Source organism: Pseudophryne corroboree, chromosome 6 (assembly GCF_028390025.1).
Source record: "Pseudophryne corroboree isolate aPseCor3 chromosome 6, aPseCor3.hap2, whole genome shotgun sequence".
NCBI lineage: Eukaryota > Metazoa > Chordata > Amphibia > Anura > Myobatrachidae > Pseudophryne > Pseudophryne corroboree.
This window is the reverse complement of record NC_086449.1, coordinates 14,074,687-14,146,775: the sequence shown is the minus strand read 5'-3', so window position 1 is coordinate 14,146,775 and position 72,089 is coordinate 14,074,687. Positions and strand designations below refer to the sequence as shown.

The 72,089-nt window shown below is 44.0% G+C and overlaps 1 protein-coding gene across 1 annotated transcript; it reads right to left on the bottom strand.

Annotated features, from left to right (window-relative positions):
• Positions 1 to 18,597: 18,597 nt before the first annotated feature.
• LOC134935902 (asialoglycoprotein receptor 1-like) lies at positions 18,598 to 70,667 on the bottom strand. Its single transcript, XM_063930754.1, has 10 exons — positions 70,604 to 70,667; positions 70,375 to 70,465; positions 59,506 to 59,613; positions 54,844 to 54,939; positions 54,706 to 54,765; positions 53,640 to 53,711; positions 51,223 to 51,297; positions 44,708 to 44,859; positions 32,023 to 32,129; positions 18,598 to 21,251 (listed from the first exon to the last, which is right to left on the bottom strand). The coding sequence occupies exons 2-10, from the start codon at positions 70,460 to 70,462 to the stop codon at positions 21,098 to 21,100; spliced, it is 912 nt and encodes a 303-aa protein (XP_063786824.1). The 5' UTR covers positions 70,463 to 70,465; positions 70,604 to 70,667; the 3' UTR covers positions 18,598 to 21,097.
• Positions 70,668 to 72,089: the final 1,422 nt, after the last annotated feature.

Here is a 72,089-nt window from a genome sequence, read left to right as displayed (position 1 = left end):
ACTGCGTAACAAATGGACAGTCCAGTTTTTTATGTTTACCTTTCATATGTTCCAGATTTTTTTCTTTATACTGGATCAACTGTTTTCTATCTAATAGCCGCGTTTTATTAAGAGCTGAATCTACCAGATGTTTGGGATAACCTTTTTCTTTAAATCTGGTTACGTATATATTAGCCTGATCCTCGAATTTACCTATATCTGTACAATTGCGTTTTAACCTAAGCAATTGTGAGAAGGGGAGATTTTTCTTCCATTTATCATGGTGACAGCTGTTATAATCCAGGTAGTTATTACTATCAACTGGTTTAAAATAAGTGCATATATCTACATTATTTCCCTCCTCTTTACTACCAAGATTCAGGTCTAAATATTGAATTTGTGTTCTATGCGTATTAAATGTAAAACCCAAATTAAATTCATTAACTTGTAAATGCTGTACAAACTCAGAGAACGATGTTTCAGAACCCTCCCATACTATTAACAAATCATCTATATATCTCTTAAACATCACAATCTGATCTTTATACGGATTATTATTATATATGCAATTTTGTTCCCATTCCCCCAAGTATATGTTTGCTAGACTTGGGGCGCAAATCGTCCCCATCGCCGTCCCGCAGCATTGGATAAAATAATCCCCCAAAAAAGTAAAATAATTGTGTTTTAACACAAACTTCAAACAATCCACTATAAAATCAATTCTCTTAATTTCCATGGACGGATCACGTGACAAAACTGCTCTCACACAATCGATCCCTTTATCATGAGGTATCGACGTGTAAAGGGAGTTTATGTCTATAGTGCCCCATGTGTAACTATCTTTCCATTTAAAAGTATCAAATATTTGCAACACAGTCGTAGAATCTTTCACATATGATTCTAATAGAGGGACATACTTTTTTAAATAAATATCCACAAACTCTGAAACTCTCGAGGTCAGGGACCCTATGCCCGATACTATCGGGCGTCCAGGATGATTTTCTTTATTTTTATGTAGTTTGGGGAGATGATATATTGTAGCTATTCTTGGGGTTTCATTCATTAAATAGGAAAATTCATCCGGACTTATCACATTTTCTGTTTTTCCTTTATTTAATAGATCAGCTAGTTCAACAATAAATTCTTTGGTGGGGTCCCCCTTTATTTTTTCATAGGATGTAGGGTCAGCTAAGAGTCTTTCCATTTCTTTTATGTAATTACTTCTATTCATTATAACTAACCCCCCACCTTTATAGCACTGTAACGCAGTGGGTTACAAATGGCCAAATAACGGTCATAAGACATCACTGCCAGAAGGAGAGACTCTGAGCTTTCTGAGGAACAAAATATTAAATATTGAGTGATACAACCCAAAAGAGAAATGATCCCTCCATCATTGAGGATGACATAAAGCATATTGGGGACAATATCTGTGGCCACCAAAATGTCACACACAGAAAGTTGAGTAAGGAAGAAGTACATAGGAGAATGGAGAGTCTTGCTGTGCACCACCAGTGAGATGATCAGAAGGTTCCCACATATTGTCATACAGTAAATCAAGTAATGAGTCCATGCTGATGTGCCGCAATGTAGCTAAGTGCAAGCGCACAGTGGTTCTCAGGGTAGCTGGGAGTCGGTCGCTGTCTTGGAGAGAAAGAAGGGGAATTGCTTCTAGCCCTAATTGGGCTGTCCGCTGTGCCTCTTCCTCTCCTACAGAGTCCCTTACCTGAGTGCTCAGCTCCGTCTTCCTTTCCCCCACCGGCGTCCTGCTTCACCGCCCTCACTGCTGCTGCTCCTGGTGTACTCCCTCACTTCCTTGTTGGTCCGGTCACTTGACCACAGTGAAGTTGCGAAGCAGCTGTGAGAAGCTGCTGTGTAATTGCTCGTCCTATTCCTCTTTTTATTTTGTCTCAAATGGCTCTGATAATATTTTGTTTGGGGTAGTTGAATAAGTCAGTCTGCTCCAACGCGTATCGGCCTGTGGGGGCCTTCGTCAGGAAGTCTTTGTCTGCCATATTGGATGTGGGCTATTTAAGCCCATAAAGGGGGGGAGGGGCTTGTGTTTACTTTGTCCATACACAAGTGGAGGTGGGAGGGGTAAAAGTGACAGGGAAGTACATACACTGGATCTGAAATAGATGTGTTGTTGTATTAGCTGGAAACGTATAAATTACCTTATGAAAATGAGAATGATATTGATAGTCCACAAAACTTATTGAATTAAATCATTGTAGTTTATAAGCAAAGTATACAAAGAAGAGGTTTTAGACAAAGATCTACAAGAGATAACTAATTTAGAAAGAGGAACACTATTGATGTATAAAAACAAAGAGGAACAGAAAAAAGATTGGAAAGTCACATTTCTAACCCAGTACAGTAACAAAAACAGAAACTTAGAAAAGATTATCCACAACCACTGGCACATCCTTTTAGAAGATGAGCTGTTAGGGGACGTACTCCCAAAAAAGCCCGAAAGTGATTTATAGGAAGGCACCAGACCTTAAATCCAAAGTAACACACAGTCATTTAGACAAAAGATAAATAGTACAAACTACTTTATTGGGAAACAAATTGAGCAGAGGTTTTTTCTATTGTAATTCTTGTCAATACTGCAAATTAAATCACATCACAACCAAAGGGATTTCCAGTTTCCAATCACACAAAACACAGGAATGTTTTCACTGCGGTCACGTGACCGGACCAACAAGGTAGTGAGGGAGAACACCAGGAGCAGCAGCAGCGAGGACGGTGAAGCAGGACGCCGGCGGGGGAAATGAAGACGGAGCTGAGCACTCAGGTAAGGGACTCTGTAGGAGAGGAAGAAGCACAGCGGACAGCCCAATCAGGGCTAGAAGCAATTCCCCTTCTTTCCCTCCAAGACAGCGACCGACTCCCAGCTACCCTGAGAACCACTGTGCGCTTGCACTTAGCTACATTGCGGCACATCAGCATGCTGGTGAGGACGGTTCATCCAGAGTTCAAATTACTTTGAGCACCAGCTTCTTGTTGATCCCGCACTGCCTGCGGTCCCCAGGAGTTCCCCACGCACCATCTGGATCCTACCCTCATCACAGGACATTTATGTATACAGTATCATTAACCTCATTGGCTTTGGACATTAACAATACAGAACAATATCCAGTACAGAGGTGGGATGCCACTCTCTGAGTGGACTTTACGCACACCTATTTCAGTGTGCCTCTTTCCATATCATATTTTACCCTTTGATTATTTTTGACCATATTGCCATTTCTACCTGCAATACCACACACCCCCTTCTTCCCCTCTCTCCACACATAATATATATGTAATATATCTCATTATTGAATAAAAATACAAGTTGTTTTACACAACCATATTATATTGTATTATTATTATTATTATTATCAGTATCAATAGTTTCATTACATTATTGATTTAATATCTGAAATTCAGCACATCTCAATACTTAATATCTCAGGCGCATTTGTGAAATCTGTATTACTATTGTTTATATGAAGTGATTTGAGGTACTTCATCAACAAATTGCAGCCCAAACAACCTAAATACTCATACATATGAGCGCCAGATTATCCTCTTGTATATCCTGTACGTAAATACCTCTACATCTGGTAAACTCTTTATATGGGTATATTAGACCATAGAACAGACAGAGATATTAGGGCAAACATAATTTTCTCACAACTCACCCACACCACAGATACACATGAGACTGTCAGCAAATTTTGTGACATTTTTCTAAAGTTAGAAAAATTAGTAACTAGAGAGTCCAAGGTGTGGTGGGACAAAAAGTCCTTAGAATGGTATTTAGAACATAATTTAATTGCCAAAAGGTTGAAAATCAAGAAAATCCCGTCACAAAATAATGACAATTCAAAGTTCATGGAAAAGTGGGATTCAATTCTACACAACTGTTCTAAACATCTCTTACAATTGATTCTAGAGACACATGAAAACGAATTAAAAACCTTAGAGGCAGAAATAAAGTCACTGCACACATTGCTAGAAGTACACAAGGAAGATAGTGAGTTCAAGCAACTAGAAAGTTTTTCACAAAATAGGTTGAAGAAAATTGAGGAAGAAATAATAGCCACCAAAAAAATCCCAAATTTTGAGAGACAAAATAGGGAAGGACAAAACAATCAGAAAAGGAACACAGAAAACACCAGTCATACCCAAGGAACAGAAAACACCTAAGAAGACATTATTAAGACCCAACAGAAAAGGCATCTCTAACACACCCATATACAAGAAATTAAAATTAACTTACCAACAATATATGACCAGACTGCACAATAAAGACAGGAGGGCTACCATTGAAAAAACGGCATCTGAAAAGGGAATATCTATAGAAGACGCAGATACAACACAGGACATCAATTTCTCTACATACAGCCTTAGTGAAGAACTTGATTACAAAAATCTAGCACGTTTTTCACTTGAGAAAGGATTTCAAGTATCCGTCAATTTGGAGGAAGCCTCATTATTCTTAGATTTAGGAGGAAAACAAAGACTATTAGTACCTGAAAACCCCTCAGGATGTGCAGAGGTTATTTTAGGGACAGGTGCAGGCCTAAGAACCTGCAACTAAAAATCAATGACACCGAACAAACGAAAACTAGAAGAACTAGACGAGGTGGTAGAGAGAGAGGAGGGAGGCAGACAGAAACAATACAACCTGCAGAAATAGATCTTCAACCTTAGCTCAACCACACTCAAGTCCTAACATGTATCACTGCTGAACAAAGGTTTAAAGTTTGCACCCACTAAAAAACTCAACAAGTTCGAAACCTTCTTAGAATTACACAGATTCACTCGCAAACTCACACTTGCAAAATATTACAGCAAGAGCACTACAAATGTAGACTATAACCCTAAGAAAGACAACTTCAAACATTCAGACCTGAGACCAACCTCCCTGTTTTACCCACAGCATATGAGAGTTCCCCTAATAGACACATTCGAACAACTCATCACAAGGTAGTTAGACAAACTAAACACAAAAGCCACCGATTTCAACCTAACTTTACGGGAAAAAGACGCACTTAAAGAACTGACAGAAAACAAAAACCTAGTGATAAAGCCAGCAGATAAGGGGGGGGATTGTTATTCTGAACAAGAGTGACTACATAGAAGAATCATTAAGAATTTTGAGCGACACAAACACATACGAGACACTCCGGCAAGACCCTACAACACATTACAAGAGACTTTTGGAACATCTACTCAAACAAGGACTGGAGAAAGGAATTCTGACCAAAAGAGAACACGGCTTCTTAGACAACAAAAATCCTATCACACCCGGTTTCTACTATCTGCCTAAGATACATAAAAACCAGACGAAGCCACCTGGCCGCCCGATAATATCTGGGATAGACTCACTCACAGCCAATTTGTCTCAATACATAGACACTTTCCTACAGCCATATGTACAAACAAAAAAATCATACATTAGGGACAAAACAGACATCATCAAAACACTTAACGACATCACATGGTCAAGTGACTACTGGCTATATACTAGTGATGTGACATCGCTATACACAATTATAGATCAAGAACAAGGATTAGACTCACTACAACATTTCCTTAACCTGGACCTCACCATGGAAACAGCACAGACAACCTTTATCCTAGATTGCGTAAAATTAATTTTACAGTATAACTACTTCTGGTTCGAAGACACGTACTACAGACAAACTACTGACACTGCTATGGGGACCAGGTTCGCCCCTAGTTATGCAAATGTATTCATGAGTAGGTGGGAGGATACCAACATCTGGAGTTAGCATGACTTTGGGGCGAACCTGGTCCTCTGGCGACGCTATATATATGACGTAATATTTATATGACAAGTTTTCCTTAGATACATTAATTCGAATAACAACAATCTGATATTCACGACTGATTATAGCCAAACCTCAGTAAACTTTTTAGACATTACTATCTTTACAGAAGCGACCACCATTTGTACTAAAACATATCAAAAAAGTGTAGACGTCAACAGCTACATCCTCACCACCAGTGGTCACCATCCTAACTGGTTACGTACCGTACCATCAGGACAGTTCAAAAGAATTAGAAGAAACTGCACTAAATTAGAAGACTTCCACATTCAAGCTAACAAATGAAACAACAGTTTATAAGCAAAGGATTCAAATAAGAGGTTTTAGACAAAGATCTACAAGAGATCACTAATTCAGAAAGAGGAACACTATTGATGTATAAAAACAAAGAGGAACAGAAAAAAGATTGGAAAGTCACATTTCTAACCCAGTACAGTAACAAAAACAGAAACTTAGAAAAGATTATCCACAACCACTGGCACATCCTTTAAGAAGATGAGCTGTTAGGGGACGTACTCCTAAAAAACCCAAAAGTGATTTATATGAAGGCACCAGACCTTAAATCCAAAGTAACACACAGCCATTTAGACAAAAGAGAAACAGTACAAACTACTTTATTAGGAAACAAATTGAGCAGAGGTTTTTTCTATTGTAATTCTTGTCAAAACTGCAAATTAAATTACGCCACAACCAAAGGTATTTCTAGTTTCCAATCAAACAAAACACAGGAATCTTTTAAATTCAGGAACATATCTCCTGTCAAACGAAGGGGGTTATATATCTAGTGGAATGCCCCTGCCACTTACAGTACGTAGGGAGAATGGTGAGACCTCTAAAAATTAGAAAAGTGGAACACATAAGGAACATAAAAAGAGGTTTAGAAACTCACAGCCTCTCAAACCATTTCAGGGAAAAACATGAACAAAACCCAGTTGGGATAAAATTCATAGGAATCAAAACAATCAAACAAAACTGGCGAGGGGGAGATTTCTTGAAAAAAATAAACAAAGAAGAATTGAAGTTAATGTTTACATTAAAAACTTTGAAACCTTATGGGCTGAATTTGGACAATGAAGTAGGAGCAGTGATCACAGGAAAGTAACTAACAGAATTATGTAGTTTATTGCATGACAGTTATGTTTAATAAGAACCACAACAGGACATAGGCATTTATCAGTACAATGTATTAATCTATCATTCGACACTTATTTATCTTAAAACTACAATGATTTAATTCAATAAGTTTTGTGGATTATCAATATCATTCTCATTTTCATAATGTAATTTATACGTTTCCAGCTAATACAACAAAACATCTATTTCAATCCAGTGTATGTACTTCCCTGTCACTTTTACCCCTCCCACCTCCACTTGTGTATGGACAAAGTAAACACAAGCCCCTCCCCCCCTTTATGGGCTTAAATAGCCCACATCCAATATGGCAGACAAAGACTCCCTGACGAAGGCCCCCACAGGCCGATACGCGTTGGAGCAGACTGACTTATTCAACAACCCCAAACAAAATATTATCAGAGCCATTTGAGACAAAAGAAAAAGAGGAATAGGATGAGCCATTAAACAGCTACTTCTCACAGCTGCTTCGCACCGCAACTTCACTGTGGTCACGTGACCGGACCAACAAGGAAGTGAGGAAGAGCACCAGGAGCAGAAGCAGCGTGGACGGTGAAGCAGGATGCCGGCGGGGGAAATGAAGACGGAGCTTAGCACTCAGGTAAGGGACTCTGTAGGAGAGGAACAAGCACAGCGGACAGCCCAATCAGGGCTAGAAGCAGTTCCCCTTTTTACTCTCCAAGACAGTGACCGACTCCCAACTGCCCTGAGAACCATGGTGCACTTGCACTTAGTTACATCACGGCACATCAGCACGTTGGTGAGGACGGTTCATCTGGAGTTCAAATTACTTTGAGCACCAGCTTCTTGTCGATTCTGCACTGCCAGCGGTACCCCAGGGGTACCCCGCGCACCATCTGGTTCCTACCCTCATCACAGGACATTTACACTGTATATATCATTAACCTCTTTGGCTCTGGCATTAACAATATAGTTACATGTGAGGGAAATGGGGGATAAGGATGTCCTCTGCACTAGAAAAATACTGACATTATTAGTTTTGCTGAAAGATTCCCCAAATTTTGTAATTACAAATACATTTTATTATTATCATTCATCTTAGGGGGTGCTGCCATAGACAATAAATTACAGAACAACACAGGACAGAAAAGATTGTCTCTTTGTTGGCGCACTTAAAGGAAAGAAGACATTTTTGAAATTTTATTCATGTTAAGAGTGTATTATGTTAAAATATAACTTTTACTAATATTATCTTAAAAAGTTGCAATTGAGAAACATAAATGTGAAAAAATATGTGCAATTAGTGTACATTTTGTGAATAAATTCAATAATATTAACTAATAAAAGCTGATTCACTGTGCCTAAATTTTCTGCTCCATTAATGCATCCTAAATTTTAAATTGAAAAGTAATATGTATTTCACAATAACTATATGTAGGGTTGAATAGCATGAACTTCTCACATAGACAGCAGCAGTAGATGTCTAAATTCATATAATAATAATTAATATAGAAATCAAAATGATAAAGCTGAAAAGTGTTTTATTGCTTAAAGGACACACTGGGATAATCACCACAACTATCATTTATTTAGTTTCATTATTTCAAATTCTACCTATAATATTGTGGTTGTCTGGCCCGGTTGCTACTGACTACTGACACTATTACATCATGATATATGTGGTAGGACCGCAGATGATTATCCAGGTCTGCTTAATATTGGTGCCTGGATGATATACTGTTTATATCACACCAGTTATGCAGTATTGCCCTATACGCCCCTTCCCTTATCGGGTAGACACTTTTGCTTATTGATTTTAGGGACGTAATTGTTGTATTGCCAGTCCCCTGATATGGTCAGCAGTTATATCCCAGAAATTATTGGCATTAAGGGTTACAGAAATATGTCCCTATTACAGTCCTCCATTTAATGATTTTTAACTATGTCAGTATCAATGAAAATGATAAACAATTAACTATTACACCATCTAATGTGTGTACAATATACTTATTAATTGCCACTACACATTGTATCAATTGTTTAAAGGGATCCCAATATATGAATTAAAAAAATGCGAGCTCCGCATCTATTAGTAACAGTAGTTATAAAAGGATTCCAATGGAGAGCTGTTTATTTCGTACTGAAAAAGCAGCCCAAATAGCTGCTTTATTCAGATAAGAATATCTTTGTTATAGTAACTGACGCACACCTGACCAATTGGTAAAATAATACTGCAGGTCTATATATATATATATATATATATACAGATATAGCCCCTTTATCTTGACTGGCTGAGGCGTTTGTCCAGATAGAGCATACGCAGCGTAGGGAGGCGCGCCTAGTCACAGAGAGGCGTACCTAATCGCACGGAGGCAGACAGAGCGTTTGGCGTTACCTTTACGTGTAATACCTGCGATCATCCACCAGATGTCGCTTTTTACAATCACCACTGAGCATGCGTGTGGTCTCCCGTAAAATACAATACTGAAATATATAATAAGGACTACTTTACTAAGGCGTCTCATTACGCTCATACAGTAAATACTCATTACGCTGCATTATTTAATACAGTATATACGATACAGACACAGATAGTACAGCATACAGTATATGATCCATCTACAGTACTTTATGAATATGTGAGCGTCCAAGTCCCGCAGACAAAACAACAGAAAACCAGTAGTGTACACTGTCGCAAATGGACGTGTTAGAAGTTCACTATTGCCTCTTGAGATTAGGAATTTTGTACAGTATGTTAGCGTCCTAATCCTGTAGTCATTACAGCATAATCAAAACCAATGGATTTATTAATCTGTCTGCGGCGGAGTGGTGAAGTGTTCCGCTTCCTATACTCAGAGTCCTGAGTTCGATTCCTAAAGTACAAATGCATGTTAGTTTTTTCCAGACACTTTATTATTTTTTTTATTCACATAAACCAGGGCAAAGATGCATGAGCGGTTCTACTGTTAAGGTTCTATGCACCGTACAGTACACATACAATTCTATAGCAGGGCAGACTCAATTGAAATGGCTACCGCCTGTGTCTCCTCGCCCAATGGAGGCCCTCGGCTATGGAGCAAGTAACAGCACAGATTTGGTAGGTCACGGGGCAATGCTGAAGGAGCGTCAGAATCCCCTAGCTAAAATACACAGGGGTGATAGGGATAAGTGAGGTCTTTGCGCATAACAATACACCGCAAAGTTCCCTATGGTTTTGATTATGCCTTTTCTTTGAACACGGTATTTTCCACTGCTTCACCCTACCCCCATCCCACTTTCCCCTCCCCCCCCCTGGGAGCCTGCAAAGTACATGCAGTAGACGGGGAGGGAGTTCAGATCAGGTTACAAGACATGTGCAACAGTATACTACTGTACTGTATGTAGGAAAATCCCCCGCCCACTCTGATTTATGTGAAACCTGTGTGCACCCTTCCATTGAATGTATAACAAAGAAAAATAATAATAATAAAGTGAATGTTACAAGAACACATTAAAAAAAGGTTGGCACTTCCTTCCCATTGGTGTTGGTTTATGCCTTAGGGGACTCGGACGTTAATACTTGTATTTCAAAAGCACAGTGTTTTCCACCGCCTCTCCCTACCCCCATCGCCCTTGCCCCCTGGGAGCCTGCACAGGTCATGCAGTGGACAGGGAGGGAGTTCAGGTCAGGTATAATACACAAATGCTGACGATCTACAGTACTGTGTTGCTCAGTTAGTTGCGTTGGAATACACTAATTTATACTCATTACCGCTGTGTATTTGTATATAGCGGAATGAATCGCTGCTGCAGATTTACTTTGATTTATGTAAAACCTGTGTGCACCCTTTCATTGAATGTACAACAAAGAAAAATAATAATAAAGTGAATGTCACGGGAACATAGAAAAAAAAAGGTTGGCACTTTGTGACTCTCAGCATGGGAGGTGGGAGCCTTCATCACTAGGTTGGTATGGAAGGGGAGACAATTAGCTACCAGAGGGTACCAACCCCAAGTTTCTGTGACCCCCACAAGGCTCATGGCAAGCGTCGGAACCTATGGTGGGTCTGAATTAACGGTCCCATTATAGTCTATGGGAAAATGGGTCCACTTTGCATACTGATATCTCTGGTTCTGGGTGTCCCAGAGACTCAGGACTGGTACCATACAAAAGAGGAGACTCTTGGCTTTCGGGGCAGACCAACCACTAGTTTATGTGACATTGGAAAAGTAAACGGGAAGCAACCGTGTTTCGGGTCCCCTCCAGTTGTCCGCCTAGCTTGCACAGGATACAGGGTTTCTGGCTAGATAGGAAATACTGTACAGAAATGCTAAGCATGGTAATTTGACATCCAGGAACATAGGGAGGAGTTTTTATCTCACTCCATTATACTTAAAAAAATTACACTTGCCACTGTATGTTACAAGCTGTTTGTGCTAATTAGTACACTAGTAGAACATACTGTACAGAGATACTAAGGACAGTGATTTGGCATCCACGAACTTAGGGAGGAGCTTTTATCTCTCTCCATTGTAATCTTTCTAAGTATAATGGAGAGAGATAAACGCTCCTCCCTAAATTCCTGGGTGCCAAATAACCGTCTTTAGTATCTCTGTATAGTATTTTCAATTAGGGTACTAATTAGCACGGACAGCTTGTAAAGTACAGCGGCAAGTTTAATCTTTCTATGTAAAATGGAGAGAGATAAAAGCTCCTCTGGAAGTTCCCAGATGCCTAATCACCATTCTTAGTATCTCTGTACAGTATGTTCTACTAGTATACTAATTAGCACGAACAGCTTTTAACTGGATGCCAAATCACCATACTTCGTATCTCTGTACAGTATGTTCTATTAGGGTACTAATTAGCACGAACAGCTTGTAACGTACAGCGGCAAGTTTAATCTTTCTATGTATAATGGAGAGAGATAAAAGCTCCTCAATAAGTTCCTGGATACAAAATCACCATACTTAGTATCTCTGTACAGTATGTTCTATTAGGTTACCAATTAGCTGTTTATGCTAATTAGTACCCTAATAGAAAATACTATGCAGAGATACTAAGGATGGTGATTTGGCAACCAGGAACTTAGGGAGGAGCTTTTATCTCTCTATATTATACATAGTAAGATTAAAATTGCCACTGTACGTTACAAGCTGTTTGTGCTAATTAGTACCCTAATAGAAAATACTATGCAGAGATACTAAGGATGGTGATTTGGCAACCAGGAACTTAGGGAGGAGCGTTTATCTCTCTATATTATACATAGTAAGATTAAAATTGTCACTGTACGTTACAAGCTGTTTGTGCTAATTAGTACCCTAATAGAAAATACTATGCAAAGATACTAAGGATGGTGATTTGGCAACCAGGAACTTAGGGAGGAGCTTTTATCTCTCTATATTATACATAGTAAGATTAAAATTGCCACTGTACGTTACAAGCTGTTTGTGCTAATTAGTACCCTAATAGAAAATACTATGCAAAGATACTAAGGATGGTGATTTGGCAACCAGGAACTTAGGGAGGAGCTTTTATCTCTCTATATTATACATAGAAAGATTAAAATTGCCACTGTACGTTACAAGCTGTTCGTGCTAATTAGTACACGAGTAGAACATACTGTACAGAGATACTAAGTACAGTGATTTGGCATCCACGAACTTAGGGAGGAGCTTTAATCTCTCCATTGTAATCTATCTAAGTATAATGGAGAGAGATAAAAGTTCCTCCCTAAATTCCTGGATGCCAAATTACTGTCCTTAGTATCTGTGTACTCTATGTTCTACTAGTGTACTAATTAGCTGTTTGTGCTAATTAGTACCCTAATAGAAAATACTATGCAAAGATACTAAGGATGGTGATTTGGCAACCAGGAAATTAGGGAGGAGCTTTTATCTCTCTATATTATACATAGAAAGATTAAAATTGCCACTGTACGTTACAAGCTGTTCGTGCTAATTAGTACACTAGTAGAACATACTATACAGAGATACTAAGTACAGTGATTTGGCATCCACGAACTTACTGAGGAGCTTTAATCTCTCCATTGTAATCTATCTAAGTATAATGGAGAGAGATAAAAGCTCCTCCCTAATTCCTGGATGCCAAATTACTGTCTTTAGTATCTGTGTACTCTATGTTCTACTAGTGTACTAATTAGCTGTTTGTGCTAATTAGTACCCTAATAGAAAATACTATGCAAAGATACTAAGGATGGTGATTTGGCAACCAGGAACTTAGGGAGGAGCTTTTATCTCTCTATATTATACATAGAAAGATTAAACTTGCCACTCTACGTTACAAGCTGTTTGTGCTAATTAGTACCCTAATAGAAAATACTATACAGAGATACTAAAGACGGTTATTTGGCACCCAGGAATTTAGGGAGGAGCTTTTATCTCTCTCCATTATACATAGAAAGATTACAATGGAGAGAGATAAAAGCTCCTCCCTAAATTCCTGGATGCCAAATTACTGTCCTTAGTATCTCTGTACTCTATGTTCTACTAGTGTACTAATTAGCACAAACAGCTTGTAACGTAGAGTGGCAAGTTTAATCTTTCTATGTATAATGGAGAGAGATAAAAGCTCCTCAGTAAGTTCCTAGATGCCAAATCACCATCCTTAGTATCTCTGTACAGTATGTTCTACTAGTGTATTAATTAGCACGAACAGCTTGTAACGTACAGTGGCAATTATAATCTTTCTATGTATAATATAGAGAGATAAAAGCTCCTCCCTAAGTTCCTGGTTGCCAAATCACCATCCTTAGTATCTTTGCATAGTATTTTCTATTAGGGTACTAATTAGCACAAACAGCTAATTAGTACACTAGTAGAACATAGGGGGTAATTCCAAGTTGATCGCAGCAGGAAATTTTTGAGCAATTGGGCAAAACCATGTGCACTGCAGGGGTGGCAGATATAACATTTGCAGAGAGAGTTAGATTTGGGTGTGGTGTGTTCAATCTGCAATCTAATTTGCAGTGTAAAAATAAAGCAGCCAGTATTACCCTGCACAGAAATAAAATAACCCACCCAAATCTAACTCTCTCTGCAAATGTTATATCTGCCACACCTGCAGTGCACATAGTTTTGCCCAATTGCTAACTTTCTTGCTGCTGTGATCAATTCAGAATTACCCCCATAGAGTACACAGATACTAAGGACATTAATTTGGCATCCAGGAATTTAGGGAGGAGCTTTTATCTCTCTCCATTATACTTAGATAGATTACAATGGAGAGATTAAAGCTCCTCCCTAAGTTCGTGGAAGCCAAATCACTGTACTTAGTATCTCTGTACAGTATGTTCTACTAGTGTACTAATTAGCACAAACAGCTTGTAACGTACAGTGGCAATTTTAATCTTACTATGTATAATATAGAGAGATAAAAGCTCCTCCCTAAGTTCCTGGTTGCCAAATCACCATCCTTAGTATCTTTGCATAGTATTTTCTATTAGGGTACTAATTAGCACAAACAGCTTGTAACGTACAGTGGCAATTTTAATCTTTCTATTTATAATATATAGAGATAAAAGCTCCTCCCTAAGTTCCTGGTTGCCAAATCACCATCCTTAGTATCTTTGCATAGTATTTTCTATTAGGTTTCTAATTAGCACAAACAGCTAATTAGTACACTAGTAGAACATAGAGTACACAGATACTAAGGACAGTAATTTGGCATCCAGGAATTTAGGGAGGAGCTTTTATCTCTCTCCATTATACTTAGATAGATTACAATGGTGAGATTAAAGCTCCTCCCTAAATTCGTGGATGCCAAATCACTGTACTTAGTATCTCTGTACAGTATGTTCTACTAGTGTACTAATTAGCACGAACAGCTTGTAACGTACAGTGGCAATTTTAATCTTTCTATGTATAATATAGAGAGATAAAAGCTCCTCCCTAAGTTCCTGGTTGCCAAATCGCCATCCTTAGTATCTTTGCATAGTATTTTCTATTAGGGTACTAATTAGCACAAACAGCTTGTAACGTACAGTGGCAATTTTAATCTTACTATGTATAATATAGAGAGATAAACGCTCCTCCCTAAGTTCCTGGTTGCCAAATCACCATCCTTAGTATCTCTGCATAGTATTTTATATTAGGGTACTAATTAGCACAAACAGCTTGTAACGTACAGTGGCAATTTTAATCTTACTATGTATAATATAGAGAGATAAAAGCTCCTCCCTAAGTTCCTGGTTGCCAAATCACCATCCTTAGTATCTCTGCATAGTATTTTCTATTAGGGTACTAATTAGCACAAACAGCTAATTGGTACCCTAATAGAACATACTGTACAGAGATACTAAGTATGGTGATTTTGTATCCAGGAACTTATTGAGGAGCTTTTATCTCTCTCCAGTATACATAGAAAGATTAAACTTGCCGCTGTACGTTACAAGCTGTTCGTGCTAATTAGTACCCTAATAGAATATACTGTACAGAGATACGAAGTATGGTGATTTGGCATCCAGTTAAAAGCTGTTCGTGCTAATTAGTATACTAGTAGAACATACTGTACAGAGATACTAAGAATGGTGATTAGGCATCTGGGAACTTCCAGAGGAGCTTTTATCTCTCTCCATTTTACATAGAAAGATTAAACTTGCCGCTGTACTTTACAAGCTGTCCGTGCTAATTAGTACCCTAATTGAAAATACTATACAGAGATACTAAAGACGGTTATTTGGCACCCAGGAATTTAGGGAGGAGCTTTTATCTCTCTCCATTATACTTAGAAAGATTACAATGGAGAGAGAAACAAGCTCCTCCCTAAGTTCGTGGATGCCAAATCACTGTCCTTAGTATCTCTGTACAGTATGTTCTACTAGTGTACTAATTAGCACAAACAGCTTGTAACGTACAGTGGCAAGTGTAATTTTTCTAAGTATAATGGAGTGAGATAAAAACTCCTCCCTATGTTCCTGGATGTAAAATTACCATGCTTAGCATTTCTGTACAGTATTTCCTATCTAGCCAAAAACCCTGTATCCTGTGCAAGCTAGGCGGACAACTGGAGGGGACCCAAAACACGGTTGCTTCCTGTTTCCTTTTCCAGTGTCACATAAACTAGTGGTTGGTCTGCCCCGAAAGCCAAGAGTTTCCTCTTTTGTATGGTACCAGTCATGAGTCTCTGGGACACCCAGAACCAGAGATATCAGTACGCAAAGTGGACCCATTTTCCCATAGACTATAATGGGACCATTAATTCAGACCCACCATAGGTTCCGACGCTTGCCATGAGCCTTGTGGGGGTCACAGAAACTTGGGGTTGGTACCCTCCGGTAGCTAATTGTCTCCCCTTCCATACCAACCTAGTGATGAATGCTCCCACCTCCCATGCTGAGAGTCACATAGTGCCAACATTTTTTTTTCTATGTTCCTGTGACATTCACTTTATTATTTTTTTTCTTTGTTGTACATTCAATGAAAGGGTGCACACAGGTTTCACATAAATCAAAGTAAATCTGCAGCAGCGATTCATTACGCTATATACAAATACACAGCGGTAATGAGTATAAATTAGTGTATTCCAACGCAACTAACTGAGCAACACAGTACTGTAGATCGTCAGCATTTGTGTATTGTACCTGACCTGAACTCCCTCCCTGTCCACTGCATGACCTGTGCAGGCTCCCAGGGGGGAAGGGCGATGGGGGTAGGGAGAGGCGGTGGAAAACACTGTGCTTTTGAAATACAAGTATTAACGTCCGAGTCCCCTAAGGCATAAACCAACACCAATGGGAAGGAAGTGCCAACCTTTTTTTAATGTGTTCCTGTAACATTCACTTTATTATTATTATTTTTCTTTGTTATACTGTACATTCAATGGAAGGGTGCACACAGGTTTCACATAAATCGGAGTGGGCGGTGGATTTTCCTACATACAGTAGTATACTGTTGCACATGTCTTGTAACCTGATCGGAACTCCCTCCCTGTCTACTGCATGTACTTTGCAGGCTTCCAGGAGGGGGAAGGGGAAAGTGGGATGGGGGTAGGGTGAGGCAGTGGAAAATACTGTGTTCAAAGAAAAGGCATAATCAAAACCATAGGGAACTTTGCGGTGTATTGTTATGCGCAAAGACCTCACTTATCCCTATCACCCCTGTGTATTTTAGCTAGGGGATTCTGACGCTCCTTCAGCATTGCCCCGTGACCTACCAAATCTGTGCTGTTACTTGCTCCATAGCCGAGGGCCTCCATTGGGCGAGGAGACACAGGCGGTAGCAATTTCAATTGAGTCTGCCCTGCTATAGAATTGTATGTATACCATATGGTGCATAGACCCTAAACGGTACAACTGCTCCTGCAGCTTTGCCCTAGTTTACGTGAATAACTCCCTCCCTGTCTACTGCATGACCTGTGCAGGATCCCAGGGGGGATGGGCGATAGGCAAGCGGGAAGCGGTGGAAAATACCGTGCTTTTGAAATGCAAGTACTGTATGAGTCTGAGTCCCCAGTAGCCTCCTGCTAGCCTATTGCCCTTCCCCCCTGGGAGCCTGCACAGATCATGCAGTAGACAGGGAGGGAATTCAGGTCATGTGCAATACACAAACGCCGAATATCTACTGTATAGTACTGTTTTGCTCACTTAGTAGCGTCAGAATACACTCATTTCTACTCATTGCCGCTGTGCAGTTGCATTTAGCGTAAAGAATCGCTCCTGCAGATGTACTCTGATTTATATGTAACTTGTGTGCACCTTTCCATTGACTGTCTTACAATGTTGATAAAATAATACAGTGTATTATTACAATAAAAAAAAAAAAAAAGAAGGCACATCACGTCTCGAACCCTGGACCCCCAGCATGAGAGGTGGGAGCCTTCACCCCTAGCCCACGACGCCTCATGAGAGACTCCCAAATTCATGTGTGAAAGTACTGCAAACAGAGCCCGGCCCCCACCCCATTGGTGTTGGTTTTGGTTTATGCCTTAGAGGACTCGGACGCTCGCATTTGTAAAGCACGGTATTTTCCACCGCCTCCTGCTAGCCCTCCATTCCCATTATGCATTAGCGAACTCATGTATTTTAAAAGCACGGTGTTTATACTGTACATTGTCCTATACATTCTTCTTCCTTTTACACAATTACTGTAGTTGCGTCTCCATACACATACAGTACTCCATACACATATAGTACAGTACTCTACAGTACTGTAGGTCACCATCTTTTTCCACCGCCTCCCGTTATGCCTACAGTATTGCCAGAGCTGTAGATCAATCCGCCGCTATACTGTACGATCGAAAGTACTGGATTAGTGGAGCATTAGCCACACAGTGGTGGAGATGTGTAATGCATGATGAGTATCTAGATCGCCTCAACGCGCCTACCTGTGATTAAACTCAGCTATCGCCTTAGCGTGACTAAACGCCCGTCTCGGTGGAGAAACAGTCAAGATAAAGGTGGCTACATCTGTATGTTCATTAACAATATAGTACAATATCCAGTACAGAGGTGGGACACCACCCTCTTAGTGGACTTTACGCACACCTATTTCAGTGTGCCTCTTTCCATATCATATTTTACCCTTCGATTATTTTTGACCATATTGCCATTTCTAGCCGCAATACCACACACCCCCTTCTTCCCCTCTCTCCACACATCATATATGTGTAATATATCTCTTTATTGAATAAAAACACAAGTTTTTAACACAACCATATTATATTGTATTACAGTATTATTATTATTATTATTATTATTATCAGTATCAATAGCTTCATTATATTATTGATTTAATATCTGAAATTCAGCACACCTCAATACAGAATATCTCAGGCACATTTGTTAAATCTGTATTACTGTGGATCAGATATGGTTGAGGTCTGATGGCTGTGGGGGTCCGAGCCAGGATCTTTTATGGGAGACAGTGCTCCTCCATGTTGCTTTTGACAATCATGTGCAGCGAGGCAGCAATAGAGCAAAGTGGACCAAAGAAAGTCTAGAGCACTGCCGTGCCTGGTAGGTGGGTGGGTGAGGTAGTGGCTAGCCAGCTGACTCTATTCAGACAAGTAACTCTAGATATCAGGGGACACTTTTATGAGAAATGCTTTGCCCCTGAGTGGACAGCCCGCATGGTGTGACCACTAAGTACAAGAGCCAGAAACTCTTAAATAGATGGTGTGAATGATGGGTGGCAGAGTGGATGGTTAGATGACATACTGTAGGCCCAGTGTTCATGGCCTGAAGAATCGAGGCCCAGAATGGAAGACATTTATTGTATTAGTCCATTCTGGATGGCTTAAATGGTGATGGTTCAGAAAGGAAATCATTCATGTTGGAGGCCCAGTGACAAAGGCACTCATTATGGAGGACCAGAATGAAAGGTCTTGATAATGAAGGTTCAAAGACAATGGCCTTAATGAAGGCGGTGCAGAGTCATGGCATTAATGATGATGTTGTTACGAATAAACCCCCGGAGTGTACCAGAAACTCAACATACAAACCGTTGCAGATGAATTCAGGATGTTTATTGCATGATACCAAAGTGTAATATGGGTAATCCAACAAGAGTGTGACTAGTTAACAGCAATTTAGAAATGCAGACAAAATGCAACTGGATATGCAATGATAATGGGAGTAGGAGAAACAGATATTCATGACAGAGTCACACTTGTATAGGAGGAACTCAGATTATACAGATGACAATTTGACAAGACAAATGATCAGGGATATTAAATACTTGATTTACAAGCACTGAATACAATAAGCAGACTGGAAAGCTGGATGTAGACTTATAAAATAAATGAGCAAAACTAAATGGCAGCCAATGGACAGTGCAGTAATTTGGAGATGAGCAGAGTACACTACAAATTGGCAGGCATTGGAGCTCACTTGAGTAGAGTCCAAAACAGAGGGGATTGCAAAGTCATGAGTCCAATAATAATATAAGTAATAATATATAATGGCAGGTTCCAGGCACAGTGAAGCAGAACAGATGTAAAGCTTACTCTCTTGCAGCAGTAGTAATCATGATAGGACAAATGACCAGAATATCCAGAAAACAAGGATAGCAGATGGAACCAGGATCAGCAATCTCTTAACATGAGACAAGGGAAGATTAATGAACAGCCATGCATGCTGGTCTCAAGCAGTTTATAAGGCTAGGAAACAGGTGTACTCTATGATTGCTGATTGGCAATGATTCACCAGTCAACTGACCTCAACAATGTCCAGACAGCAGTACCTCTGGCAGAAACCAGAACTGCAATTCCAAAAGTGCCTGGTGACCCTTGGTGGTGAGATAGCATACTGCTATGAAACTTAAACTATAACAGACAGAAACCTTGAAACAGATGTTCTGTTTTTATTGCATCTATGCTAAAAGCCTGGTGAGGATGACACTGATGATGCATGATCTGAGAACAGTCTAATAATGATGGAGGTCTAAAGTAGTGGTCATCACCCATGCAGAACCTGAGTGAATATCATCATTATTGTTGGTGGTTACTTATTAATGACATCAAGTGGACAGCTCTATGGCCCTCATTCCGAGTTGTTCGCTCGCTAGCTGCTTTTAGCAGCAATGCACACGCTAGGCCGCCGCCCTCAGGGAGTGTATCTTAGCTTAGCAGAAGTGCGAACGAAAGGTTAGCAGTTCTGCTACTAAAAAATTTCATGCAGTTTCAGAGTGGCTCAAGACTTACTCCTAGCTTGCGATGACTGCAGTCTGTTTAGTTCCTTGTTTGACGTTACAAACTCGCCCTGCGTTCAGCCAGTCACTCCCTCGTTTCTCCAGCCACTCCTGTGTTTTTACCTGGCATGCCTGCGTTTTTTAGCACACTCCCTGTAAATGCTGAGTTGCCGCCCAGAAACACCCACTTCCTGTCAATCAAACAACAAACACTCAAGCGACTGAAAAGCATCGCTCGAGCTTGTGTAAAACTACAAAGTTTTGTGTGAAAGTACTTAGCGCGTGCGCGCTGCGTACCATGCGCATGCGCAGAAATGCCGATTTTTAGCCTGATCATTACGCTGAGAAAATCGGCAGCGAGCGATCAACTCGGAATGATAGCCTATGTGCTCTGTATGGATGTGACTGGCCACAACTTTCCTATATCAGGGACATTATATGGAGATCTCCAGTAATCCGGTAAAGAAACTGAATAGACTATTAGTAGATATATTTGCTATCAGGCTAAAATTCTGAGCAGTCTATGTGCTGGTACAGGAAACAGGAAAATCATGCTAAATTTTCATTTCACAAATGTACTTAAAGCGCCGAGAACAGTGGTCATCATTCCACGAGTAGTTAGCGTCAAAACCATACATCTGAGCGCAGTCTTCTCCTCCTCCGAGACCATGACCAAACCAGTTATCGGGCTGATCAGCCCGCCAGAACCTGCAAAAAACAACCGGGAATGGTCACAAAAAATGTATTCTACAACATATTGGGCCAGATGTAATGGCTTGCGAGACGGCCGGAGCTCCGAGACTCGGGCCGAACTCGTATGTTTTTTTTTAAGGAAGCAAACATTTACAAGGCAAAACCAACCAGGTTTTGCCTTGTAAATATTTACTTCTTTAAAAAAAGTATGAGTTCATCCAAAGTCTCGAAGCTCCGGCCATCTCACAAGACATTACATCCGGCCCCTTATATATTACTGCATTATCCTGCCTCATACTATACTGTATATTCTATAATACTCCATTATTCTGCCTCATACTATACATTCTATAAGTGATTCGGTCTGTAGGTCGACAGTAACTAGGTTGAAAATGTTTAGGTTGACCACTGTTGGTCGACAGTAACTAGGTTGACAGGGTTTCAAGGTTGACAGGGTCTCTAGGTCGATATTTTCTAGGTTGACAGGTCAAAATTGTTGATATGAGTTTTTCAATATTTTTTCTTTTTTTTTACTTTTTCATACTTAATGATCCACGTGGACTACGATTGGGAATAGTAACCTGTGCTGAGTGCAGCGGTAATAGGGTTTCCCGGTCACTGTTCGGAGAAAACAACACAAAAAAAACATACATAAAAAACTAATTTAAAACTTTTGACCTGTCGACCTAGGCCACGTCGACCTACAGACCCTGTCGACCTAGCATCCATGTTGACTTAGTTACTGTCGACCAATAGTGGTCGACCCAAACATGGTCGACCAAGACACTATGAACCACACCCACTCTATAATACTCCATTATTCTGCCTCATACTACACATTCTATAATACCCCAAGGCACTCTTAAAACTTTTTATGTATTAGTTATTGATAGCAATCAACATTTCCTGCAACTGAAAAACTTTGTGGAAATCAATGCCAGTAATATTTTCACATCGCCGTTTTGCACTGAGGTACCAATCTCCAATGAAGTAAATTTGAAATAAATGAAGATTCTCACTGGGAAGTGGCAGCAGTGAGCTTACTTGATGTTGACTCTGAACTTTACATTTTCCATACTTGTATGATTTTTTATCCATTGGACCTGTTGTTTCAAATGATGTCATTTGGAGAGCACAGTTATATTTTCAAATATCTGAGCAAAACAGTTTTGAGTTATTGTGTGTTCCAGCAACCAGAAACTTAAGTGGCTCAGGCGGGTCCAAGAGTGGTGGGAGTATCTTCTTTCCCCCACAGCAACACACGCACCAGGGGGTTTATTTACTAATATTCATGTTTGTGCCGTTTTTAAGACACACAAGAGTGACCCTAATTAACTCGCGGTTGACCGCAGACCGCAAAGTTCCCATCATTGATTACAATAGAGCGCCGCTATGCTGCATTGTAACCAGTGCGCTCCTCTGATTGACAGTGCAGGAGCGCACAGCCAATCAGGAGAGAGCCATGAAGTGGCGTTCCCTGATTGGCTGGCGGGACCTTCACTGATAGCAGTCATGGGAGTCCCGCCAGTCGGGGGAAAGGGGTTCCATGTGCCAACATGGGACCCCTTTCAGTTTGTGGTTCGGGTTGTTCGTTTTATTATTTTAACAAGTGCGTGGATTACAAAGAGAAAGAAGAGGACCGATCTACACAGGATTGTTTGTAAGTATATATTTTATTTACAGGTACCCCGTGGATTCTACTGGAGAAGAGGACCGAGGGGCTCCGTGTCAACATAGAGACGTGTGTATGTAAGTGTGCATGTATGTAAATTAAAGTTGTACTTTCACGGTGTGTGTGTTGTGTTTTTTGGGTTTTTTTTTTAGAGAACTACAAAAAAACAATATTCTTTACTTTAACACAAAGGCTATCAGTCTCCCATCCACCACCCATGGATGAGGGGGACAGCCTCGGGCTTCACCCTTGGCCCTTGGGTGACTGGAGGGGGGACCCCTTTATTTAAGAGGACCCCACTCCTCCAGGGTACCCGGCCAGGGGTGACTAGCTGGGGATGTAATGCCAGGGCCACAGGGATCAATATAAAAGTGTCCCCCGGCTGTGGCATTATCTCTCTGGCTAGTGGAGCCCAGTGCTGGCCTACATGTTTTGCCCCCCGTATTTTTTGAAACAGGACCGGACTCAGAGCCCGGTGCTGGTTGTATAAATATGGGGGACCCCTACACAATTTTTTTCCTGTATTTTTACAACCAGGACCGGCTCAAAAAGCTAGAGGCTGATTATGCTTAGGAGGGGGGACCCCACGCAATTTTTTTTTACATTTTTAACCTAAACAGACCCTTTCCCATAGATAACCATGCACAGATCTCACTGAGCCGTGCATGACTATCCCAACATGCCAGGAAAAATCAGGTCTATTTTTTGGCTGCTTTTTTTAACGAATCGCAAAAAAATACACCCGCAGTTGAGCACTCAGAGACAAACACCCAAATATGAATGAATAGTAAATTTCCGTGTTGTATGAACAAACAGCCGTGTTTGACCGATGGTCTAGTCATTCCTATTTCTGATCTCTGCCATGAAAACCATTACGAATAGCCCCAACACTGCCGAGATTTGTGTTTATTTAATTCCCGTGTTGCCACTTAGAAAAGAAAACCAAAATCGTCCAAAATCGGGTCTTAAGTATATAAACCACCAGGTGTTTCCGTACCCCATGTCTTAGCATTGCCGTTTATACATGTTCCCAATATTTACCTTAGGGTGCAGCTCATAATGGATATTTGCATCACAGTAAAAAGCAGCATGTTTAAAGTCTTGCAATGGTTTTAATCTGAGATCTCTAGTTCTTGCAGTATTGGTAGATTGTGTATTTCTATTGGAGACTCCATGGCTCTTGAGGCTGCACATTGCACTGAATTGGCTGACTGCTGGATTTGCCTTGCAGCTGGGGATTTCAAGACCCTGGATTCTGCATGGCTAGCAGCATCAGCAGACTGGCGAGCAAGCCTTGCATTGAGTGACTCTCTCTCTTGTTGAGCTGTGAGCATTCTTGTACTTCCTGTGAAGCCTTCTAGCATCTTTCCATTCTTAGCAGATGAGGAGCAGTGACCGAGATTGGATCGTTTATTTGGTGGTATGGCTCTACTGAACCTGGGGGGTAATTCAGACCTGATCGTAGCAGCAAATTTGTTAACAGTTGGGCAAAACCATGTGCACTGCACAAGGACATGCGGTGAGCTAAATGGCTGAGGAGGCACTGGCTAATCCCAGTGCCAGATTGACATGCAATATATGAGCCAAAGGGTACATCTGGGCATTATACACAGGTGCAGCAGTATAAACTCCTGGAAATCTGGTGAGTTTTGATTAGAGATGTGCGGAAAGGATACACAGGTGAGTCACTGCCTCACCTGCCATAGACTTTTTACTCCAGAGTTTTGGCTGTAAAAATTATTAGAATAATGCAAAGAAGATATTTCAAACAAATGATCAGTATTTTTAATATATTTTATTCAGTCAAAACACTGGTTTAAACGTAAGTATGAAAGGAAAGGCTCTGCTTCATCTGCCTCACCCCACAGCACGTCACTGCAGGTGGGGCAGATACAACATTTGCAGAGAGAGTTACATTTGGGTGGGTTATTTTGTTTCTGTGCAGGGTAAATACTGCTTTACTGCTTTATTTCTACACTGCAATTTAGATTTCAGTTTGAACACACCCAACCCAAATCTAACTCTCTCTGCACATGTTACATCTGCCCCACCTGCACTGCACATGGTTTTCCCAACTGCTAACAAATTTGCTGCTGCGATTAACTATGAATTACCTGCCCCAGTCTGTAGTAGTGCTTTAACAGGAAATTGTCCTGAAAAGGGCCACAAATTTTAAGGCTGAGATGTGAAAGAAGTAAACTTAGGGGTCATTCAGATCTGATCATAGATGTGCTAAATTTAGCTAGTCCCTCCTGCATGTCTGCCATCCCCCCCCTCCCCTGAAAGGGTGCAAAAGCATCGCTCAGCAGTGATGCTTTTGCACCTGCCGAGTAGCTCTCTGCCTGTGCAGCCTAGCTGCGCTGGCAGGTGGCTACCCGCCATGTCCAGGGTCACAGCGGCCACGTGTGACATCACACAGCTGCCGCGGGCCGCCCCCCGCAATGGTCCGGACATACCTCCATTGTCAGGACCGCACCCTCTACCACACCACAACCGCCTCAGGCAGAGGCGATCGCAGCCTGTAGATGCTTTTAGCATCTCACTGGGATTCACGGGGTGCGAGCGCACTCCTCAAAGGGCTTCAAACATCGATTGCTGCCGCTGCATCGATCAAGTCTTAATGGCCCCCTTAGTTTGAATGTGGTATAATAAAGAGGGAAAGCTTTGAGGGGGGACACAAAAGTAATTCACACCTGCATAACAATGCAGAATAGGAGTAAAGGACTCGGAGGAAGGTGCATTCTCTGACTGTTTGGAATGGGATTTATCAGTAGCAGACAGAAATCAGTATAGCGTCCAAAATCCCTGCGGTTTCATATATCCCTGCAAGACAGAAATCACTGGCGAGCAGAAATATCTGCAGACCAACGTTTGACACCCATGTGCAGTGTGACAGTTGATCCTCCAACTCATTGCTCTTCCGTTGGAGCTCTTCCTCCACCAAACTGGTAGATATCGGCCTGTGCCTTCAGATCAGTGCAGTTTTCGGCACTGGGAGACATCCTGAGAGAAGTTCCTTAAATTTAAATTCAGAGACTCCGCAGCACTAGTTGGGATCCACTATGTAGACCACCATGGCCCTAAAAAAAGTTCAAACCTAGTCAAAAACCTAACCTTGGTCAACTTAAACCAACATGCCAAATTTGGTGGTGCTACTGTAAGTAAAAAATACTGGCCATGCATAAAGACAAACAGACACACACAAAAACTTTCTCGCTTATCATTAGCAACGGCTTCAGCGCCATCCAAGGTGTACTGGGGGGAGCTGGCCAGGACATATGAACATACATGTGAAGTTGCATGGAACATATGTAAATAAATAAATAAACATATGTCCTGGCATCCTTCCCCAGAAATCAGCAGCCGCAACAGAATGTTACAGCCTGTCAATCATCATTTAGAGCGCCCCCAGACTCCTGTGAAACCAGCCAATGAGAGTCCATGGGCAGGCTAAATGATGACTGACTGTTAGGATCTCCTGCTCTCTGCTGCCACGTCGCCATGGCAACCGGGAGGCAAGTGTTAGCGAAGTAACCTGAGCGCAGCTGATACTCCGGTCCGGGTTTTTACTGTGCAGTGGTTACAGGCTCTGTGCACGGCAGGGAATCCGGCGCTGGTTTTGTGCTCACAGTCTGTGAGGTCTGAGTGGGGCGTGGACAGCACCTGCTATATAAACCATCCTCTCAGGCTAGGCAAATGCTGCTGAATCTTTGCTTGTTAGTCAGTTCCAGAGAGTTAGCTAGTACTAGCTAACTCTCTGGAACTGACTAACAAACAAAGATTCGGCAGCATTAGCCTAGCCTGAGAGGATGGTTTATATAGCAGGTGCTGTCCACGCCCCACTCAGACCTCACAGACCTGTGAGCACAAAACCAGCGCCGGATTCCCTGCCGTGCACAGAGCCTGTAACCACTGCACAGTAAAAACCCGGACCGGAGTATCAGCTGCGCTCAGGTTACTTCGCTAACACTTGCCTCCCTGTTGCCATGGCGACGTGGCAGCACAGAGCAGGAGATCCTAACCGTACCCCCCCTGACGAGGGGTCAAAGAACCCCTACCACCGGGTTTATCGGGGAACTGCGAGAAGAAAGAGCGTATCAGTCTGGGGGCATGAAGATCACAACTGCGCACCCACGACCGCTCCTCCGGGCCATACCCCTTCCAGTGCACCAAAAATGACAGCCGACCCCGAACCATCTTGGAGTCAAGAACCCTTTCAACCACAAACTCCCTCTGACCCCGTATCAGAAGAGAAGAAGGTCTTCCACTGGAAGAAGGATTACTAACCGCCAGTTTTAAAAGGGAACAATTAAATGTTTTATTGATACCCAATGAACGGGGCAGATCTAACTGAAATGCCACTGGATTGATAACCCTGGTGATCTTATAAGTGCCGATGAACCAGGGGCCTAACTTATGATATGGCTGTCTCAACTTCAAATTCTTGGTGGACAACCAGACGAAGTCTCCTAATTTGAAGCTGCAGGGTCTTCTCCGCTTATCAAAAACCCTTTTGGTCACTAATGACACAGACACAAGGGCTTTCTTCACTTTCCTCCAAATACCCCTCAGGGCCAAAACCACAGAGGAACCACCAGGCGTTGAATCCAGGGGGTCAAAAGAATTGGCCTTAGGATGATGCCCATACACACAAAGGAAGGGAGAGATCCCTGTAGCAGAGTGAGCCACGTTGTTATAGGCAAACTCTGCCATGGACAGATGTGCAACCCAGTCAGTATGACACTTGGAGACATAACACCTGAGGAACTGCTCCAAGGACTGGTTCACCCTCTCAGTCTGCCCATTAGACTGTGGATGGTAGCCTGACGACAAGCTCACAGAAATCTGGAGATCAGAACAAAATGCCCTCCAGAATTTGGCCACAAACTGGGATCCACGGTCAGAGACCACATCAAGTGGCAACCCGTGGAGGTGCACAACATGCTGCATAAATAACTCAGACAGGCATCTGGCCGATGGCAACCCAACCAGTGGAACGAAATGCGCCATCTTTGAAAACCTGTCAATGACAACCCAAATGGCTGTCATCCCCGAGGATTTGGGCAAGTCCACCACAAAATCCATGGAAATGTGGGTCCATGGCTTAGATGGAATAGAGAGTGGATGTAATGGGCCAACAGGAACCCCTCTAGGAGTTTTATTTTGGGCACAAACGTCACATGCCCGAACCCACTGATCCACATCCTTAGCCACCGAGGGCCACCACACCGCCCTCGATAGCAACTCCCGAGTTCTGGCAATACCCGGGTGACCTGCCGACTTCTTGGCATGGAATTCCAGGAACACTCGCTGTCTTAACCTAGGAGGCACAAACAAAAGACCTACCGGAAGGTCTGGAGGAGCCTGCTCCTGTGCTCTAAGGACTAATGATAAGAGGTCCTGGGTAATGCCCACTTTAATACATGATGGGGACACAATGGGCAACGGCTCCTCGGTGGTCTCCTGGATTGGAGCAAAACTCTGCGAGAGCGCATCAGCCTTGATGTTTTTTGACCCAGGGCGATATGTTATCAAAAAATTAAAGCGAGCAAAAAACAAAGCCCATCGTGCCTGCCTGGCATTGAGATGCTTCGCTGACTCTAAATATGCCAGATTCTTATGGTCGGTGAGAATTGAGACCACAAACTTAGCCCCCTCAAGCCAGTGTCTCCACTCCTCGAGTGCATCCTTAATAGCCAACAATTCCCGATTACAAAATTCATCTCGGCAGGCGAAAATTTACGGGAAAAGTAAGCACAGGGATGAAGGCGATTATCAGACACTCCCATCTGAGAGAGCACTGCCCCAATACCCATCTCAGAGGCATCCACCTCCACCACAAAAGGACGCTCTGGATCTGGGTGTCACAGCACCTTGGCCGATACAAATGCCCTTTTGAGACGGGCAAAAGCCACTTTAGCCTCACAAGACCAGTGAGCAACATCTGCCCCTTTCTTAGTGAGTGCCACCAAGGGCGCCACTATAGACGAAAATCCAGCGATAAATCGTCTATAAAAATTCGCAAAACCCAGGAAACGCTGAAGCGCCTTCAAACTAGTGGACTGCACCCAATCCAGGACTGCCTGTACCTTGGAACCCTCCATTTGGAAACCTTCTGGGGAGATAATATATCCTAGAAATGCGATTTGCTGAACTTCAAATTTGCACTTCTCCAGCTTCCCCCCAAGCCGGTGGTCTCTGAGTTTCTGGAGGAATAAGCGTACATGCTTCCGATGTTCCTCCAGGGAATGGGAGAAGATTAGGATGTCATCTAAGTATACAACTAAGAATCTATCCAAATATTCCCTGAGTACATCATTCATGAAATCCTGGAAGACTGCCGGGGCATTACAGAGCCCAAAAGGCATCACCAAATATTCATAATGCCCTGAGTGGGTATTAAAGGCAGTCTTCCATTCATCCCCCTCTCTTATTTGGATTAGATTGTACGCACCGCGTAGGTCAATCTTAGAAAAAATGGTGGCAGTACGAAGCTGGTCAAACAAGACCAAAATGAGAGGCAGTAGGTATGAGTTTTTAATTGTGATACGGTTCAATTCCCTGAAGTCGATGCAGGGTCGCAACGAACCATCCTTTTTACCCACGAAGAAGAACCCCGACCCAACTGGAGACTGAGAAGGTCTGATAAATCCCTTAGCCAAATTCTCCTGAATGTACTCTGCCATAGCCTGAGTCTCAGGACGTGACAGGGAGTACAACCTGCTCTTGGGAAGCTTAGCATTTGGCAACAAATCAATGGCACAGTCATAGGGGCGATGGGGAGGTAGTACCTCTGCAACTTTTTTGGAGAACACGTCCGCAAAATCTGCATAACACCCTGGCAATCCTGGCAAACTTAGCTGCGAGAGCCTGACTAGAAGGCTCAAGCAACTCCTGAAACAATCAGTACCCCAACTAAGAATCTCCCCAGAGACCCAGTCAAATTGAGGGTTATGGGCCCTTAACCAGGGTAACCCCAAAACCAATGGGGCAAAAGAACAGACAGTCACATAGAAAGACAATTTTTCAGAGTGTGTGGCTCCAATAAACAAAGGAATTTGGCTGGTGCAGGAGGTAATTTTACCTTGGGAAAATGGTTCCCAGTTTAACCCACAGATCTCAATCTCTGATGCCAAGGGTACTAAGGGAACAGAGTGTTTCAGGGCGAATTGGTGGTCCATAAAAACCCCATCGGCCCCACTGTCAACAAAGGCCTCAGTCTTGACAGTTTGGCCGAGAATCTCCAAAGTCACCGGAATAAGAAAAGTCTTTTTGGGAAATTCTGACTTCTGGCCAGACAGGATATTTCCCATCACCCTCAGGCCCTGAAGTTTTCCAGCTTTTCTGTGCATGATACTACAACATGACCTTTATTCCCACAGTACAAACACAAACCCTGCTGTCTCCTCCGCGTCTTCTCACGCGAGGAAAGGCAGGTAGCCCCAATCTGCATAGGCTCCTCGGAATATTCCTCAGAGTCTGAGGTTCTCTTGGGAAAAAAGGAAACTGCGGTCTCCCTTTCAAGCCTATGCTCTCTCAGCCGTCTATCCACCCGGATGGATAACTGCATGAGGTGATCTAAGCTATCAGGCGAGGGATATTGTACCAGTTGGTCCTTTATCTGGTCAGAAAGGCCCCTTCGGTACTGGTTTCTCAGGGCTGGGTCATTCCACTGAGTATCATGAGCCAACCTCCGAAACTCCGTACTATAAACCTCAGCTGGCCGTCGCCCTTGCTTAAGAACCGTAATCTGAGCCTCGGCTGAAGCCATCTTGTCAGGGTCATCATACAAAATGCCCAGTGCCGTAAAAAAAGCATCAACACTTTTAAGCGACGGACAGTCAGGCTGCAACCCATATGCCCAGACCTGTGGGTCTCCTTGTAGCAAGGAAATCACCATGCCCACCCGCTGAATCTCCGACCTAGAAGACTGGGGCCTAAGCCTGAAATATAGCTTACAGCTCTCCTTGAAACAAAAGAACTGCGAGCGATCTCCAGAAAAACGATCCGGGAAATTTACTTTCGGCTCCTTAACCCCTGAACATGCCGCTGCTGCTGCGGGAGCTCCACTAGCGGCCTGCGGGGTGTTCATTTTAATGGACATTGCATTAAATTGTCGAGTCAGGACCTGCACCTGATCGACCACCTGTTGCAAAGTATTTTGAGGGGTATGCTTCATATTCCCACAAAATTTCAACAGGAGTAGGGCTGCTGAATATGTTACGCACACCAGTGCTAACAGGAGTATACCGGTGTATGAACAGAGAGGGATGCGAAGAAAACGAACTCACAGACAGTATAACATAACATACACAGGAGGTGATGGAATAACTAATAAACACAAAGTGAACGTAGAAGCCCAAAGGCTCAGGAACTGGGTGTCTCCCTAGTGTCAGGAATGCTCAGATGGAATAGAGTGGACAATGAAGCGAGATGTAGTGATTTAACATGTGGAGCACCCGAAATGATGTTGCTAAGAGCAATAGAAAAAACCCCAAAGGGTTACCAACGGGTGTGGGAATAAACTCCTTGGTCAGAGATAGAAATATAGACACAAGGAGAGTATCCACAATCCTAACCCCCACTTGCAGGGCACAGGTTCAGCTTATTGCCACTAAACTGACATACTCTCCTTGTGTCTATATTTCTATCTCTGACCAAGGAGTTTATTCCCACACCCGTTGGTAACCCTTTGGGTTTTTTTCTGTTGCTCTTAGCAACATCATTTAGGGAGACACCCAGTTCCTGAGCCTTTGGGCTTCTACGTTCACTTTGTGTTTATTAGTTATTCCATCACCTCCTGTGTATGTTATGTTATACTGTCTGTGAGTTTGTTTTCTTCGCATCCCTCTCTGTTCATACACCAATATACTCCTGTTAGCACTGGTGTGTGTAACACTGACAGGATGAGCAGGTGCTTTTATGCTGCGGCGGCTGCTGGTTCCAGGGGAAGAAAGTTATTACATATGTTCCATAGGCTTATTATATAGATAAATGGTACAGCAAATTGCTATTAGTTCGAAAAAGAGAGACAAAATTTTAAGTAAAAATGTGTCAGTGGGGCATAGTTATGTGACACTTGCACATGGGACTGTGATCTGTTTAACATCTTACTTTGGTGAAGTGTCATAGAGTGTCCCATCCACCCATTTCCAGCTGCCGTCCTGATCTGTTAGACCGATCCAAATTATTAGGTCCCGGGTCATCCGACCTACATAATCCTTCATGAAGAATAGAAATAGAGGATAGTACATATTTACAGTAATTGCACATTCATCTATATTCTACATAAAGTACAAGGGCACTCTAACACATAAAATGTTCTCCAATCCCTAACTACTGTAAATTTACTTATACACCAATATCTATACTACTCTCATCTCCCACAGCTACTTATACACCCGTCTCTGTAGACAACGTGTTTGTTGCAAAGAGGCAACAAAAAAGATATATTGCTTTTTGGAGCACTCTTTTATAACAAGTTTGATATGTAATTTGATATGATTGTAATACTTAAAACGTAACCTTTAATTCTTGCTCCTAAAATAGAAGGGGTTTTTCTGAGTAACATCAATTTATATGTAAATGTAACTCTGTTAATGCATTCATATATTTGCATCCCCCTATACATATACATCGTAAATTAAATCAATGCTTCATACGTGGTAAAAATATATTAATCAAAATGATCAGTAGTGACCCATAATTGGATAATCATTAATAACCCATGATTGGATAAATACATTCATAAATCTCAATATATTAGATAAATTCATAAATCTCAATATATTAGATAAATTCATAAATCTCAATATATTAGATAAATTCATAAATCTCAATATGTGTATAAGTCACAGCCTGTATGGTTTTAGCTGTCAAAATTCAAGTCCAGCGTTATTTTCAGCTCTGTGCACCTGTAACATACGGCCTGTATCAAAAAAATGTATCAATGCTAGTCATGTGTCATATTATACCAGACTCCTAAATACATGTTACATATATCTAACATTGACATTAATATAATACACCTTATACCATTGACCTGTCTTTCCTAGCGCTCACCTGTCTCCTGCTGGCGAATCTAGATCCTGCAATGCCTTTGGTAACAGGACCCACCTAACACCATGTACGGGATGACAGAGTGACGCTGAATCTACTTCTTCCATCAGTCCGGCAATAACCCTTACTCTCACCCAATATCCGCTCCATGAAGATACGGGGCAGCAGATGAGGGGGACGGCATCTCGGATTGTACTTTCTCTCATGATTATTATCCTCTATGGATGTCATTTTGTTATATGTCATGTCATTATATAAAAACACTTTTTTATATGATTTACATCATTGGCACCTATGATTACAGCAGTAGTTTGTTGCACAGTGGTAAGAATTGTTGAACTACACCGGTGTTTATTTGTCTAAACTGCCACTTCATCCAACAATGGGATATTTATTACCATCGACTCACTTGATGTTTAATGTGTTACAATGCATGACTTATTGTCATGACTGAGGTTTTGTGAACCCGGTGTAGTGAAGTCTGTGCGGGCGACTGGAGGATTAAGTGAATACTACCACTGACCTGGTTTGGAAATGTTGTGGACTCAAGGATTCTTCCGATGACTGGGAAGAGGAACCGCGGCAGAGATGGCCGAATCTAGGCTCTCCTCATACAGGATTAGGTCGGCAGACAGGAAGCACGTGGGGGCGCTGAAGGTCTCCTGAAAGACAGAACTGGAAAGGCACTGAGGTGCTTGGGGACACTGAGGTGCTTGGAGACACTGAGGTGCTTGGAGACACTGAGGTGCTTGGAGACACTGAGGTGCTTGGAGGCACTGGGGTGCGTAGAGACACTGAGGTGCGTAGAGACACTGAGGTGCGTAGAGACACTGAGATGCGTAGAGACACAGAGATGCTGAGACACGGAGGTGCTGGAAGCACGGAAATGCTGAGGCACGGAGGTGCTGAGATACTGAGGCACGGAGGTGCTGGAAGCACGGAGGTACTGAGACACTGAGGTACTGAGGCACGGAGGTGCTGGAAGCACGGAGGTACTGAGGCACGGATGTACTGAGGCACAGAGGTGCTGGAAGCACGGAGGTACTGAGGCACGGAGGTACTGAGGCACGCAGGTGCTGGAAGCAAGGAGGTACTGAGGAGGTATTGAGGCACGGAGATACTGGAAGCACGGAGGTACTGAGGTGCTGAGGCGCTGAGGCACTGAGATGCTGGAAGCACGGAGGTACTGAGGCACGGAGGTGCTGGAAGCACGGAGGTACTGGAAGCATTGAGGTGCTGAGGCACTGAGATGCTGAAAGCACAGAGGTGCTGAGGCACTGAGGCACGGAGGTGTTGGAAGCACAGAGGTGCTGAGGCACTGAGGCACGGAGGTGTTGGAAGCACAGAGGTGCTGAGGCACGGAGGTACTGAGCTCTGGAGATCCCAACTACAACAGTAGTAAAACTGAAACACGACAGCTGTGGTTTTCAGTGGAGAACACGGAATTCAGTACTGTGCCTTTAAGATGAAACATTGCAGCTGTGCCTTTACATTGAGACTCAGGGAAATGGTGACATCAAATGGCAACACACAAGTAAACCAAACGGTAACAAGGGAACAGAGTTTCCACAGGAACTTAGGTACAAAGGTTACCTTAAGGGGGCTCAGCATGAAGACTCACACAAGGCTGTATGTGACACGAGGAACTGGCCCAGATTCTAACTCAGCCTCCTGATTTATACTTCCTGGTCCTTGATGATTGGTGGGCAGGATTAGGTGATGTAGAGAGTCTCAGGCTGGCAGAGGATTGGACAACCCTGGGTTAGGTGAACAGTCACTGTCATGTGACTACTCTAGCCAAGGCTGTGATGTAGAATGAGGCCTAGCAGGCCGAGAGAACACTGAAGCCTGGACTTCTGCAAAACACAGGATGCTGGCTTTTAGACCTAAAGTTCAGATTACTGAATTCAGCCTCACACAGGAGATCACCACAGGTGGAGCTAATTAACTATTACCTCTCAGGCAGAGAACTCAGGAAAACTCAGTGCTGACAAGCTGTTTAACTCTGTGAGTGAAAAGACACAGGATCCAGGACAGATGGCAGGGGTAAGTCACCAAATATAAAACCTACAGTCAGGATTGTGACAGTATCCCCCTCTTCAAGGGTGGACTCCGGACACCCATCTTGAATCTTAGAGGAACTTGAGAAATTCATACAGAAGAATTTAGGACCTTCGTTGATGCAGATTCCAAAGGTTTAGGACTAAATTCTTTAACTACGGCGTTACTAAAAGTCTGTAAGTCATGGAACACAGGATCATTACTCTCAAAGAGCATATTGGCCCACTCCAAAGCTCTTCCTCTGAATGCCAGGAACAGATATCGAGTAACATTGGAAGGAGTTACTGCACCTGAAGGATCAGACTCCATCCGAGAGAGAAATTGTTCAACCAGAGCGGCATATTGCAATAAATCTCCATCAAAGTAAATAGGTGGAAAACCATCAGACGAAAGCTTAGAGGATGAAACTGAAGAAAGCTTTTGCTGGACGAGTAGGACTGGATTGGATCTGAGGATACTTGAATTGGCTGAAACCAAAGGAGACTGACCAGGCTGGTCCTGGAGTATTGCTGGACCGGCTGGAACCGGGACGGACTGACCAGGCAGGGCCTGGAGTATAGCTGGACCGGCTGGAACCGGGACGGACTGACCAGGCAGGGCCTGGAATATTGCTGGACCGGCTGGAACCGGGATGGACTGACCAGGCTGGGCCTGGAGTATTGCTAGACCGGCTGGAACCGGGATGGACTGACCAGGCTGGGCCTGGAGTATTGCTGGACCGGCTGGAACCGGGACGGACTGACCAGGCTGGGCCTGGAGTATTGCTGGACCGGCTGGAACCGGGACGGACTGACCAGGCTGGGCCTGGAGTATTGCTGGACCGGCTGGAACCGGGATGGACTGAGCCCTTTCTTCACAGGGCTGAACTAAGGCAGGAGCCCCCTCTTCACGGGGCTGGGCTGAGGCAAGAGCCCCCTCTTCACGGGGCTGGGCTGAGGCAAGAGCCCCCACTTCACGGGGCTGGGCTGAGGCAAGAGCCCCCACTTCACGGGGCTGGGCTGAGGCAAGAGCCCCCACTTCACGGGGCTGGGCTGAGGCAAGAGCCCCCACTTCACGGGGCTGGGCTGAGGCAAGAGCCCCCACTTCACGGGGCTGGGCAGCACTCTGTAGAATCTCTGGCTGGGCAGCACTCTGTAGAATCTCTGGCTGGGCAGCACTCTGTAGAATCTCTGGCTGGGCAGCACTCTGTAGACTCTCTGGCTGGGCAGCACTCTGTAGACTCTCTGGCTGGGCAGCACTCTGTAGAATATCTGGCTGGGCAGCACTCTGTAGAATATCTGGCTGGGCAGCACTCTGTAGAATATCTGGCTGGGCAGCACTCTGTAGAATCTCTGGCTGGGCAGCACTCTGTAGACTCTCTGGCTGGGCAGCACTCTGAAGACTCTCTGGCTGGGCAGCACTCTGAAGACTCTCTGGCTGGGCAGCACTCTGAAGACTCTCTGGCTGGGCAGCACTCTGAAGACTCTCTGGCTGGGCAGCACTCTGAAGACTCTCTGGCTGGGCAGCACTCTGAAGACTCTCTGGGGCTGGACGCTCTGAACCCCTCACTGGGGCTGGACGCTCTGATCTGGGGCTGGACGCTCTGAACCCCTCACTGGGGCTGGACGCTCTGAAGACGCCCCTCCTGGGGCTGGATGCTCTGAAGATGCCCCTCCTGGGGCTAGACGCTCTGAAGACGCCCCTCATGGGGCTGGACGCTCTGAAGACGCCCCTCCTGGGGCTGGACGCTCTGAAGACGCCCCTCCTGGGGCTGGACGCTCTGAAGACGCCTCTCCTGGGGCTGGACGCTCTGAAGACGCCCCTCCTGGGGCTGTGGACACGGACTCCTCTGTGACTGTAAATGGCTTGAACATTCTTCTCTGGACACCCAACTTGGGATAAGGTCTTTTAACCACCGGACTCCAGTCATAACTTTGAGTCTCTCTCAGAAGAGTAGCCTTCTTGATACCCCCGTCAGCAGCAGAAGGATCGGATACTGTGGATGACTTGTAGACATGAGCACTATGATACTGAGATTTGTCACTATTACCTGGCTTGCGAAGAATGCAGTCTTTAACAAAATGACCAGAATTTCCACAGTAAAGACAGAGATGTAGCTCCTTACGCCGCTGACGTTCAGCTTCAGAGAGCTTGGGCCGTGGATAGCTCTGATGAAAAACTTTCCCTTGCGCAGAGGAAGAGACTCTATTAACTGGATGGGACAAAACAGGATCAACAACGTTGGTAGTATTCCTGAGGAGATCAGGCATCACAGAGAGAATACTAGGCAAAAGTTCTTGTAACTGTAGTAACATCTGGTAGAACATCTGCAGTTGGTCAGGAGTCTTAGAGCAGAAGGTCAGAGAATCTCTGGAGGACAAATTCCGCTGCAGACACTGTGCCAATTGATGCTGAGTCGACTCCAGACCTTCCAAGCGTCCTGCAATATTGCTTAGAAGGTCATGCGTCAGACAAACACTTTCCTCCGGGTCCATGTGGCCAGTTCCTACTGTCATGACTGAGGTTTTGTGAACCCGGTGTAGTGAAGTCTGTGCGGGCGACTGGAGGATTAAGTGAATACTACCACTGACCTGGTTTGGAAATGTTGTGGACTCGAGGATTCTTCCGATGACTGGGAAGAGGAACCGCGGCAGAGATGGCCGAATCTAGGCTCTCCTCATACAGGATTAGGTCGGCAGACAGGAAGCACGTGGGGGCGCTGAAGGTCTCCTGAAAGACAGAACTGGAAAGGCGCTGATGAATCAGTGAAGAATACCAGGTTCAACTGTTCTAAAGGGTACGGGGTGCTTGGAGACACTGAGGTGCTTGGGCACACTGAGGTGCTTGGAGACACTGAGGTGCTTGGAGACACTGAGGTGCGTAGAGACACTGAGGTGCGTAGAGACACTGAGGTGCGTAGAGACACTGAGATGCGTAGAGACACGGAGATGCTGAGGCACGGAGGTGCTGGAAGCACAGAGATGCTGAGGCACGGAGGTGCTGAGATACTGAGGCACGGAGGTGCTGGAAGCACGGAGGTACTGAGACACTGAGGTACTGGGGCACAGAGGTGCTGGAAGCACGGAGGTACTGAGGCACGTAGGTACTGAGACACAGAGGTACTGAGGCACGGAGGTACTGAGGCACGGAGGCACTGAGGTACGGAGGCGCGGAGGTGCTGGAAGCACGGAGGTACTGAGGCACGGAGGTGCTGGAAGCACGGAGGTACTGAGGCACGGTGGTATTGAGGCACAGAGGTACTGGAAGCACGGAGGTACTGAGGCACTGAGGTGCTGAGGCACTGAGGCACAGAGATGCTGGAAGCACGGAGGTACTGAGGCACGGAGGTGCTGGAAGCACGGAGGTAATGAGGCACTGAGGTATTGAGGCACCGAGGTACTGGAAGCACAGAGGTACTGAGGCACTGAGGTGCTGAGGCACTGAGGCACGGAGATGCTGAAAGCACAGAGATGCTGAGGCACTGAGGCACGGAGGTGTTGCAAGCACAGAGGTGCTGAGGCACTGAGGCACGGAGGTGTTGAAAGCACTGAGGTGCTGAGGCACGGAGGTACTGAGCTCTGGAGATCCCAACTACAACAGTAGTAAAACTGAAACACGACAGCTGTGGTTTTCAGTGGAGAACACGGAATTCAGTACTGTGCCTTTAAGACGAAACATTGCAGCTGTGCCTTTACATTGAGACTCAGGGAAATGGTGACATCAAATGGCAACACACAAGTAAACCAAACGGTAACAAGGGAACAGAGTTTCCACAGGAACTTAGGTACAAAGGTTACCTTAAGGGGGCTCAGCATGAAGACTTACACAAGGCTGTATGTGACACGAGGAACTGGCCCAGATTCTAACTCAGCCTCCTGATTTATACTTCCTGGTCCTTGATGATTGGTGGGCAGGATTAGGTGATGTAGAGAGTCTCAGGCTGGCAGAGGATTTGACAACTCTGGGTCAGGTGAACAGTCACTGTCATGTGACTACTCTAGCCAAGGCTGTGATGTAGAATGAGGCCTAGCAGGCCGAGAGAACACTGAAGCCTGGACTTCTGCAAAACACAGGATGCTGGCTTTTAGACCTAAAGTTCAGATTACTGAATTCAGCCTCACACAGGAGATCACCACAGGTGGAGCTAATTAACTGTTACCTCTCAGGCAGAGAACTCAGGAAAACTCAGTGCTGACAAGCTGTTTAACTCCGTGAGTGAAAAGACATAGGATCCAGGACAGATGGCAGGGGTAAGTCACCAAATATAAAACCTACAGTCAGGATTGTGACACTTATGGAATAATCAATATGATTTCTAGAATGAATATTCATGTTCAAATCAATAGGGATGTGAAATCATCCATGTAGATTTAGTAAGAATAAACAGTGTTATTATGAGAAGTGCCATCTAGGACTTTTTGGAGTAGAATGAAATTAGCCTGATACATTGGCTTAGAAACCTGTGGGAAAGTGATACAATGTTAGATATATGTAACATGTATTTAGGAGTCTGGTATAATATGACACATGACTAGCATTGATACATTTTTTTGATACAGGCCGTATGTTACAGGTGCACAGAGCTGAAAATAACGCTGGACTTGAATTTTGACAGCTAAAACCATACAGGCTGTGACTTATACACATATTGAGATTTATGAATTTATCTAATATACTGAGATTTATGAATGTATTTATCCAATCATGGGTTATTAATGATTATCCAATTATGGGTCACTACTGATCATTTTGATTAATATATTTTTACCACGTATGAAGTATTGATTTAATTTACAAATGTATATGTATAATTTATTTTTGGGGGATGCAAATATATGAATGCATTAACAGAGTGACATTTACATATAAATTGATGTTACTCAGAAAAACCCCTTCTATTTTAGGAGTAAGAATTAAAGGTTACGTTTTAAGTATTACAATCATATCAAATTACATATCAAACTTGTTATAAAAGAGTGCTCCAAAAAGCAATATATCTTTTTGGTTGCCTCTTTGCAACAAACATGTTGTCTAAATGTTTTGCTCATTTTGATTGCAGGAGCACCTCCAGCATTTCAAAGCTAAAACAACAGAGGAGATAGATATTCATTAGCTGGTTTTTCATTTTTCAATGTATCGTTATTAATGAAACTAATTAATTTATGTCTGGTGCGGGATATACTGTGGAATATCAACCCCGTCTCTGTACACTGCTCTCCCACAATTACTTATACACCCGTCTCTGTACTCTGACCACCCACAGTTACTTATACACCCGTCTCTGTACTCTGCTTTTCCACAGTTACTTATACACCCGTCTCTGTACTCTGACCACCCGCAGTTACTTATACACCCGTCTCTGTACTCTGCTTTTCCACAGTTACTTATACACCCGTCTCTGTACTCTGACCACCCATAGTTACTTATACACCCGTCTCTGTGCTCTGCTCTTCCACAGTTACTTATACACCCGTCTCTGTACTCTGCTCTCCCTAAGTTACTTATACACCCGTCTCTGTACTCTGCTCTCCCTAAGTTACTTATACACCCATCTCTGTACTCTGACCACCCACAGTTACTTATACACCCGTCTTTGTGCTCTGCTCTCCCACAGTTACTTATACACCCGTCTCTGTGCTCTGCTCTCCCACAGTTACTTATACACCCGTCTCTGTGCTCTGCTCTCCCACAGTTACTTATACACCCATCTCTGTGCTCTGCTCTCCCACAGTTACTTATATACCCGTCTCTGTGCTCTGCTCTCCCACAGTTACTTATACACCCGTCTCTGTGCTCTGCTCTCCCATAGTTACTTATACACCCGTCGCTGTACTCTGACCACCCATAGTTACTTATACACCCGTCTCTGTACTCTGACCACCCATAGTTACTTATACACCCGTCTCTGTGCTCTGCTCTTCCACAGTTACTTATACACCCGTCTCTGTACTCTGCTCTCCCTAAGTTACTTATACACCCGTCTCTGTACTCTGCTCTCCCTAAGTTACTTATACACCCCGTCTCTTTACTCTGCTCTCCCACAGTTACTTATACACCCGTCTCTGTGCTCTGCTCTCCCACAGTTACTTATACACCCGTCTCTGTACTCTGCTCTCCCACAGTTACTTATACACCCGTCTCTGTACTCTGCTCTCCCACAGTTACTTATACACCCGTCTCTGTGCTCTGCTTTCCCACAGTCACTTATACACCCGTCTCTGTGCTCTGCTCTCCCACAGTTACTTATATACCCGTCTCTGTACTCTGCTCTCCCTAAGTTACTTATACACCCGTCTCTGTACTCTGCTCTCCCTAAGTTACTTATACACCCCGTCTCTTTACTCTGCTCTCCCACAGTTACTTATACACCCGTCTCTGTGCTCTGCTCTCCCACAGTTACTTATACACCCGTCTCTGTACTCTGCTCTCCCACAGTTACTTATACACCCGTCTCTGTACTCTGCTCTCCCACAGTTACTTATACACCCGTCTCTGTGCTCTGCTTTCCCACAGTCACTTATACACCCGTCTCTGTGCTCTGCTCTCCCACAGTTACTTATATACCCGTCTCTGTACTCTGCTCTCCCACAGTTACTTATACACCCGTCTCTGTGCTCTGCTCTCCCACAGTTACTTATACATCCGTCTCTGTACTCTGCTCTCCCACAGTTACTTATACACCCGTCTCTGTGCTCTGCTCTCCCATAGTTACTTATACACCCGTCGTTGTACTCTGACCACCCATAGTTACTTATACACCCGTCTCTGTACTCTGACCACCCATAGTTACTTATACACCAGTCTCTGTACTCTGATGTCCCACAATTACTTATACACCCGTCTCTGTACTCTGTGCTCCCACAGTTACTTATACACCCATCTCTGTATTATGACCACCCATAGTTACTTATACACCCGTCTCTGTGCTCTGCTCTCCCACAGTTACTTAAACACCCGTCTCTGTACTCTGGTCTCCCACAGTTACTTATACACCCGTCTCTGTACTCTGCTCTCCCACAGTTACTTATACAACCGTCACTGTACTCTGCTCTCCCACAGTTACTTATACACCCGTCTCTGTACTCTGCTCTCCCACAGTTACTTATACACCCGTCTCTGTACTCTGCTCTCCCACAGTTACTTATATACCCGTCTCTGTACTCTGTGCTCCCACAGTTACTTATACACCCATCTCTGTACTCTGCTCTCCCACAGTTACTTATACAACCGTCTCTGTACTCTGCTCTCCCACAGTTACTTATACACCCGTCTCTGTACTCTGCTCTCCCACAGTTACTTATACACCCATCTCTGTACTCTGCTCTCCCACAGTTACTTATACACCCGTCTCTGTACTCTGCTCTCCAGCAGTTACGTATACACCCGTCTCTGTACTCTGCTCTCCCACAGTTACTTATACACCCGTCTCTGTACTCTGCTCTCCCACAGTTACTTATACACCCGTCTCTGTACTCTGTGCTCCCACAGTTACTTATGCACCCGTCTCTGTACTCTGACCACCCACAGTAACTTATACACCCGTCTCTGTACTCTGCTCTCCCACAGTTACTTATACACCCGTCTCTGTATTCTGTTCTCCCACAGTTACTTATACACCCATCTCTGTACTCTGCTCTCCCACAGATACTTATACACCTGACTCTGTACTCTGCTCTCCCACAGTTACTTATACACCCGTCTCTGTACTCTGACCACCCACAGTTACTTATACACCCGTCTCTGTATTCTGTTCTCCCACAGTTACTTATACACCCGTCTCCGTACTCTGCTCTCCCACAGTTACTTATACACCCATCTCTGTATTCTGTTCTCCCACAGTTACTTATACACCGGTCTCTGTACTCTGACCACCCATAGTTACTTATACACCCGTCTCTGTACTCTGCTCTCCCACAGTTACTTATACACCCGTCTCTGTACTCTGCTCTCCCACAGTTACTTATACACCCATCTCTGTATTCTGTTCTCCCACAGTTACTTATACACCCGTCTCTGTACTCTGCTCTCCCACAGTTACTTATACACCCGTCTCTGTACTCTGCTCTCCCACAGTTACTTATACACCCATCTCTGTATTCTGTTCTCCCACAGTTACTTATACACCCATCTCTGTTTTCTGTTCTCCCACAGTTACTTATACACCCATCTCTGTATTCTGTTCTCCCACAGTTACTTATACACCCGTCTCTGTACTCTGCTCTCCCACAGTTACTTATACACCTGTCTCTGTACTCTGCTCTCCAACAGTTACTTATACACCCGTCTCTGTACTCTGACCACCCACAGTTACTTATACACCCATCTCTGTTCTCTGCTTTCAGACTGTTACTTATACAACCGTCTCTGTACTCTGACCACCCATAGTTACTTATACACACATCTCTGTACTCTGCTGTCCCACAGTTACTTATACACCAGTCTTTGTACTCTGACCACCCATAGTTACTTATACACCCATCTCTGTACTCTGCTGTCCCACAGTTACTTATACACCCGTCTCTGTACACTGGTCTCCCACAATTACTTATACAAACATCTTTGTGCTCTGCGCTCCCAGTTACTTATACACCCGTAACTGTACTCTGACCACCTACAGTTACTTATACACCCGTCTCTGTACTCTGCTTTTCCACAGTTACTTATACACCCGTCTCTGTACTCTGACCACCCGCAGTTACTTATACACCCGTCTCTGTACTCTGCTTTTCCACAGTTACTTATACACCCGTCTCTGTACTCTGACCACCCATAGTTACTTATACACCCGTCTCTGTGCTCTGCTCTTCCACAGTTACTTATACACCCGTCTCTGTACTCTGCTCTGCCTAAGTTACTTATACACCCGTCTCTGTACTCTGCTCTCCCTAAGTTACTTATACACCCATCTCTGTACTCTGACCACCCACAGTTACTTATACACCCGTCTTTGTGCTCTGCTAACCCACAGTTACTTATACACCCGTCTCTGTACTCTGTTCTTCCACAGTTACTTATACACCCGTCTCTGTACTCTGTTTTCCAACAGTTACTTATACACCCGTCTCTGTACTCTGACCACCCACAGTTACTTATACACCCGTCTCTGTACTCTGACCACCCATAGTTACTTATACACCCGTCTCTGTGCTCTGCTCTTCCACAGTTACTTATACACCCGTATCTGTACTCTGCTCTCCCTAAGTTACTTATACACCCATCTCTGTACTCTGCTCTCCCTAAGTTACTTATACACCCATCTCTGTACTCTGACCACCCACAGTTACTTATACACCCATCTCTGTACTCTGACCACCCACAGTTACTTATACACCCGTCTTTGTGCTCTGCTAACCCACAGTTACTTATACACCCGTCTCTGTGCTCTGCTCTCCCACAGTTACTTATACACCCGTCTCTGTACTCTGTGCTCCCACAGTTACTTATACACCCGTCTCTGTACTCTGACCACCCACAGTAACTTATACACCCGTCTCTGTGCTCTGCTCTCCCACACTTACTTATACATCTGTCTCCGTACTATGCTCTCCCACAGTTACTTATATACCTGTCTCTGCACTCTTTGCACTTATAATTAGTTTATTTTCCCAATCTTATAATCTTACAGAAATCTTATGCACTCTGCCTTCTTCCTCATATTTAACGATCTCCTGTTCTCCTCATTTGCTCCCTCCTTACTCACCTGTTCTTCTGCGCTGTTAATTACGACCAAATGAGACTTTTTATCTTCACAGTCTTTCTTGGCTCCAGCCCATGTTCGGCTTCCCCTGGACAGGTAATAGCAGCTCATTGCGTAATGAGTCCAGTCAATGCTGCAGAGAGGGTCCTGTGTCCCTGCAGGAATTAATAACGGTTTAGGATCGGATCCTGAAAATTATAGGTTTCTGTTGTGTTTCAGACGTCTAAAGTGGAAAAGTGTTGTAAGAATATTATGTAGTGCGTAATAAAAATCTTTAACTTTGTTTCAGGATGTTAGGGCATGTTTACCAACTATTTTTTTAACGTCTTAACTTCTTTTTGTGTGTTTATATTGAAAAAAATATGTTGCAGAGAAAAAGCAGCTCCTCCAATATCTAGCAGCACTGCCAAAACGAGCCTTGCTTTTTTATTACTTATACTATGGGCTTCTCAGAGGTTACAAATTGATCCTGTGTCTTGGAAGACTCACCTGGTTTGATCCACTTCCCCCACACCACCCCACTTAGGCCAGTGTACTGATGGGGCCTAATATGACAAGAAATGGTGGGGGTAATTCCAAGTTGATCGCGGCAGGAAATATTTTAGCAGTTGGGCAAAACCATGTGCACTGCAGGTGGGGCAGATATAACATGTACAGAGAGAGTTAGATTTGGGTGGGTTATTTTGTTTCTGTGCAGGGTAAATACTGGCTGCTTTATTTTTACACTGCAATTTAGACTGCAGATTGAACTCACCACACCCAAATCTAACTCTCTCTGCACATGTTATATCTGCCCCACCTGCAGTGCACATGGTTTTGCCCAACTGCTAGCAAAGTTCCTGCTGCGATCAACTCAGAATTACCCCCGGTGTTGTATCATTTCCTAGTGTCACCAATTCAAATAGGTTTTATGTTACCAAGAACAGAGTTGTGGAGTCTAAAACACCAGTAGTTTTGCCATGGATTTTGCTGCACATAGGGGGTAATTCCAAGTTGATCGCAGAAGGAATTTAGTTAGCAACTGGGCAAAACCATGTGCACTGCAGGGGGGGGCAGATTTAACATGTGCAGAGAGAGTTAGATTTGGGTGGGGTGTGTTCAATCTGCAATCTAATTTGCAGTGTAAAAATAAAGCAGCCAGGATTTACCCTGTACAGAAATAAAATAACCCACCCAAATCTAACTCTCTCTGCACATGTTATATCTGCCTCCCCTGCAGTGCACATGGTTTTGCCCAGTTGCTAACTAAATTCCTGCTGCGATCAACTTGGAATTACCCCCATAGTTGGTCATTCCGAGTTGTTCGCTCGCTAGCAGTTTTTAGCAGCCGTGCAAACGCTATGCCGCCGCCCACTGGGAGTGTATTTTAGCTTAGCAGAAGTGCGAACGAAAGGATCGCAGAGCGGCGGCAAAGTTTTTTTGTGCAGTTTTAGAGTAGCTCAAAACCTACTCAGCGCTTGCGATCACTTCAGACTGTTCAGTTCCTGTTTTAATGTCACAAACCTGCCCAGCCACGCCTGCGTTTTTCCTGGCACGCCTGCGTTTTTCGAACACTCCCTTGAAAACGGCCAGTTGACGCCCAGAAACGCCCACTTCATGTCAATTACTCTGCGGTTAGCAGTGCGACTGAAAAGCTTCGCTAGACTTTGTGTGAAATTACATTGTTCGTTGTAATAGTACATCGCACGTGCGCATTGCGCTGCATACGCATGCGTAGGAGTGCCGGTTTTTTGCCTCATCGCTGCACAGTGAACGAATGCAGCTAGCGATCAACTCGGAATGACCATCATAGTACACATGTAGTGATCCTCTGACTGGGCTCCTAGAGGGACAGACAACTAAATCTGAGTAGAGGTCTGTCAGAAAACTAGTCACAGATGAGAAACCAATATCTCAGGAGTAATGATAGAGGAGCATCCAGGAGAACCATCAAACAGAATCAGAAGTCAAAAGCTTTGTAAATAAGAGGCCTGTACACAACACATGACTCTGCAATCACCACAGGTATGGTAACACTGGAGCATATAGAGATGAGACTGACACTCTGGCTGTTTTCTGGTATTAGAGTGAGGCTTCAATATGGGAAGTGATTTGACTCTAGCACCAAGCACCACATCAGCGGTCACCTGTGTGATACCTCAATAATGTAACTGCCTGTGAAAATACTGTGTATATATATATATATATATATATATATATATATATATAGCATCACTGTGCATATATAAGTATTTATTAAAGACTGTGGGTGTATTAACATTCATGTACACAATAAATGTAGAAACTAGAGATGTGCGGCGGGCACTTTTTGTGTATTGGTTTTGGATCTGGTTCCATGCTCATGTTTTGGATCTGGAGTGGTTTTGCCAAAACCACCCTTTTGGGTTTTGGTTTTGGATCTTGATGATTTTTGAAAAAAACATAAAAATAGCTAAAATCACAGAATTTGGTGGAAATTTTGATCCTATAGTATTATTAACCTCAATAACATTAATTTCCACTCATTTCCAGTCTATTCTGAACACCTCACAATATTGTTTTTAGGCCTAAAAGTTGCCCCGAGGTCACTGGATGGATAAGCTAAGCAACACAAGTGTGCGGCACAAACGCCTGGCCCATCTAGGGTTGGCACTGTAGTCCCACTGAACTAACGGCGGATACCGGACGCACGTCTAACACCAACATAGTTGTCAAAGCCTCAGTTATCCGCTTTGCAAGAAGATGACTGCTGTCATATTTCATCTACCTCGCAAAGTACTGTTGGACAGTCAATTGCTTAGTTGAAGTAGTACAAGTGGTCTTCCGACTTCCCCTCTGGGATGACGATCGACTCCCAGCAGCAACAACAGCAGCGGCAGCAGCAGAAATAGGAGGGAGTGGATCTTGATCTTTCCCTATTTTATCCTCCAAATTTTTGTTCTCCATTATTTTTCTGGAATTATATAACAAAATGCAGCAAAGGAGAGTGTACCGCTACACCACACAGGGCAAACCCTGTCAAAATTATTCAGCGCACTGGACATATGGCAGCAGAGGACACCACCACTGTGACTGGACTGATGCAGCACAAGACACCACCACTGGACTGATGCAGCACAACTCAGCACGACTCGACTGGACTTATACAGCTACACTGGACATATGGCAGCAAGAGGACACAACCACTGTGACTGGAATGATGCAGCACAAGACACTACACTGCACTGAGCAGCATAAGACAGCACTGGAATCGCCACCCCACGCTTCATATGTCATTCCAACACTGACCCACTAGTGCCCCCTCCGGGAATAGACAAAATCAGAATCCTGACACTCTGCTGCAGGTAGACAATCCCAAGCACACACTCCAACGTGACAGCAGCCAGACAACACCTGACATGATACGGGATGCATTTAGCATCATTGCAGTCAGGCTGTTGGCAGTCATGTGACACCGCTCAGAATTCCAGAGCCGGTACACTGACTGCCGACATCCTGAAGGTAATTACAGGGGACACAGTTAGGGTTAGTGCCCTATCTATCTATCTATCTATCTATAACTCATCTGTCTGTCTGTCTTCTAGTGCATGTCGACTAATAGTGATCAACCTAATGACTGTTGACCTAAATCTTGTTGACCTAATGACCCATACCCCTGAGGCCTGGGGCGTCTTCTCTTTTCTTCTGCTTCAGTCTTTTCGCAGCCTGTCTCCAGCAGCAGAGGGTCTCATAACACAGAAACAGCAGGAGGAACATGTTCCATTTCCAAACAACTGTCTCCTCCTAAGGAGCGGCTTTTCAAGAAGAGATATTCTTAGAAGGGAAACTGGATGACTCATGAGAAAATAGTGATATGAAAGTGGAAGAATTGAAAATAAAAGTTTCTCACTTCTCAATTCTTTAATAATGAACATTTGCTATCTATAGAGCGCCACAGAGTATGTGTGCGCTATATAGACAGCTGCTAGGAAATAAATCATGGACCTTCTTATTGATGGGAACTTCAATAGACAAAGCAAAAGGTTCACAGCCTGGATCAGAGTTGGACCCAGAGTTGGCCGAGCGTTTTGCAAATGTGCATGTGCCGTCATGGTCATGTGTGGTAGTGTGGATTAGGACGCAGAGTGATAGTCAGACACTGATCTGTTGTGGAATATCAGAGGCAGCGGTTCTGGCCCCCCAGTGGCTTACTTGTGACGGACATTCCGAGGGGCAGCGGATGTTCACCTGATGGGGAAACTGATCTCATTCCACCCAACAGTACAAATTTTTGTCCTGTTTTTTTGTACTGTCCCGCTACTCCATGCGCGGGCCGCAGTGTCCCGGGGTGGGGGGGGAGGTGACAGTTGGTAGACTCCTGTCACTCGCTGCTCTTCTTATCAGAGCAGCGGTGAATAGAAGCTGTGCACATGCGCACAGAGTCTATTCACGGAGACAGGAGGGACTGGGGGTATACTATCAGCTCACAGAGCGCTGGTCATGAACACATAGTGACGGAAAAAGGGGACTTGGTTTGAGATTGTTGCATTACCATGAAACCACGCCCCCTTTGCTGAGGCCACCCCCTTTCTGCAGGTGGGCGCTGCAGCTACTCAGCACCGCAGTCCATCGTTTGTCCTCCTTAAAGTTGGGAGGTGTGCTTATCTGAGAAGACAGTGGTAGGTGTCTCAGTACAGATCCTGGCAACTGTGCAAATGGATACCACAGTCCCCAGAACTCGCAATAGATACCACAGTCCCCAGTACTCGCAGCACATAACTTATTCTCTAGTACTCACAGTATATAACATAGGCCCTCATTCCGAGTTGTTCGCTCGGTATTTTTCATCGCATCGCAATGAAAATCCGCTTAGTACGCATGCGCAATGTTCGCACTGCGACTGCGCCAAGTAACTTTGCTATGTAGAAAGTAATTTTACTCACGGCTTTTTCATCGCTCCGGCGATCGTAATGTGATTGACAGGAAATGGGTGTTACTGGGCGGAAACACGGCGTTTCAGGGGCGTGTGGCTGAAAACGCTACCGTTTCCGGAAAAAACGCAGGAGTGGCCGGAGAAACGGTGGGAGTGCCTGGGCGAACGCTGGGTGTGTTTGTGACGTCAAACAGGAACGACAAGCACTGAACTGATCGCACAGGCAGAGTAAGTCTGAAGCTACTCTGAAACTGCTAAGTAGTTAGTAATCGCAATATTGCGAATACATCGGTCGCAATTTTAAGAAGCTAAGATTCACTCCCAGTAGGCGGCGGCTTAGCGTGTGTAACTCTGCTAAATTCGCCTTGCGACCGATCAACTCGGAATGAGGGCCATAGTCCCCAGTACTCGCAGAGCATAACTTATTACCCAGTACTCACAGTGGATACCGCAGTTCCCAATACTTGCACTGCAAAACATAGTCCCCAGCAGGGGTTAAAGTGAGTCAGAAAGGGGCAGAAATGTGTTCCGTCACTTCCATTTGAAGCCAGTTCCACCTCCTCTGGCCCAGAATGTGAGTTCGGTACTCATGGAGATGGCGTGCTCCCGCTGAGATTTTTTTACCAGTGAGAGCTCGGCTCCTTCTCCACAGCCATATGGACAGCAGCAGTCGGAAGCAGGATCGGGGCTTTACGCAAGTATTGTGTTGCCAATTTTATATTTATACCACGCCCCTTTTAGAACACACCCCTTTTGGGAAAAGCATCTGCGGAGCGCGCAGTCCCTTTATTTTATAGCCGCTGGGAAAGAAGGGGGAAGAGTTCCACCATCACTCGAGGACCAATTTAAGAACTCCACCCCAGTATTCACAAATCATAACATAGCCCCCATTACTCGCAATGGATACTGCAGTCCCCAGTACTTGCAATGGTTACCTTAGTCCTCAGTACTCAGATGGCATTAACCTTATCTTTGGAAATGAATTCTGTGTCCACCTATGAATCAGGTTCTTTGTCACTAGGAATGGGACTGTTGCAGGGAATCAGTACCATTGTGTTAGAATGGGAGAGTGCTACTGTGCATGATCCAATATGGTTCCTCAAGATATGCTTCATTCCATTACCAAGATGTCTGTCAGACATACAGTGGTACTGCACATGTGCAGCAGCATCTTTTAACTGTGGAGAGCAACACAGTGCGAGATGGACGTCTCCCTCCTACATTAGCGCTAAGAAACCTGTCTTGTGTTATTGGTTAGTAAATATCCTGGTTGGTGCACACTTTGATCAGATCTGTGTGACTGAGAGTTATAAAAAAGTAGAGATGAGCGGGTTCGAATGTAACGCCAGAAATAACGCCAGTACGGTTTTATCCGGATGTTTCTTATTGGCTATCCAAAACACGTGACTTCCGTGAGCCAATAAATTCCGTTTTGAGAAGCGAGTAAATCCAAGTAAAACCGAGTAAAAACCGAACCCGCTTATCTCTATAAAAAAGTATGATTTCACCAGATTGTGAGTAAGTGTCCTGGTGGGTGGAAACAGTGGTCAGATCTGTGTAATGGGGTGATATTGGGAAGCAGGCTTGGCTGGTAAGTATCACGGTGTATGGAAAAGTAGGCACTCACCATTTTCTTTCCGGATCTCTTCTCTCATTCTTCCAACAGCATCTAATATCCTCTGAACATCGCTCTGAAGTGAGCCTGAGATATAGAGAATATCAGTTACTCACAGTCCTCCGGCATAAAACGCACTGCCCCCTATAGGTTGCACCAGCTTTTTCTAACCCACCCAATCCTCATAAGAAACAGCGATCACTACTGTACCTCCCACTATAACATCTCATATTACCCATGTACCAGCCCCCTGCCTCCCAGACATGGGTAATTTCAGGTAGAGATAAGTGGACCGGACTCCTTGGAATCCATACCACTCTGAATATTATGTATCTGAGTGGGTAATTCAGAATCGATCGCAGCAGCAAATTTGTTAGCTAATGGGCAAAACCATGTGCACTGCAGGGGAGGCAGATATAACATATGCAGAGAGAGTTAGATTTGGGTGGGATATATTGTTTCTGTGCAGGGTAAATACTGGCTGCTGTATTTTTACACTGCAATTTAGATTTCAGTTTGAATACACCCCATCCAAATCTAACTCTCTCTGCACATGTTACATCTGCCCCCCCTCCAGTGCACACGGTTTTGCCCATTGGCTAACAAATTTGCTGCTGCGATCAGATCTGAATTAAGCCCAAAGTCTGGTGTTCCTGCCAGACTTGGATCCCACTGGGAGGCCAAACGTCATCTTCCTGACTTCAGTGTAATGCACGCAGCCGTTTGCTGCGTTATACTCCCCTGCAGTGGCTGTACTGTGTCCAGGGTCTCACAAGCGGCTGTTCTGTACAGTGACTGTGTATAGATGGCATGCTGCTTGCTGCTTTGTGCTGTGCTATACTCCGGTATACTGGCTGTGCAGTGTACAGAGTGTCACAAGTGGCTGTGCTATATAGTGACTGTATATAGGGGGCATTCTGCATGCTGCTGTGTGCTGTGCTATACTTTGCTGTCTTGGCTGTGCTGTGTGCAGACTCACAAGTGGCTGTGCTCTGTATAGTGATTGAACATTGGAGCACACTGCTGTATGCTGCGCTATTCTCTGCTCAATATTTTACTGTGCACTTTACCCGTGTGCACTTTTTTCACTTGCATCTACTGTATAAGCCTGTGATCTACGCAGTTTTAACCGAGCTGCAAGTTTAAAAAAAGAAGAAAAAATATATATATATATATACAGTAGATCTATTGTTTGTACTGTTCTGTGCACTGTACTCTGATATACTGTAGCAATGTTTCATAGATGTGATATAAACTGCTGTGTGCTTGTGCTGGCTTAGTAACCAGGGAGCTCGCTACAGCCTTTGGCCCATAGTTATTAAAACAATATTGTGAGCTGTGAGGTGGTCAAAATTGACTGAAAATGAATGTATTTGAGGTTAATATTACTTTAGAAACAAAAGAAGGCCCAAAATATGGTGGTCATTCCGAGTTGTTCGCTTGTTATTTTTTATCGCAATGGAGCGATTAGTCGCTAATGCGCATGCGCAATGTCCGCAGTGCGACTGCCCCAAGTAAATTTGCTATGCAGTTAGGTATTTTACTCATGGCATTACGAGGAATTTTCTTCGTTCTGGTGATCGTAATGTGATTGACAGGAAGTGGGTGTTTCTGGGCGGAAACTGGCCGTTTTATGGGTGTGTGTGAAAAAACGCTACAGTTTCTGGGAAAAACGCGGGAGTGGCTGGAGAAACGGAGGATTGTCTGGGCGAACGCTGGGTGTGTTTGTGACGTCAAACCAGGAACGACAAGCACTGAACTGATCGCAATGGCAGAGTAAGTCTGGAGCTACTCAGAAACTGCTAAGAGAGGTCTAATCGCAATATTGCGAATCTGTCGTTCGCAATTTTGAGAAACTAAGATTCACTCCCAGTAGGTGGCGGCTTAGCGTGTGCAAAGCTGCTAAAAGCGGCTAGCGAGCGAACAACTCGGAATGAGGGCCAATGTCATTTTAACTATTTTTGACAATCTTTAAAAAAATAAAAGAAATCCAAAAACAGTCACGGCTGTTTGGCAAATCCTAATCTAAAGACAGACGACGAATCAGAGCCAAATCAAAATCCAGCAAAAATGGTCCGGCGCACATCTCCTATTTTAGGTATTCAGGAAGGATTCACAACCTGGCCCCCGCTTATCATAGTGCTACAATACCAATACATAAGGTAGTTACCGCTGAGAGACCCAGCTACATTTACTACCAGGGACCTACTTCTGCTAAAGGGTTTACCACAACCACACAGACTAAATACAAGCATAATATGAGATTGATAATTGGGAACCTACTATATTGTGGGCCATATGTGGGCACTGGTGCTAGTCTGGGAATTATATGACTCGTATCGCTCGCACTCTCGCATATATCTATATAAAGCGTTTGCTGAGTCCTCTGCACTTGGAGTGCGTTCTCATCTCTGTTCTCTGTTTCATACCTGTGACTTCATCAGACAGAATCCTCTTCACCGATGCATCTATCTCTGTCAGTTTGGTCATCATTGTGGTATCTGGAGAGGGGGGTGCAGAGGTGTTATAGGATATTCCCCTGATTTGCCATCTGCTCAATCCATGGCAATCATTACAAACTGCTAAGTCCGCACATGCCAGCTTGTCCCCTTATACAAAACCCCTTATATGACTTGTATCGCTCGCACTGCTGCAGGCATTCTGGCAGGCGGGATGCCTCTGTCGAGATACTGACAGCCGGCATCCCGTCCGCTGGGAAAACATATGTATTCCGTATGGAGAGCTGAGGACATGGTTAGGAAGGTTCCTCAATTGGGATGGTTGAACTGGAACCAGGAAGTGACCAGACTGGGACCATTATTGGAGCCAGACTGGAACCGGGAGCTGACCGGACTGGACATGGTATCAGAGCCAGACAGGAACCAGGAGAAGACTGGCCTGGAACATGTAAATTGAATACCGGGCTAGGACCGGCTATGCAGCAGTGGCAGGACAATGCCTAGGTATGGACTCCCCCACCTTCTTTGGGTGACTGAAATCTTCCATAAGCTGCATGCAGTTTGGTTTAAATTACATATGCTTTTTTAAAACTACTCCCATTACCAGCAGTTTGATTCTGATTTCGCAAACTGTCCACACTCTGACCAATCATGTCTGTGTGAAGACCATGGCCTACAGAGATGGTCATGTGACGTCCGTGTGTGTGTTGTTGTTTTTTTATTCAAGTTCATTCATGAAAGTCTACTTGGAACAAAGAGAATCCTACCCTATAGATATTGTAAGCACTAATTGTGGGAAGGAGTTCCATCTTGTTCCCTTTCACCAGCCACATAGAGGAGCAAGTCTCTATACCCCCAGTCAGTGGTGGAGGTGGAAATGTGGTAGAGGTAGCATGGAAAATATAAGTGAATGAATTTTGATAGTCTTACAATGACAGCAGTAGAAGTGGTGCTATAGCATATCCCAGCCCATACTGACCATGGCTTCCATCTCTTGCCCGTAATTCTCTCCCATTATAAATCCACCATATATTACCTTTAGAGCTGTCCTTTATTGTTGCCTCAATGTCATTTAGCTTCTCCTTCATTATGGCACCTGCAGGCAGGAAGTAGATACAAGGTAAGAAAACCAAGCATGGCATCTATCCTGACCACCCCCTGTCAGGTCACTCACCATCCTGAGACAGATGCTCCACTATTGAGTTTAGACTAGCACTCAGATTTCCGAGCTTGGATTCGAAGCTCCGCTCTGTCCTGTTTACCCCATTGTCTATGGTAGAAACCAACATTTATTCTCAGTAAGTGTGAGTGACCCTCTTGCAGAGAGAGTGTACTTAGTATAAGCTGGATGTAGTGTACATGGAAATAAAGTATGGATATATTATGAATACCTACATCTAGCTGCGGCTGGGGCCTGGCCCAGGAAGCTAGGGTGAAAGCCCCAGCACTGCAACTTGTTGTTGCTGTTGTGGTATTATTAATATTAACTTTTATTTATAAGGTATCACAAAGAAGCTACAGTACTGTATGGGAGGACTAATAATATGCCTTATAAAGTATCTTAGCTAACAATAGCATAAGTACAATACAAACACTACATCTAACAAAGCAGTCAGGGATGGATAGATAACAGGGGAATTTATCCTAAAGGAGCATGCAGTGGTAAGTTACTGTATGGCAGTGGAATGAATCCTGTACTTTGGTGAGAAGACAGTGTCAGAGTCGCTGATAAGGACCAGGAGACAGAAGACCAGGAGCACTGGTGACAAAGATAGTGCTAGGGTGAATTCAAGAGGGCGGAGGGCCCTGCTTACTTCATAACAGGAAGGTGTGAACCATTCAAAGATGAACTGGGAAGAATACATGGAGGATGGGAAGAGGAGACAAGTGGTGAGTTATGAGGGGGTCTGGAAATATTGAGGATCCATTTATCATTGTATATTTGCAGCTATATTCCCGAAAACACCTGTTTTCAGTGGTTAATATATTATGTATCCCCCGAATATAAGAAGAAGGGACCACAGCCTACAGCCGTCTACCCCATAGTTTTCTATGGGGGATGCGATGCTGCCGAATTCACCAACATTCAGAATGCGATGCATTCCAGGTGAAACATATAAGTACCTTAGTCACTGGAGGATAGTTGCACTGGGTTTGTCTCACAGGCTACCACAGACCTCCTTGGGGAATAAATCCAGCACCATCCAGACCAACCTCCTGCAATTGGATGCCAATTTGGAAAAACAACAACACCGGTACCTTGGACTGTACTAGACATTGTCATAGCTATTGTGAGGATTCTGGACTATACAAGCCCAGTGCAACTATCTTCCAGTGACTCAGGTACTTATATCCTTGGACACGTTCAGCAAAACCGGGACTTTGTACCATTGCAGACAAGGAGGTATTACAATAGGAACGGATAACTGCACATGTGTTGCTGGAATACCCTGTAAGAGACATCTTTTTATGCATGTCCTATGAGATTTTATGTGAGCCCATTTTATTAAATAAAATTTGTTATTACTTAAAGATTGTTATTGTGCAATTGACTATTCGTCAACCAGCGCTGCTTCATTTATTGTTTATATGTTTCTGTTGGTAAGGGACTAACTATCCCTGTATTAGCAGCAGCTCCATTGTCAAAGCAGGTTTATATACCACGGTATAGTACAAATCCCTTTCGATGCATTCCAGGTGTCTGAAGATAGAAGACACTGTGGAAGTCCTGCATGGGCCGCGGCCATTAAACTCTTTTGCATGGCCACCGCCCATGCAGGACTTCCACTCTGTCTTCTATCTTCGAGAGCTCTTCATTGCTCCTCCTCTGCCATCAGACTACCTTCCCTGCCTCACGATGGCCCCCTCTCCACCATACCTGTCACAGATCCCAGGGCAAGTGTCCCGCTTGCCCCACATAGTTACCTCACTGTCCATGACACTCCTACTAGACAGCAGAAAAGTCTGTTTGCTGGTGGGCCTCCATCTTACATCCTGGGGACACTTAGTGTATGTTTGGTGCTGTCGGGAGACTTTCTGCAGTATATTTGTGGTAATATTCCCCACAGTGAGTACAGTGGTGATAGAAAGTTTGTGAACCCTTCAGATATTTCTATAATTCTGCTGAAATTTGGCCTAAAGCTACCTCAGATTTTCATACACATACTAAAAGTAGATTAATAGAACCACATCAAACAATTGAGACATATCTGTGAGTGGCAAAAGTATGGGAACCTTTGCTTTCATTATTTGGTATGACCCTCTTGTGCAGCAATAACTGCATATAAACATTTCCGATAATTGTTGATTAGCCCTGAACATCGGCTGGGAGAAATTTTACCCCATTTTACATTTAAATGTATTCTTCTTTAACCAATCTTTGGTCAAATAATTTGTGTGCTTTTGGTCATTGTCTTACTGCATGACCCACATTCTCAAGATGCAGCTCATGGACAGATGTCCTTACATTTTCCTTTAGAATATTCTGGTATAATTCAGAATTCAATGTCCCATCAATGATGGCAAGTTATCTTAGGCCAGATGCAGCAAAACAAGCCCAAACCATGATAACACCACCACCACCGTATTTCACAGATGGTATGAGATTTTTATGCTGGAATGTAGTGTTCTCCTTTCTTCAAACATAATGCTTCTCAATTAAACCAGAAAGCTCTATTTTGCACTCAACTGTCCAAAAAACATTGGTCCAATAACCTTCTGGCTTGTCCAGGTGATCTTTAACAAACTGCAGATGGGCAGCAATGTTCTTTTTGGAGAGCAGCGGCTTTCTCCTTGCAATCTTGCCATGCACAGCATCGTTGACAAGTGTCTTCCTTTTGGAGGACTCATGAGTATTACCATTAGACTTCAGTTGCTTAGAGGTTACCTTGGGTTCCTTTGTGACCTTGCAAACTGTTAGACATCTTGCTCTTGGCATGATCTACAGTATGTTGGTCGACCACTCCTGGATAATAATTGTCTGGAGATTCCTTAATTTGTACACAATATGTCTTTTGATTGTTGTAGTCCAATCTCTTTAGAGATGGTTTTGTAACCTTTTCCAGCTTGATGGTCATCAACAACTCTTCTTCTAAAGTCCTCATAAATCTCATTTATTTGTGGCATGATACATTTCCACAAACAGTGTCGTGAACATCAGACTTTGATAGAACCCTGTTCTTTCAAAAAAGACTGGTTGTCCACACACACCTGATTGTCATCCCATATATTGATAATATCTGACTGTAATTTCACCTTCAAAATATCTGTTAAGCCTAAAGGTTCACATACTTTTGCCACTCATAGATATGTTACATAGATATGTTATTTGTTATTATTTCCTCAATAAAAAATGAGCACATCTAATTTTTTTGTCTCATTTGTTTGATTTGGTCTCTTTATCTACTTTTAAGATTTGTGTGAAAATTTGAGGTAGTTTTAGGGCTAACTTCTGCAGAAATATCGAAAATTCTGTAGGGTTCATAAACTTTCAAGCATCACTGTAGGTATAAGCAGGGGTTAAAGTGAGTCGGAACGGAACTGCGTTCCATCAGCTCCCATTTGGAGCCGGAACGCAGTTCCGCCTCCTCCTGATCGCCTAACCCAGGGAGAAGTCGGGCGTCCGCTGAGATTTTGTTAGCGGGCAGCAGCTTCTTCCCCTCAGGGACCGCTGGAGGCTTCTGGCTCAGTATGGCTGTGCAGCGTTCCAAGGGGAGGGGGACCAGGTGGAGGGCAGCGGTCTAGAAGCAGGAGCGGGCCTGGTGAGTATTCTATTTTTTTTGTGTGTGTGGGTGTATGTGAGTAAGCGGTGCTACTTGGTGGCACATCTATTGGGGGCACAACTATTGCGGGCATAACTACTGGGGGCACATCTATTGGGGGCATAACTACTGGGGGCACAACTACTGGGGTACAACTATGGGGGGCACAACTACTGGGGGCACAGCTACTGGGGCACATCTACTTGGGGCACAACTACTGGGGGCACATCTACTTGGGGCACAACTACTGGGAGAAAATCTAAAGTACTGGGAGCACATCTACTGGGAGCAAATCTTCTGGGCGCACATCTACTGGGGAATAACTACAGTGGGCATAACTTCTAACTGGAGACATATCCGCTGTAGGCATAACTACAAGGGGTATAAGTACAAGGGGCATATCTACTGACTGGGCGCATAACTACTGACTGGGGACATAACTACTGGGGGCATAACTACTGACTGGGGGCATATCTACTGGGGTCATAACTATGTGGGAATTACTACTGGGTGCAACACTACACGAGGGTATTACCATTCTGGTCATTGCTACTGGAGGCACAACTAATGATGGCATTGCATAGGGAGAACTTCATAAAGGGGCATCACTCCTAGAGACACAAGGGGCACTGTATAATGGGCACCAATACTATAGCTCTACATATGGGGCACTACAACTGTGGGCACTACCACTACAGTGGCCAATGCATAAAGGGCACTACTACTGAGGGCATTGTATAAGGGGCACTATTGCTGTGGGCATTATGTGTATTTGGGGTGCTACTACTGTGGGATTTGTGTATAAGGGGCACTAATGTGTGTCATAACAAGAATAAGGGACACTACTATGTGGTGTAATGTGAATTAGATTGTGCTACTGTGCGGCATAATTTGAATTAGGGCTACTATTGAGTGACCATGTCTCTTTCTTTTTTGAGACCACGCCCCTTTTGCACATTTCCTTTCTTTCACAGGTGTGTGGGGGGGGGGGTGAGTTCCACCACCTCTCTGGGAACACTTTAAGCACTGGGTATAAGCTTAGTGCATATATAATATGATATGATTAGACCACTCACTTGTCATGGCCACTACGAGGATGATGATGATTAGGAGACCAGCACAGACCGAGGACAGAGCGCAGATCTGGTAGGGGGGCAGTGAGACCCCTCTGCTTATTTTGAATCCTGCGGGGACAGAGAAGGAGAAAGGGGAGTGTAATCTGCCACGGTTCTACCCCTGGGGATGGTTACACATGAGCAATAATAATAATAATGTACTGTAGTTCTGTTTTTCATGAATAAGTTCACAAATAAATTACTGTATATATATATAGATATACCATCACGGGATAGAATCAATCCCGCGTGGCCGCATTAGTCAGGGCGGGAAACCGTAATCCCGCACATGCACAGTAGCGCATTAACCACGCCGGAAGTCCCTGCAATCCTTCCTATATATAGATTACACATACAGTGTACACTTACTTACCCCTTGATGAAGTCCTGCCAAAAAGCATAAAGGACGAAACGCGTTGGGTCTACATTCCACTCCTCCTCAAGGATAAACAGATAAGCGATTGTATCTTTTATATATTGTACGAGTCTACCTTTTACTTTGTTATATTTCATGTGCCCTTAAACCTTTTATTATATTTTTAAAAAAAATATACTACACTATGAGTATTATTCTCTCCCATTGGGAGTCTCACATTTAAGGTATTTACCGCCAATGCTGGAGAAGACCCCTGAGAGAACTCATATATGCAAGTTTTATCATTATTGAAGGTATTATTATATATAATTACCACTTGCACTTGGATAAGAATACCAATCATCTCTCACTGGATTTTCACAAGAGGGGTGCTTTTGCACCTATTTTTTGCATGATTTAAAGCACGTTCACGGCACCAAAAATAATCAACACCATTCTTTCACGTAGCCAAAATACTACACTATTATTGTCTATATATTTGTTTTTTATACCGTGGTTGGTGTACTGGATTACTGGAAACTCCGGAAGACCAGTCTACTAAGATACAGAGAGACATCATGTACTAATCAAAAATCCATTGTTTTCTGGTACGCATATTGATTTTAAATATCCACTACGAGACAACGTACATCACTGAAGGCGCTGGGTCCTACCACTTTTTGTATATCTTTCACTTGGACTTTAAAATAAGGTCCTTCTTTAGAGGACTTTTTTGCAGCAGCCATCCTTATCTAGGAAGTGATTTATATATGTATTGATTTATTGCTCATATTCACAAATTGTGAGACTTGGTTAATAGGTAGCAGCGCCAATTACACCCTCATATCTATATATATATATATATATATATATATATATAACTTATCAGCAGCAGCCGGCACTCACACATACTTCTCCAGCAAGGAAGCGGCACTCACAAATGAATCATAAATCCATCAGCGTCAACGTTTCGGGGCACGTAGCCCCATCATCAGGACTTGGCAACATACAGGTTGCCTTGCTGGAGAAGTATATATATATATACATATATATATATATATATATATACACACACACACACACACACACACACACACACACAGTGTGTATATATATATATATATATATATATATACACACACATAATAAATATATATATATATATATATATATATATATACACACAATAAGTTCCAGCCGTCTTGAGGAGCACTCTCCTCATTAAACAGTCCATGGAAAAAGTAACTCTTTAACAATTCATGGTTTTATTCGGTCGACGTTTCCAATCAGAAGCAAGAATGTTTTTCAAGACAAGCCTCAATCTTATTCAACTGTAATACATCCAAGTAACAGCGGAGAATAACTACAAGGAATAGAGGCAGAAAAAATAAAAAATCAATCTCCCGTGCCTATACACAAAACAACACCACTCAAGATACCATAATCCCTACTAATACACTACAGAGTATAAAAAAAATGTAAGCATATAGGGGTCATTCCGAGTTGATCGCTCGCTAGCTAGTTTAAGCTGCCGTGCAAAAGCTATGCCACCGTCCACTGGGGAGTGTATTTTAGCTTAGCAGAAGTGTGAATGCATGTACAGCCGAGCTCTGCAAAAACAGTTTGTGCAGTTTCAGAGTAGCTCTGAACCTACTCAGCGCTTGCGATCACTTCAGCCTATTCCTGTCCGGATTTGACGTCACACACCTGCCCAGCGAACGCCCAGTCAGGCCTGCGTTTTTTCAGACACGCCTGTTTTTTTGCAAACACTCCCTGAAAACGGTCAGTTGACACCCAGAAAGCAGAAACGCCCCCTTCCTGTCAATGTCCTTGCGGCCATCAGTGCGACTGATAACTTTGCTAGAACCTGTGCAAAACAACAACGGGCTTTGTACCCGTACGACGCGCGTGCACATTCTGGTGCATATGCATGTGCAGAAATGCCATTTTTTAGCCTGATCGCTGCGCTGCGAACAACGGCAACTAGCGATCAACTCAGAATGACCCCCATAGAGGACATACGTTCAAGCACCCAAGTATATAAAGCAGCATACTAAGGTATGAAATATCAGGTACCACAACGGTCACATACCAACCACCACCATGAGCCCAATAGTTAACAAATACTCACTAGTATAGTATCAACAGCTCCATAACGCTACTCCTTACCTATAAGGGTGGAATTCAAGTATTTTGCATGCCAGTGGCCCCTAGGTGTCGCCTATTGGAGCAATTCAAGTGTCGCTCCATTCTGGTGCACGCAGCCATTGGCGCTGACATTACTGTTATGTTGTTCTATCATTTTGAGGTGCTGGTATCTAGTAGGTATATAAATACTGGTCCTAAAAACTCCCTGCTTGAAGCTGTTAGGGTGCAGCCAGCAGCAGACACTTTCTGTCCCGCAGCTGCAGGCAGCGAGTCATCCCGACTGGATGGTGGTGTAATGGTTAGCATTACTGCCTCACAGCACTGAGGTCATGGGTTCAATTCCCACCATGGCCCTAACTGTGTGGAGTTTGTATATTCTTCCCATACTTGTGTGGGTTTCCTCCAGGTACTCCAGTTTCCTCCCACAATCCAAAAATATACTGGTAGGTTAAATGGCTCCGAAGAAAATTAACCCGTGTGTGTATGTGTGGTAGGGAAAATAGGTTGTAAGCTCCACTGGGGCAGGGACTGATGTGAATGGGCAAATATTCTCTGTAAAGCGCTGCGGAATATGTGTGCGCTATATAAGTAACTGGTAATAAATAAATAAATAAAAACTGAAATGGGTCCATATTAGTGAAGCTGCAGCCAGTGGGTCCCAATTCCTGTATCGGCTGGTCCATATTTGGGTGTCTGATGTCACAAAAACGCATCAAGTTGCAGGAATGCTCATGCTTTGGAGATGTTTCTCGCTTCAGTAATGTGAGAAACATCTCCAAGCTCCTCTCTGGGACAGACCTTTAGCACAAGTTATGTCAGTGGCGCTAAATATTATACATAAATAGCTTTGAAATACTGTATGCCACAAAAACGTAGTACAGTATACATTATTTCATACTATTGCCGTAGTTGTAACTAAATAGTGCCCTTAGTGCTAGTGTTAGAGCTAGAGTTGCCATTAGGGCTAATGACAGAAGAAGAAAACCTTCATTTCGTGACTGTCTAATAGAGATGAGCACCCAGGGCTGTAAGTATGTGTGTGCCAATGGTGTCTGGCACACTGCACTGTGGGTGCAAGACCACCAGCAACACCCGCTCAGCCACGCCAATGCCACCGCCGCTCTATGGGTACGTCAGCATGCATTCCCGGCCTACGTTGAACTCAACTGCATTGGCTGCCCGGCTACTTTTTCTCACATAGGTAGCCGGACAGTGCTGCATCTTGTCTCTCCATTTCCGGCTCCACCCCCCACCGACTTGTTCCCTCTTCGTCTCCTCAGCCAGTGTCTCCTTGGAGAGCCACCCCCAGCCCAGCAACAGTGCCCTGCGCTGGGAAGAGCCACAGCGTTAGGGCAGGAGAGGAGGATAGAGATAGTTGGATGGAGGATGGAGCCAAACGTAAGTATAACTCTCACACACACACACACACACACACACACACACACACACACACACACACTCTCTCTCTCTCTCTCTCTCTCTCTCTCTCTTTCTCCTCCCCCGCATTGTAAAAGGGGATCTGTGTGGCATTGTGCGTAAAAGAGGTTCTGGTGTAATGTGTAAAAGGGAGCTCTACCTATCGTAATGTGTAAAAATGGGACTCTGCTGCTGTAATGTGTAAAAAGAGGACTCTGTCTTCCTTAATGTAAAATAAGGGGGACTCTGCTGCCGTAATGTGTAAACAGGCGGACTCTGCCTGCCTAATGTGTAAAAAGGGAGACTGCTACCATAATGTATAAAAACTGGACTCTGCCTGCCGTAACATGTAAAATGGGGACTCTGCTTGCCTAATGTGTAAAAAGGAGGACTCTGCTGCCGTAATGTGTAAAAGAGAGACTCTGATGCCATAATGTGCAAAATAGGCACTCTGCCTGTCTAATGTGTAAAAAGGGGGACTCTGCTGCCAGAATGTGTAAAAGGGGACTCTACCTGCTGTAATGTGTAAAAGAGGACGCTACCTGCCGTAATGTGTAAAAGGGCACTCTACCTGCCGTAATGTGTAAAAGGGGACTCTACCTACCGTACTGTGTTAAAGGGAACTCTACCTGCCGTAATGTGTAAAAGGGGACTCTACCTATCGTAATGAGTAAAAGGGTACTCTACCTGCCGTACTGTGTAAAAAGGGACTCTACCTGGAGTACTGTGTAAAAGGGGACTCTACCTACTGTAATGTGTAAAATGGGGTTCTGCCTGCCGTACTATGTTAAAGGGAACTCTACCTGCCGTAATGCATAAAAGGGAGCTCTACCTGCCGTATTGTATAAAAGTGGACTCTACCTGCCATAATGTGTAAAAGGGGACTCTACCTGCCATAATGTGTAAAAGGGGACTCTACCTGCTGTAATGTGTAAAAGGGGACTCTACCCACCGTAATGTGTGATAGGGGCTCTACCTGAAGTAATATGTAAAATTGGGCTCTAACTGGCGTAACGTGTAAAAGGGTCTCTACCTGGTGTCATGTATAACAGGGCGCTACTGTGTGGCGTAATTTGATTAATGGAGACTACTGTACAGCCTAATATGAATTGGTATGGTACTATTTTGTGGCCATGCCCCTATATTTAGATGCACGTCATAGGCGCGCACTTGCCCTATTTTAAATATAGGCGGGGCGCCTGTCTTTTTTTCTCACACACAGCGCTATAATGTCTACTTACTGTGTACGCTGGACCATTTTTGCTGAATTTGGATTTGGATTTGGCTACGATTTTGTCTTCAAGCTTTGGATTTGGAAATGCATTATTTTTTTTTCCCAAAAATTGTCAAAAAAGCTAAATTACATAATTTGGAGTACAATGCACAAAACACTGCAAACGGATTGGGTTCAGGTTACCGGGGGTCAGGATCCCGGAGATCATTATGCCGATGCAAGATTGCTGGCAGGGGGCGAGCGCAACGAAGCCCCTTGCAGGCTCAGTGGCTTGCTGTACACGCCAGAGGTTCTATCCCCATTTTATGGGTGTCATGGACACCCATAGAGTGGGAATTGCCCTCGGCCCTCTGCCGGCATTCTGGTTGGCCAGGATCCCAGCATTCGTATGCTGACCACCGGGATCGGGATTACATCCCGTGCTGCCGTCTCTAAGCAGCTGTTCACTCTCCTTATTCGAACCATCTGGGCATATGATAAACCTCTTTTTAAAGAGGGAGGATGAGAACTATGGGCATGCAATAATTGATTACGATCAGTAGGTTTAGCAAAAATAGATGTCGTTAATACTTCTTCATTATTATTCGTTATATCAATGACCAGTTCTCGTACTTCTGCTTTCTGTAATGAACAAATCACTTGTTTTGGCTCATGTAGTTACGTTGTCTAAAACATGGTTGTTACTTCTGTATCTTAAAAGTTTTTACATTGTATCTAGCTCTAAACAGTTTTAATTGCTCTGCATGCATTGATTGTATTCTAAATGATTTTATCACCCGCTCAGTCTCGTTGTTATGGTGATGGATTACTTTCACATAATCCTGTCTCAGTATTTTTACGTCATGTCCTCAGTAGCCTGCTGGGTGAGTGGCCCCGGCCGCGGAGGCGGGTTTTCACGTGGTGGTGGTGTATAAAGGCATGTGTATTATTTTTTGTTTCATTAAAACCTGACGACAGTGGCTCAGACCACTGAAACGTTGCTAACGACAATGAAGATGTGTTGAGTGTTGTTTCTGCCGTGAGTGCCACGTCCTAACCTTCTATACATGCTCTTCATATGGAGGCACCGGCTGTTTGTGGACTACAGTGTTTTGGAGTGCCGTACCTGCTTGTGTGTATATATATTTATATATATATATATATATATATATATATTTATATATATATATATAGTGTAGTATGAGTGGCCGGCGAGAGCAGGCATACCGGCTCTGGGATCCCAACCGCCGGCATACCGACAGCTGGGCGAGCGCTAATGAGTCCCTTGTGGGCTTGCTGTTCTCACCATGATGCGCTCGCCACACTATTTATTCTCCCTCCAGGGGGGTCGGTGACCCCCAAGCGGGATAATATGTGTCGGAATGCCGGCAGTAGGGATCCCAGCGCCGGTATGCTGGTCGCGCCGAAATCCCGGCCGGCATCATACTGAAGACCACCCATATATATACAGTGCAACGGTGCAATTTACAGCAGAGTGCCTTATATAGAATCCAAGCCCTATGATAATCTGATGCCGGGAGAAGGACGTTCGGCCCTGACGTGGGATTCGAGTATTGCGGGAACACCTGAGTCACAGCTCGGATCCCCAGTGTTCAGAGAGGTCCGGATTTCAAGGAATATAAAGGGGGTTCCAGCTGCAGGGACTGTAGTGTAGTAAACGACTCTTTAATACGTTTAAATCACTTCTGAATTCTCCCTCACCTACCCCACCAGCCACTATCAAGGCACAGGAACTTGCTTCCTACTTTAAGGAGAAGATTGATAAGATCTGAGATGAAATGGTATGCTCTTCAGCAGTGACCTGCTCAGTTCTTTACCTGAACCCTCTGGCACTCTTTCTTCATTTGATCCCACAAATGAAGATGAAGTATCATCACTCTTCTCATCCTGCTTCTCTACTAACTCTCCTCTTGATCCTTTACTCTCACAAATTAGTAAAGCTCTGTCTCTGGTGCTCATTCCTACCTTAACTAACATCTGTAATCTCTCTCTCTCTCTCTCTCTACTGGTATCTTTCCTTCACTCTTCAAGCATGCAGTGATTACTCCCATTTTAAAAAAATTTAAAAAAACAAAATTCTGACCCTAACACTCTCTCAAACTACCGCCCTATCTCTCAGCTGCCATGCTTCTCCAAGCTACTTGAGTGACTTGCCTACACTCTCCTCACACACTTTCTTAACTTACACAACTTATTCGACCCACTTCAGTTAAGGCCCGTACACACTGGTCGATGTATCGGCCGTTCTCTTGAACGGCCGATACATCGCGGGACCATCAGCCAGTGTGTACGGGCGATACGTCTGTGAACTCCGTCGTTCACAGACGTATCGCGTCTGCCGCGCAGCACAGCCGACGGCCAATATATCTACAGATATATTGGCCCGTCGCTGTGTGTGTACGGGGCGGTCGTCCGACCGCCCGTACACATGCTGCGGCGCCCGCCCAGTTCATGACGTCAGTCCCCCGACGGATCGGGCTGTGTGTATGCACAGCACACTGCCCGATCCGTACATAGATATATCTGCAGATCAATTGATCTGCCGATATATCTTATAGTGTGTACCCACCTTTAGGCTTCCGTTCCCAACACTCCACAGAGACAGCACTGACTAAAGTGGTTAATGATTTGGTCACTACGAAGTCTAAAGGCTAGTACTCACTACTTATTCTTCTAGATCTCTCTTCTGCTTTTGACACTGTTGACCACTCTCTTCTCATACAAACACTACAATCCCTAGGTATTCAGGACACAGCCCTTTCTTGGTTCTCATCCTACCTATCTAATCGCTCCTTCAGTGTTCGTTTCTCTGATTCCACCTCTCCTTCGCTACCTCTCTCAGTTGGAGTACTGCAAGGCTCAGTCTTAGTTCCTCTCCTTTTCTCTATCTATACCACATCTCTTGGCAAACTAATCAACTCTTTCGGATTTCAGTACCATCTGTATGTGGATGATACTCAAATCTACCTATCCTCCCCTGATTTGTCACCATCTGTATTGGGCCGTGTCACTGAATGCCTTTCTGCCATTTCATCTTGGATGACATCTCGCCACCTCAAACTTAATATTTCCAAAACAGAATTAATTATGTTTCCACCGGCCAATAGTAGTTTCCAACCTGATATCTCTATCACTGTTGAGAACTCGGCAATCATCCCTACCTCACAAGCTCGCTGCCTAGGTGTCATCCTTGACTCTGATCTGTCCTTTGTTTCCAACATTCAATCTGTCTCAAGATCATGTTACATGCATCTAGGAAACATATCCAAATTACGACCATATCTTACACAAGACACAGCAAAAACTCTAATCCATTCTCTCATTATCTCCCGCATTGATTATTGTAATAGTCTCCTGACCGGTCTTCCCAAACATAGGCTCTCACCGCTACAATCCATTTTGAATGCAGCTGCGAGGCTAATCTACCTCGCTAGACATTCATCATCTGCAGATCCGCTCTGTCAGTCTCTCCATTGGTTACCGGTATTCTACCGTATTAAATATAAAATACTTTTACTGACATACAAGGCTATTAACCAAACTGCACCAACATACATCTCCTCACTCATCTCAAAATATCTCCCTACCCGACCTCTCCGCTCTGCACAAGATCTACGTCTCTCATCCACACGCATTACTTGTTCACACTCAAAATTACAGGACTTTATCTGGGCTTCACCCACTCTGTGGAATGCTTTCCCATGCACAATAAGACTCGCCTCTAGTCTCCAAACTTTAAACGTTCCCTGAAAACTCACCTCTTCAGACAAGCCTATCACATTCCAGACCCAGCCACATAACCTTCAGTGCTTCCCTATCTAATTACATCCTCTCTGTACAGTACACATGACATCACATATCTTGTCTTTCTTTACTCTCACACCCTCCTGACACTTGGCCAACATTGCGGGGTATCATCATACAACCCATTAAGAACCTAGCAATCTGGATGACCATTATGCAATAGGTAGCATCTATCCTTGGCCCTCATTCCGAGTCGTTCGCTCGTTCTTTTTTTTCGCATCGCAGTGAAAGTCAGCTTAGAGCGCATGCGCAATGTTCGCACTGCGACTGCGCTTAGTAATTCTGCTATGAAGAAAGGATTTTTACTCACGGCTTTTTGTTCGCACCGGCGAACGTAGTGTGATTGACAGGAAATTGGTGTTACTGGGCGGAAACACGGCGTTTTATGGGCGTGTGGCTGAAAACGCTACCGTTTCCGGAATAAACGCAGGAGTGGCCGGAGAAACGGGGGAGTGTCTGGGCGAATGCTGGGAGTGTTTGTGACGTCAAACCAGGAACGACAAGCACTGAACTGATCGCACAGGCAGAGCAAGTCTGGAGCTACTCTAAAACTGCTAAGTTTTTTTTGTTCGCAATATTGCGTAAACTTCGTTCGCACTTTTAAGATGCTAAGATACACTCCCAGTAGGCGTAGACTAAGCGTGTGTAACTCTGCTAAATTCGCCTTGCGACCGATCAACTCGGAATGAGGGCCCTTGTGTATCTATGCCTATTTCCCTATAATGTAAGCTTGCGAGCAGGGCCTTCCTACCTCTATGTCTGTCTGTTTTTACCCAGTTTTGTTCTATTACTGTTGTTCTAATTGTAAAGCTCAACGGAATATGCTGCGCTATATAAGAAACAGTTAATAAATAAATAAATAATAAATAATGTTACATGCATCTAAGAAACATATCCAACTTTACACAAGACACTGCTACATCTCTAATCCATGCTCTCATGATCTCCCGCATTGATTATTGCAATAGTCTCCTGACCGGTCTTCCCAAAACGAGACTCTCACCACTACAATCCATTCTGAATGCAGCGGCGAGGCTTATCTTCCTCGCTAGACGTTCATCGTCTGCAGATCCACTCTGTCAGTCCCTCCATTGGTTACCTGTATTCTACCGTATTCAATATAAAATACTTTTACTTACATACAAGGCCATTAACCAAACTACACCAATGTACATCTCTTCACTTATCTCAAAATATCTCCCAACCCGACCTCTTCGCTCCTCACAAGATCTATGTCTCTCATCCACACTCATTACTCGCCCCCACTCACGATTGCAGGACTTTCATCGGGCTGCACCCACTCTGTGGAATGCCCTACCACGTACATTAAGACTCTCCTCTTGTCTCCAAACCTTCAAGCGTTCCCTGAAAACTCACCTCTTCAGGCAAGCATATCAAATTCCAGAACCGCTCACATAACTTTCATAAACCTTCCTATCAAACTGCATCCACTCTGCACAGTCCACACATATCCTCACATGTCATCTCATCCTTCCTCCTGACCCCGGTTCATCATTGCTGTATGACCATATCATACAGCCCACCAAGAACCTTTGCAATCTGGCAGACAACTATGCAATAGATAGCACCTATCCTTGTGAATCAATGCCTATTTCCCCATAGAGTGTAAGCTTGCGAGCAGGACCTTCCTACCTCTATGACTGTTTGTTATTACCCAGTTTTGTTATATCATTGTTATTTCCAATTGTAAAGTGCAATGTAATTTGCTGCACTATATAAGAAACTGTTAATAAATAAATAACATAAATAATAGTGGATGAACAGAATACTCTGTACAGCGCTGAGCAATAAGTGCCAGCTACTCTATATCAATAGCTGGTAATAAATACATCGCTACCCATATGATTTTTACCTTGTTTTCTCCACAAACTAAATCCTGTGCTCTTGCCTGGTGCGGTGTCCTCGCGATCGTTCTGGAATTCCTCATAATTTGGTGACATTTCCTGTTAATAGAGAATTTATTAAAAGTCTCAGTTCTATGCTCCTCATTACCAGGCGTGTCCGCACTCACACCAGTTACAAGCGACAGTGGCACAAAGAAGCCAGAAGGAGGTAAATATGGAGCATGGCTGCACATGTACCGCAATGGTCTTGCAGTCCCAGTGTGGCTCTAGATGCAGCTTGATTAACAGGTTTCCGGTGTTCTTGCTCTCTCCCTCTTTCCTCCCCTCTCCCTCTTTCCTCCCCTCTCCCTCTCTCCCTCTCTCTCCCACTTTCTCTTTCTCTCCCCCTTTCTCTTTCCTATCTCTCCCTCCCAGTGGTGTAAGTTTGTCCCAGTTGCCCGGAGGCAAGGAAAATATTGGTGCCCCCCCCCCCCCCCCACTCTCTCTCTCTCTCTCTACATATATATATATATATATATATATATACACACACACACATTTGCTCCTGCATAGCAAACCTGCAGATATTAACTATATGAAGCTACTACAAAACCGTTGCAACTAGGTAGATCTATGCAGGGGTCCAGCCACACACCTCACAGATCTGCTCAGTCACTCACAATGCTGATTATTTCTCTGACAGTTATTTTGCAAGTGTCATATCCAGGATTAGAACCCACAACCTATTACACTGGAAGCATGCACCTTACTGATGGAGATATATGTTCTTGCATAGGAAGTATGAGAATTCTAACTATATGAAGTTACTTGTAATTGTCAGAGAAATAACTTTGTATAGTTAGAATTCTCATGCTTCCTTCATAGGGGCAAATAGCTTCATCAGTAAGTTGTCTGCTTCCAGTGTATCTATAATAAAGAGGGTGTGATTTGTAATGTGTAGTGACTAGTGGGGAAGTCGGCTACGGGAGAGATACCGGCTGCTGTCAATTAACTTAATTGATTAATGTCGCTGAACACATGGAACAGGAGGAGAGGTGCCCCCCTTCAAAGCAGGAGCCCGGCGGCAGCTGACTCCATTGCCTCCCAGAGTTCTGCCTCTGCTCCCTCCCACTATCTATTTCCTCCCCTCTCCCCCTCTCTCTCTCTCTCTCTCTCTTTCTCTCCCCCTTTCTCTTTCCTATGTTTCCCTCCCACTATCTCTTTCTCTCTCCCTCTCTCTATCTCCCCTTTCTGTCTTCCTCTATCTATCTCTCTGTCTCTCTCTCTCTGGGCTAGATGTACTAAAGGAAAAATGCATCCAAAACCCAGAAAATGACCCTATTTCGGACTTTGTACGAATTTCCCTTATGTACTAAGACCCTCAACCCCGGGCTTTGATGCGGTGGGGCTGGCTCTCTGCCCTAAGATAGCTCCAATCTGATCCCTCCAGCACCCCCCACAGCTAACAGCGTCCCTCTTCGCATGTACAGAGGTACTCCCGTGGCCAAAACACAGAAGTGCAGTGATGCAGTGGGCTGTTCTTATCAGGAGAGCTGTCCTTCACATTAGGAGTCGCATATGTGATTAGTATAGATGCAGTAAGTGACGGGATGTACTGTACTATCACCCTCTCTCTCCCTTTCTCCCTCTGTCTCTCCCTCTCTCTCACACAAACACTCACTCTCCTTCCACCTCTCTCACACACTCTCCCTCTATCTCTCACACACTCTCCCTCTATCTCTCA

What these genes read in the sequence shown, in the direction of transcription:
- LOC134935902 (XM_063930754.1), bottom strand. Translation starts at nt 70,462, where the DNA reads ATGTCACCAAATTATGAGGAATTCCAGAACGATCGCGAGGACACCGCA. An exon ending in CCTCGTAGTGGCCATGACAA is followed by an intron (nt 54,940 to 59,505) that starts GTGAGTGGTCTA and finishes TTTCTACCATAG; the next exon opens with ACAATGGGGTAAACAGGACA. An exon ending in GGAGCATCTGTCTCAGGATG is followed by an intron (nt 54,766 to 54,843) that starts GTGAGTGACCTG and finishes TCCTGCCTGCAG; the next exon opens with GTGCCATAATGAAGGAGAAG.